This window comes from the organism of the source record quoted next, unplaced genomic scaffold, assembly GCF_019419815.1.
Source record: "Pyrus x bretschneideri cultivar Hongxiangsu unplaced genomic scaffold, Pyrus_bretschneideri_v1 Contig39, whole genome shotgun sequence".
NCBI classification, from domain to species: domain Eukaryota; kingdom Viridiplantae; phylum Streptophyta; class Magnoliopsida; order Rosales; family Rosaceae; genus Pyrus; species Pyrus x bretschneideri.
Window position 1 is genome coordinate 898 of NW_025999712.1, and position 55,536 is coordinate 56,433.

At 37.3% G+C, this 55,536-nt stretch overlaps 8 protein-coding genes and 1 pseudogene across 13 annotated transcripts; 7 read left to right on the top strand and 2 right to left on the bottom strand.

Moving 5' to 3' along the window:
• The window catches only part of LOC103963349, a 3,221-nt pseudogene extending 20 nt beyond the window's left edge, over nucleotides 1-3,201 (top strand).
• Nucleotides 3,202-4,717: 1,516 nt separating this feature from the next.
• On the top strand, nucleotides 4,718-8,853 carry LOC125468498 (putative disease resistance protein RGA4). The gene is made up of 4 exons (XM_048564314.1): nucleotides 4,718-4,892; nucleotides 4,976-5,059; nucleotides 5,104-5,921; nucleotides 8,254-8,853. The coding sequence occupies exons 1-4, from the start codon at nucleotides 4,718-4,720 to the stop codon at nucleotides 8,851-8,853; spliced, it is 1,677 nt and encodes a 558-aa protein (XP_048420271.1).
• A 214-nt stretch (nucleotides 8,854-9,067) lies between these two features.
• LOC125468499 (putative disease resistance RPP13-like protein 1) lies at nucleotides 9,068-10,861 on the top strand. Its single transcript, XM_048564316.1, has one exon. The coding sequence runs from the start codon at nucleotides 9,068-9,070 to the stop codon at nucleotides 10,859-10,861; it is 1,794 nt and encodes a 597-aa protein (XP_048420273.1).
• Nucleotides 10,862-14,229: 3,368 nt separating this feature from the next.
• On the top strand, nucleotides 14,230-16,142 carry LOC125468622 (KH domain-containing protein At3g08620-like). The gene is made up of 5 exons (XM_048564698.1): nucleotides 14,230-14,248; nucleotides 14,527-14,643; nucleotides 14,948-15,064; nucleotides 15,217-15,360; nucleotides 15,640-16,142. The coding sequence occupies exons 1-5, from the start codon at nucleotides 14,246-14,248 to the stop codon at nucleotides 15,784-15,786; spliced, it is 528 nt and encodes a 175-aa protein (XP_048420655.1). The 5' UTR covers nucleotides 14,230-14,245; the 3' UTR covers nucleotides 15,787-16,142.
• Nucleotides 16,143-17,400: 1,258 nt separating this feature from the next.
• On the top strand, nucleotides 17,401-26,680 carry LOC103963354 (putative disease resistance protein RGA3). Its single transcript, XM_048564317.1, has 6 exons — nucleotides 17,401-17,575; nucleotides 17,663-18,119; nucleotides 18,166-18,607; nucleotides 20,768-23,064; nucleotides 26,373-26,418; nucleotides 26,471-26,680. The coding sequence occupies exons 1-6, from the start codon at nucleotides 17,401-17,403 to the stop codon at nucleotides 26,678-26,680; spliced, it is 3,627 nt and encodes a 1,208-aa protein (XP_048420274.1).
• A 352-nt stretch (nucleotides 26,681-27,032) lies between these two features.
• On the top strand, nucleotides 27,033-28,969 carry LOC125468623 (KH domain-containing protein SPIN1-like). Of its 2 annotated transcripts, XM_048564699.1 has the most exons (5): nucleotides 27,033-27,085; nucleotides 27,364-27,480; nucleotides 27,783-27,899; nucleotides 28,052-28,195; nucleotides 28,474-28,969. In XM_048564699.1, exons 1-5 carry the CDS (start codon nucleotides 27,083-27,085, stop codon nucleotides 28,618-28,620), a joined length of 528 nt encoding a protein of 175 aa, XP_048420656.1. In that variant the 5' UTR covers nucleotides 27,033-27,082; the 3' UTR covers nucleotides 28,621-28,969. The 2 variants fall into 2 exon arrangements, with proteins under 2 accessions (XP_048420656.1, XP_048420657.1); XM_048564700.1 differs by lacking the exon at nucleotides 27,033-27,085 and having other exon boundaries at nucleotides 27,158-27,480.
• Nucleotides 28,970-30,225: 1,256 nt separating this feature from the next.
• LOC108868386 (putative disease resistance protein RGA4) lies at nucleotides 30,226-39,868 on the top strand. The gene is made up of 10 exons (XM_048564695.1): nucleotides 30,226-30,415; nucleotides 30,503-31,449; nucleotides 33,599-36,215; nucleotides 36,379-36,564; nucleotides 36,668-36,737; nucleotides 37,230-37,582; nucleotides 37,673-37,742; nucleotides 38,186-38,562; nucleotides 38,683-38,725; nucleotides 39,325-39,868. Exons 1-4 carry the CDS (start codon nucleotides 30,241-30,243, stop codon nucleotides 36,390-36,392), a joined length of 3,753 nt encoding a protein of 1,250 aa, XP_048420652.1. The 5' UTR covers nucleotides 30,226-30,240; the 3' UTR covers nucleotides 36,393-36,564; nucleotides 36,668-36,737; nucleotides 37,230-37,582; nucleotides 37,673-37,742; nucleotides 38,186-38,562; nucleotides 38,683-38,725; nucleotides 39,325-39,868.
• A 128-nt stretch (nucleotides 39,869-39,996) lies between these two features.
• On the bottom strand, nucleotides 39,997-41,563 carry LOC103963316 (60S ribosomal protein L10-like). The gene is made up of 3 exons (XM_009376124.3): nucleotides 40,974-41,563; nucleotides 40,403-40,484; nucleotides 39,997-40,299 (listed from the first exon to the last, which is right to left on the bottom strand). The coding sequence occupies exons 1-3, from the start codon at nucleotides 41,483-41,485 to the stop codon at nucleotides 40,228-40,230; spliced, it is 666 nt and encodes a 221-aa protein (XP_009374399.1). The 5' UTR covers nucleotides 41,486-41,563; the 3' UTR covers nucleotides 39,997-40,227.
• Nucleotides 41,564-43,216: 1,653 nt separating this feature from the next.
• LOC103963317 (probable LRR receptor-like serine/threonine-protein kinase At1g06840) lies at nucleotides 43,217-51,043 on the bottom strand. 5 transcript variants are annotated; one of them, XM_009376131.3, is made up of 21 exons: nucleotides 50,805-51,043; nucleotides 50,219-50,411; nucleotides 49,711-49,861; nucleotides 49,235-49,306; nucleotides 49,020-49,091; nucleotides 48,629-48,772; nucleotides 48,452-48,523; nucleotides 48,260-48,331; nucleotides 48,006-48,080; nucleotides 47,584-47,652; nucleotides 47,375-47,443; nucleotides 47,128-47,199; nucleotides 46,824-46,910; nucleotides 46,602-46,670; nucleotides 45,980-46,479; nucleotides 45,437-45,595; nucleotides 44,979-45,262; nucleotides 44,533-44,584; nucleotides 44,111-44,361; nucleotides 43,887-44,021; nucleotides 43,217-43,699 (listed from the first exon to the last, which is right to left on the bottom strand). In XM_009376131.3, exons 2-21 carry the CDS (start codon nucleotides 50,325-50,327, stop codon nucleotides 43,352-43,354), a joined length of 2,862 nt encoding a protein of 953 aa, XP_009374406.2. In that variant the 5' UTR covers nucleotides 50,328-50,411; nucleotides 50,805-51,043; the 3' UTR covers nucleotides 43,217-43,351. The 5 variants fall into 5 exon arrangements, with proteins under 5 accessions (XP_009374406.2, XP_009374404.2, XP_009374405.2 ...); XM_009376129.3 differs by having other exon boundaries at nucleotides 44,111-44,364; XM_009376130.3 differs by having other exon boundaries at nucleotides 44,111-44,364; nucleotides 50,716-51,043.
• Between the last annotated feature and the right edge of the window lie 4,493 nt (nucleotides 51,044-55,536).

Here is a 55,536-nt window from a genome sequence, read left to right on the forward strand (position 1 = left end):
GAATTTCTCACCGGCGAGAGCGCTTTCTCCGCACCTGAAGAACGCTGCCGGATGTGGACAGCCAGTACTTGACGGAGCTGTTGGAGGAGCACCAAAAGCTCGGCCTTTCGCTCAGGTCGTCCCATATGCGGCCGCCTCTTGAATCAAGGTTTCTACCAAAACCATCTTTTTACTATCGGATTAAGTTCTTATTTTCTGTGTTCTGATTCGGATTTGGAATTGTTTTCGGTGTTTTTGAGCTTTTGTTTGTGAACCCAATTGAGATTGTGCAATGGAAAAGCTCTGTATGCTGTTCTCTCTCTCTCTCTGTGTATTGTTTAATAGCTTTTCTGGATGTTGTTTGTGCTGAAACCGGAGTCTTTCATCTTTTTTCCGTGACCCAATTGTGATTATGCCATGAAAAAGCTATACCTGCTGTTCCTTTCTGTATTTCGGAATTGGGTAATTGATGAACTATGAAATGATTGAGGAAAAAGGATCTGAACTTGTTGACAAGGAGAGTATAATGTCAAATTTTCTGCATATAGGAAGGGCATGAAGATTTAACTCATTGGGTAAAATGGAAACACTTCTTTTTCCCCCCAGTGTGGAGTTGACTTGTATGTTTGTTTACGTTCTGTGTTCCATCATTTCGTGTAATCACTAATCACTCCTACTCATGAGTTTTCTATTCGTAATATTGACGAGCTGAACTCAGACAGGAAACTGATTCCATGCTCTATATCTTGTTTTCATTGTGTTCTATGTTGAGGAAGGAAATTGCTAACTTGGGTACTCTTCTGTATTGATAGAGATAATTCGCCGTCTCTGGAATGATGCCCAACCAAGGGTTTGGTGACTTTGACAGACTGCAACGTGGAAGTCCTAGCCCTATTGGTTCAGACATAATGCCAAAATATAGAGGGTCAGGCCTCGGTGGCTGGAACGGACGGCCTCATGATGTAAGTGTTGGCAATTATATACTCCCTAATGCAACACCATTATTTTGCACATCCGCACTTTCATTTTATTTTATATATAACACAGTAGTTATTGATTATCTTTCTTGCTGCCCCCTGCCTGATTTAATTAATATGCATATGCCTAAATGAGTTTCCTGCTAGATTTGTATGTTTGTCTGTGCATGCCTCTGTAACTGGTATGAAAAGAATGTCAGTCTGAAAAACTAGTTATAAACTCGTAAATAGTAGTGTGGCATTCAGCAAGAAGAAAGCATATTCAGGTCCTGAGAGATAGCCAGTAGTATTCCACTCGAAGACTTGGATCTTGGCCTGAAGTGGGATTAGAATGTGCAATGCAGTATGGGAATATGGAAGTTAATTATGGTGGTCTTCTATCCACAGGTTGAGACACAGTGTTGCTTACTCTTTTGTGGACTTGAGGACTGCCAAACATTCTTATGTATCAGCCTACGGCATTGTTTCTTCCTGGGGTCAGTTATCCACTGACTTTTTCTGAATTCATGTGTTTGCATTAGGCGGCTTTCTCAATTGTGAATTCATTTTGATCCAGGATATAGTCAAAGTGTGGTTAAGGCAGGAGTTCAGTAAATGCACTGGCTTCATATACCACTAAATCCATTATTATATGGTAATAGTGGAAGTTTCAGCTTTATAATACGGTTAAAGTTTAATTGATTTTATTTACTCTCTTGCCATTTATGTTGCTTGACAAGTTTGGATTACCACTAGTTGACTGTATTATAATACTCTTTTTTCACATTTATTTATATGGAATGCGCTACAGGTTCCCATCTTCCCTCTTTTTCTCAGTTTTTATCTTTTTATCAGTACCGCAACATTACATCTGTTCATCTTTTTTGCGTCTAGTTTCAATAGTTTGGCTTGGTTGTCTAATGTAACAGAGATTGGGTGGTCCACAAGGGATGAATATGGAGTGGCAAGTTGCACCATCAAGCCCAAGTTCCTACATTGTGAAGAGGATTTTGCGCTTGGATTATTCCAGTAGACAGCTTTCCAAATGTAAGCCACTCATATAACTTGACAGTGCGTTAAGAAACGTTGCTAAATTGCAATCTTAAATTCAAGGTAGTTGGTTTAATGCTAACAAAAACATGTTACTGGGAGGTGTTTGCAATGCGCAAGCGCACACACACACAGAGTTATTATTGAATAAGGTTCTTAAAATAAGTACATGTTTTCTCAAAGCATCTCAGAATTCTCAGCCGCACATGATTTAATGATCGACTGAGAAAAAAAGTTCTTATTTAAGGACCTTATCTCAGAATTCTCTTGTTTGTGGTACTGAAACTTGTATTTTGTAGTTCAATTTTGTTGGCCGGCTTCTGGGTCCTAGAGGCAATTCACTAAAGCGGGTGGAAGCTTCTACAGGTTGTCGTGTGTACATAAGAGGAAAATGTTCAATAAGAGATATTGACAAGGTAGAATTATTCCCTGTTTTGTCATTTCATTAAGAAAAGAAATTTTCATTATTTCAAATCAAGTTCATTTTTTTCTTCTTCTTGTGTTCCATTTTATGCTATCTATTTTGTTATGTATTTTGACACTTGTTTCTTGCCTTGTTATTCTCAAGGAGGAATCGTTGAGGGGAAGACCGGGTTATGAGCATCTGAATGATCCACTGCACATTATAATTGAGGCTGAATTGCCTGCTAATATTGTTGATATGCGGTTGAGACAGGCAAAACAAATCATAGAAGAACTTCTCAAACCTATGGTATCGTTTTTGACTCGTCCCTTCGGCTTTCCAATACAAATACTATTTTGCTTTTACGCTATCAAGTATCTTTTTCTCAAATACGTATTGCAACAAATCATGAAACTGATTTCTCCTTCCCTCAATGGACAATAAGTAGATGTTCTTCATTCATATAAAAGTGCTTCTTGGTCTTTAATCGCATTTTTTCACACAAACTGTGAGCTATAACTCTCGGTTTTTAATCACATTTTTTTCACAAAAATCATGGATATTAAATTGTCATTTTTCATTTCAGGATGAGTCACAAGACCACTACAAGAGGGAACAATTGAGAGAACTAGCTATGCTGAAATCCAATTTACGAGAAGAGAGCCTCAACCATATGGTAGTGTCTCTCCTTTCACTTCAAGCGGGATGAAGCGTGCCAAAACTGGTCCTGTAATGGTTCACTTAACTCTTCTATTGGTTCGTCCTCCCGAACGACTCTTGAGCTTGCTTGCCAACGTATGCTTCTCGGTGTAATTCAATTCTGTGTGCAAACTGTTAAGGGACGACGCGTTGGTGAGCATCAATGCAGGGTTTTTCTTCCATGACATTAAGATATACGGATGAACCGAGATATTCTTTTGTTATAGCTTTCGTGTTGTAGTCGATTGTGATTGTAGAAGTAGAACAATTATGTCATGTAAGTATTCTTTGTTGTGCTGACCATGTATTTGTTACTAATTCAACGTTGTCTAAACTCGAAAGTGGAATATGCATCGATTGTTTATTTACTTTTAAGTGGGATGCCGTAAGCTCGACTATGGGCTCCTTTAGATGGTGAATTCAATGCCAATTTAAGTCCGACTCATTAGCTTACCCCTAATTCTCACCCCAAATATTGTTGCTTGAAAGAAAAAGAAAAAAAAAAAAAAAGATGACTTGGTTGTGTGAAAAACAAAGGAGCTACTTATATATAACAGATTCACTGCCATGTGGTATTTTTGTTTAATAATGCAATGTCATGCCCAAGAAAACTTACACATTATATTGTATTATCAACTGAAACGTTATGGTGAACATGTTCCATATAAGTCGTTTTTGATACAGGGTTGGAGATCGGGTTAAAAGTGAATGGGCTTGAAAATGTTATCTCCCCAATTTTTGTTTTATGGGCCTAACAACGGGCTTTGATTGATACAATAAGAAATAGAGTTGCGTAAATCGTAAGGCAGAACATGAATTTCACATCAGAGAGGACGACGGGTGCTTTTAGAAAGAATGAGAAAGTTTAAAGCAATTTAGCAAAGGGTAAGATTAACTGTGCATATAGAGTGCTACTCGTATCTTTTATAGGGGTTCAAAATTGTTGATTGATATTAACTGTGTATATGGGGTGTTATTCTCTAATGCATGCATGATTTCTTGTTTATGATGATTTGGTGAAAAAGAGCTAAAGCGTTACGTCGACATCGATGACACATAAGGGCTAGTACGTACAGTGAAGGCATCAAGAAACGGAGTTAGAACTTGAAAGCAATTTAGCAAAGGGTAAGATTCTGGGAAGCAATGAGGAAGGAAAGAACAAGTGAATGAGAAAGTTCTCATAAGTTAGAAGGCAAAAGTATTGCCCTACTAGAGAGAAAATTCAGAAACACGATGAGAATCTAGACAAGGAGGTACACCCAAGGAAAAGGAGGAGGAGGTACACTCAAGGCACCAACAAGGACGTACTCAATTCAAAACGTAAGATACTTGAAAGAACTATGGAAGGAAGAAACTAGACGTGTCTAAAGCAAAGGATCAACAAGGACGAATTAAATTCAAAATGTAAGATACTTGGAAGCACCACGAAAGGAAGGAACTAAACTAGTCTAAGCAAAGGATCGAATACATCCTCCAATTCTTGGATGCACGGCCTTTTTCACGTTATAAAAAGTTAAACCGACCGACATTTGTTGTCTACCATATCATCCTCCATTGCCCTTGTACTGTAATTTGTATCCGAGAGAGAAATTAAACACTGTGATTAGCTGAGTTGCAGGGAATCGAAGGAATGGCAGCTGAAGCTGTGCTTACTTTTGCTGCGGAGGGAATACTGAAGAAGGTGCTTTCACTTGCTCAGAAAGAATTCAAATTTGCATGGGGTTTCAAAGCTGAACTCGAAAAGCTTAAAGAGTCATTCACTAAAATTGAACTTTTGTTGAATAATGTTGCCGACAAACCACAAGGTATTTAACTTGTATTCTTTCTCTAAGCCCGCACACACATGCTACGTTGAAAAGTTATTTAACTTGTATTCATTCTCCAACAGATCCGTCAATAGAGGCATGGTTGAAGAAACTGAAAGACATAGCCCATGATGCTGAGGATGTCTTCGATGAACTCGAGTACGAAGGTTATCGGCGTAAAGTCGAAATCCAAAACCATATGAAGAAAAAGGTTCTGAACTTCTTTTCACTCTCCAATCCACTTGCATTTCGTCTTCAATGGCGCCTAAATTTCAGAAGATCAATGCATCCTTGGTGGATCTCAAGAGCGAAGCATCTTTTCTTGGACTAGTTTCCAAGAATAAAGATGCAACCTCTCAGGAGATTAGATGGGACAGACAAACCAACGCATTCTTTGGCAAAGATGAAATACCCGTTGGAAGGAAAGCTGATGTGTCAAAAATAGTCACAACCTTGACCGACTCCAAATACAATCAAGAAAATCTTGCGGTCATGGCGATTGTGGGTATGGGAGGCCTCGGAAAGACAACGTTGGCCAAGTCAGTTTACAATGAGGATTCGATACACAAGTTTTTTGAAAAAAAAATTTGGATTTGTGTATCCGACGCTTTTGACGTCAATTTCATCCTACATCAAATGTCAGAACAACTTAATCGGGAAAAAGCCCCTTCTAAAGATAATCAGCATACTCTGCTTTTGTCCCTTGACGAAGAGTTGAAAGATAAAAAATACTTACTCGTACTTGATGACGTTTGGAACGAAGACTCCAAACTATGGGAGAGTTTCATGGAATGTTTGTCAAAGCTTAGTTCTGCTAAAGGATCCAAAATTATTGTCACCACTCGCAAAGATAAAGTCGCATCAATCTCAGAAAAGCTACTTCCGCGACATGAATTGGGAAAACTTTCTGTGGATGAATGTTGGTCCATCATGAAAAATAGAGCTTTCACCAATAACAGGGATCCTGAGTTTGATACAATTGGAAGGGAGATTGCTGAAAATTGCGGTGGTGTTCCATTGGTGGCAAAGGTGCGTACTATTATATAAAACATGAGATTTGCACTTATTTTATATTATTTGAAAATGGTTGAATTGAATTTGAATTTTTAAAGTACAATTACGTAGAATGACCTTTTAGATGGTGTGGAAATTTCACTAAAATTATTAATTGGCATAGCACATACACATCACTTATATGTTATATAGTATACAAAATGTGGTGTCTCTAACCTTTTTTTTTTTTTTTTTTACCAAAACCAACAATAGCAACTTATTGATTTGAACGAAGCAGAAACTAGATAAAATTGGATGATTTGGTATAAAATCAATAAAAGTTACAATATTAACATATATCAATCATATTTTTGTTAATTATAAATACATCAATCATGTATTGTGATACTTAAATACATTTAAGATAAAAAAAATTACAAAATTTGCTATTACAGCTGGCATCCACTTTAAATGACAATCATTTTCTCATATTTTCATATTTTGGAATAAGTCAATACGGATTTAGACACTGCAACGAAGTGTCTATTTTTTCTGATTCTGGTTTTATTGGATTCAGGCATTGCGTTACAGTGTTAGTTTCTGGTTTTTGTTTTTTTTTTTTTATCACACACACCTCTTATTTTTCACACCTCACGCAACTCTAATTTTTACATTTGGATTTAGACACTACGTTCGTTTCCTTGCTCTGGTTTTATATTATTTTTACATTTAGACTCAAACACTACAATGCAATGTTCGTTTCCTGGTTCTGTTTTTTATATTTTATTCAGACACTGTAATGCAGTGTTTGTTTCCTGATTCTTTTTTTTTTCTTCTTTTCTTTTTACGTTGTGATTTAGACACTATGTTGCAGTGTTTGTTTTCTGGTTGTTTTTTTTCATTTCCTATGCTTCGCACTTGTGCAACCTTTTATATTTAAATTTAAACACATGACGTGTCTGTTTCTTGATTTTGAATTGCAAACTGCAAAACTCTTTGCAAACGCACCTTTAATTCAAGAGGATTTTGATGGACACTACCCTTAAGACAATCTCCATGTCCAAAGCCTTTGAAGATTTGTTGGATATCTATTACATCTCTTTTTTTTTTTTTTTTTTTTTTTTTTGCTTGCGTTTTGTTTTTGCTGCCGATTGTTGCACTTTTTTTGGAATTTAATTTTTTCTCTCGCCATTGTGATTGTGTTTGGCAATGGGGAAGTTTCAGAGCACTGGGATTAATCGAACTATTTGTTCAGGTTTGATGGAAGAGAAAGAAAGATAGAGAGGCATGTATAAGAGAGATAAACATGAGAGAGTGAAGAGAAAGAAGGGGAGATAGAGACATGATAGAAAATTGGGAGAAAATGAAGTAAATAAGGAGAGTGAAAGAAATAAGGAATGGAATAAAGTGAAGAGAGAGAAGGGGTATAATAGTCATTTTATAACTAGCTTAAACTTACGTGGCATGCTCTATTGACCTATGCATAATTACTATAAATATTTCATTAATTATGTCCAAAAATAAAATTATCCATTGATATATGGCTAATTAGTAAAGTTTTTATTGACCATTGGCCAAATATCCTATAAAATTAATTCGTTATCCCAACAAATCAAGAATAAAACATGTTTTTAAGTTTTAACTACTTAATGGGTATTTTGGGAAATACGTCAAACACCAAAAATAATGGAAGCTAATATATAATTTTGCACATGGCTTAGATTTTGTCCTTTTAGGCAAGGGGATTCATAATTAAGGAAGCCAAAACTTCCAAATTTTATACAAGTCCCGATTTTCTACATTGTTTTAGGACACCTTTGAAACTCACTAATCCAATTAGCATGTTTTAGGAGGCATTTTGCACACCAAAAAAAGTATTGAAGAATGATTGTCGTTTGAAAAACAGTATAATATGGAACCGTTCATTTTCATGGTTGTCGTTTAAATTCATTTGTTTGGTAGTAAACAAACAGGTCTAAGCCCCTTGAATTTTAGTTATATTATTTGCAAAATGATGAATTGTGTTCGAATTTGAAGATTCAATTTACATTGGTCTTCCAAGAGGGATTAAAACTTTAGAAAAAGGAACAAGTCTAGTAAAATCAGTTAAATTAGTTGAAGCGGTTTAAAGCATTGCATTGTTATTGGATGAATTATTTTGTTATGACTTAAATTGGTATTTTGTTAGGGCATCTCCAATCTAATAGTTTAAAGTTTAAAGTCAATTTTAGATCTAAACTACTCCCAGTTTTTCTTGAAATTAAATGAAACTATTCCTTGTTTTTCTTTTTCTTTTCCATCAACTTCAGTTGAACTACTGTACCCCGTAGATAATTATGTGATAGAAACTCTCTAATCCAATTAACAGGTTTTGGGAGGCATGTTGCGCACTAAAAAAAGCATTGAAGAATGGTCGTTGTTTAAAAACAATAGAATATGGAACAACTTACCGAAAGGAGAAGATGGAATTATGCCAGTCCTGAGGTTGAGTTTTGACAATTTAGAATCACCATCATTGAAGCAATGTTTTGCATATTGCTCAATGTTCGAGAAAGACTTTGAAATTGAAAGAGACAACTTGATTCAACTTTGGATGGCTCAAGGACTACTCCGTGCTTCGCATGACGAAAGTAAAGATATGGAGGACACAGGCAATGAGTATTTTGATATTCTATTGCAGAGCTCCTTGTTTCAAGATGCTACGATGGGTGACAATGGCATTGTTACCAAATGCAAGATGCATGATCTTGTGCACGATTTGGCAGAACTTGTGTCCAAATCTGAAAGCTTGATGGGAGACTTATGTGGCATAGATAATACACTTGAGATTCGACATGTTGCTCGGGTTTCTACTTCTACACTGGAAAATATTCCAGCAAGAAGTGTTGGGAAATTGCGGTCACTGTTTTCCGACACAGTGAAGTTCCTGCTAACATTCTTCCACGGTTCAAAGCTTTACGCGTCTTGAATTTATGGAATGCTAATATTGAAGAACTTCCAATTTCAGTTGGTAGGCTGAAACACTTAAGGTATCTTGACATTTCTAAAACAAGATTCAAAGCTCTCCCCAAATCTATAGGCAAGCTCTATAACCTTCAGACATTAAGAGCAGTGAATTGTGCCCTTAAAGAGTTTCCAAAAGAACTGCAAAACTTGATCAACCTGAGGCATATTACTTTGACATGAGGACGAAATTTCCACAGGGAATAGGGCAGCTAACTTGCCTTCAAACATTACCTTACTTTTCGGTGGGTAATGAGATTGGTCGTCGAATTGAAGAGTTGGCTGGCCTGAAACAATTGAAGGGTGAATTAATTGTTTGTCATTTGGAGCATGTGAAGAATGGAGAAGAAGCAAAGAAAGCTAAGTTAGAGGATAAGACGAAAGTACGCCATTTACACTTCAAGTGGACAAAAGATAGGTCAACAACTGACAACGAGGAGGAAGGTGTCCTAGAAGGCCTCCGACCACATCTTAAGTTGGAGAACTTAAGTATTGAAAACTTCATGGGCGATAAGTTTCCAACGTGGATGATGAATGGGTTGATGAAGAAGATTGAGTTACTTGGATGTGACAAATGTGAAGGAGTCCCACCGCTCGGTCATCTACCCAATCTTACGGAGCTTAATATTAAAGGAATGGCTAGCTTGAAATGTGTTGGAGCTGAGTTCTATGGTTATGATCTTGTAGCCACGCCAAGTAAGGAGATGATTACTTTATTTCCAAAGTTAAAAGTATTACATATTTCTGAGTGTGATGATCTAAATGAATGGAAGCAAGTACCAACAATGTCAGGAAAAAAACTTGTGGTTTTTCCTTGTCTCGAGATGTTGACCGTAAAAAATTGTTCTAGATTGAAAAATGCTTCGAGTAATTTTCTATTCCAAAAGTTGGAGATGTCTTCTTGTGAAGGATTGTCGCGCCAACCGAGTGGGTTAAAGAGATGCACCTCTCTCCAGAAATTGAGTATAGAGAATTGCGATGGATTATCAGGCCCATTAAGTTTAGGGGCCTCTCTCTTGGAAGTGAGTATAGGGAATTACAATGGAATATCAGTCCCATTGAGTGCAGGGGCCTGTCTCGTGGAATTGACAATACGGAATTGCAATAATCTGACATCAATTGAAATTAAAGGCAGCGGGTCCCTCACCGACTCTCTTCAGAAATTGACAATCTGTGATTGCCGTGAATTAGCAAGCTTACCTGCTCTTCCACAACAATGTCCCTCTCTTCAGGAATTGGTGATAGGGGATTGCCCAAAGCTATCATCGTTTGGTGTCAAAAGTAGCAGAGCTGAGAAGGAGGAGGAGTGCATTAGCCTACAATCTACTTCAGACTTGCGCACCATGACCTCCCTTCGACTACTAGATATTTACTATTGTGAAAGATTAGAAAGTTGGGTGAGCAGCCTACAATTCCCACTCTCTCTTGAGACGCTGAAATTATGTGGTATGCCTAATTTACACATTCTTCCAAGTTTAGACCACCTCCATTCTCTCCGTACTTTGTGGATTGTAAATTGGCGAAACCTAAAATATCTGCCAACGGGGCTACAGTGGCCCACTGGCTTGCAGACATTGTGGATCGGTGGGTTCTGGGGGGAGCTCGATTCCTTCCCTGATTTTGAAGTTGGATCATTAACGAATCTAACCTTGTATGGTTGGCCTAAGCTCAAGTCTCTGCCTCAACAAATTCAACACCTCACTTCTCTAACAGAATTGTGGATATTTCGAATTGAGGGAGTGGAGACTTTGCCAGAATGGTTGGGTAGCCTTACATCCCTTACATCGCTGGAGATTCAAGGTTGCAAGAATCTGAAGAATTTACCAAGTGTCCAAGCTATGCAACGCCTCACCAAATTAGAATTTCTCTATATTTATGGATGCCATCCCCTTCTAGAGGAAAGATGCAGGAGGAACAGCGGCACAGATTGGCCTAAGATTTCTCACATTCGAGATTTCATGAGTAAGTTTTAAATTATTGAAATCAAATAATAGAGCTAACGTTTCTTCTTTTATTTCGTGTCTCCAATAGTACTACACTCAAATTTAAACTAGTATAACATAATTTGTTTATCCTTCTCCCTCTTCTTTTAAATCAGTTATGGGCCAACGAGGCTTCTTCTGAGACAAGAGTTGGATTGAAGCTATGCAACGCCTTGCGACACTACAACAAATGTGTATTGGGAAAACCAAATTTCATGGTATTGAATCTTGTTTAATCACACACTGCCAGCACCCAACTAGTGTTAGATGAGTAATGCCAATAATTGTCATCGTGTAAAACCATGTTCATATAATATTTAGAACTACTGCAATTACCTTCTGTTTGTTATTGTTATCCTTATGAAGATTTTGGACTGATATTTTTATGGTTACATGTGATTTATGAACAGATTTTCGAATCGTATAAACAGTGATTTGAATTTGGTTGATTTATTTATCTCTATTTCATATCCCTTGACTAACTTGATGAAATGTCAAATACCCCATTATTGCAAAAATTAGGTAAAAGAATCTTCAATTACTCAATAATTTTCAAGCCTGCAATTCCCACTCTCTTGAGATGCTGACAATAAGAGACATCGCGAATTTAGAGAGTCTTCCAAGTTTAGACAGCCTCCATTCTCTCCGTTATTTGGAAATCGGTGGGTTCTGGGAGGAGCTCAAGTCTTTGCCTCAACAAATTCAACACCTCACTTCTCCTTTTTAAGTCACACATCAGTTGAATCGATGGTAGGCTGTACCTTACCAAATTTCATGGTGTGCAAGGCCACAGTTCTCCAAGATTATTTCTATTCCAGTTGTATGTACAAACGACTCCACAGGGCTCCAACTTCTGCATTGAAATTAATCCAGGTAAGCTTTTCAAATCCGTACCTCCTCTTCTCTTCTAAATGCTTAGTAGTGTTGACTTCTGACTTACTATATATATTATGTGTTTCCCATTGGCATCTATATTTCTTTTGGCATGCTGTGGTGTTTTTCAGGATGCTTCATTGGTGCAAACTGAGTCCAGGTACTGATGCACAAAATATTAATTTTCTTGATCTACCCTCCTTTCTCAATGATATACCTTTAAGTTACAGTCCTTATCAAGCTAGCAAGCCTCTTCTAGTGGTACCATGTGGGCATTCTCTTTTACATGTTATCTTTCTTAGTTTCGGCAACATAAGTTCGGTATATGTTTACGTTATTTAGTTCATCTGTATGAGTGCTGAACCGCAAGCTTGAATATCCATCATAGGATTGAATCTTGTTTAATCACACAGTGCCAGCGCCCAAGTAGTGTTAGATGAGTAATGCCAAGATTTGTAGTCATGTAAAACCATGTTCATATAATATATAGAATTACTGCAATTGCTTTTTGTTTGTTGTTATCCTTATGTAGATTTTGGGCTGATATAATTTATGGTTACTTGTGATTTATGAACAATGATTTGAATACCTGCATTTTTGCAGAAATTAGGTAAAAGAATCTTCAGTTGCTATGCTATATGATATTTCCAAGCATTGTACTATCAGTTGAAAAGTTTAAATCTGCTAGAAGGTCTGCAATAATTCAAGAAATTGAAAAAAAAAAAAAAAAAAAAGGGCCATTGGCAGGTTCTGGGAGGAGCTCAATTTCTATCCTGATGTTCAAGTTGGATCACTGGAACTTGAATCGTTACATTTGAACAGGTGGCCATTGCTCAAGTCTCTGCCTCATCAAATTCAACACTTCACTTCTTTAACTGCTTTATGTATCGACTATTTGAGGGAGTGAAGGCTTTACCAGAGTGGTTGGGTCGAAGCCATGCGACACCTCGCCAATTTACTTCGCACTGAACTAAGCAACGTAAGTTTTTCAGACTCCCACCCCCTTTTCTCTTCTAGTAATTAAGTTAACTTAATATACATATGCTGTGCTTTCCAATGGCATATATAATTCTGTTGGCATACTATGGTGTTTTTTCAGGACGCTCTTACTCGAATGTGCAGTAGGTGCAAGCAGAGTCTAGGTACGGATGCACAAGATATGTTTTCCCAGCGATGTGGTGTTTGTTGTTTTACTTGGAGATATTAGTTCATACTTTCATCCATTGCAAGCTAATGATTTTTTATCCTGATCACAATGGTAGTGGTAGATTTATCACATTTGTTGCTTCCATCTCCTGCAGTTTACTTATTCCATTGGTGCCTGCACAATGAGGAAAATTGTTTATAATATCTCGAGACTTGTTTTTAGGTTAACGATGTTAATATAATTATAGAACTGCTGTAATTGCTTTCTTATGAAGATTTTAGACTGAGAATTTTGGGGCTCCTTGTAATTTATGAATCATATGCACAATTATTTGAATTCTGTTGATTTTGTGTCTGTAATTGATATCGCTTGAGTAACTTGATGACTGTTGAGTACCAATTTTATTGCTGAAATTATCAAGAGTGATATTATTATGAGAGTAACCATATGAAATGTTCATTTTGCAGCAAGCTCATTGAACTTTGATATGACTCATGCCAGTCTTCAAGGGCTTTTTTCGTTCATGGAACTCACTATGCCTCAATGGTGGCAGGGTATGCTGTTGAGGATGTAAATTTCTACCGGATAGGAAATGAAAATGCTAGAGCAGAGGGATTCATGCTGCCAAAATTGCAACTTACACAGTATGCGAGCTTTTCTGCTGCGGTCTTATCAGGCTCTCTGTTTTACTGTACAGAATTAGTTTGAAAGTTAATACTCATAGTAATTTTTTTTTCCTGCAGCTTCTACTTGCTGATGGCACTAAGTTGGATCATGCAATTTCTCAAATGTCTAGTGGGGATGCTGAGAAATATACGATGCCAACGAATTTGGACTTAATTGTTCATCCTTCAGCGGATTATCCTTCGTTCCACAGGCCCAGACTTGTTTCTCTTTGTGATTTTAATTCACCAACTCGTCTCAACTGGCATTTCTTCGTTAGCTTCGATTGACAATCGAAAGTTACAACTTCCGACGAACCAGAGGACCTGTGGAGTTTCTCGATTAGTGGCATTGTGAATCTGAAAGTGTTGAACCATTTTCAATTTTTTTGTTTCTCACCAAATTCTTTTCAACTGGATTGTTTCTTCAATATGTTAGAAGGATTGAAATTTGTGGTCTATAATTTTCTTAAGTTGTTTTGGTATAATACTTGTAAGGGGAGCATTGGGATTCCGATCAAAACACTTGCATGGATTCTCCCAACGTATAATCACGATAAAAATTTTATAATCGCGATTGTTCAATTCTTGTATCATATTAATGATAAACCGTCCATTTATGTCATCTGACATTGGAGAGTGAGGAGTTTCAGTAAATGCACTGGCTTCATATACCACTAAATCCATTATTATATGGTAAATAGTGGAAGTTTCAGCTTTATAATACGGTTAAAGTTTAATTGATTTTATTTACTCTCTTGCCATTTTGTGTTGTTTGACAAGTTTGGATTACCACTACGTTGACTGTATTATAATACTCTTTTTTCACATTTATTTTATATGGAATGCGCTACAGGTTCCCATCTTCCCTCTTTTTCTCAGTTTTATCTTTTTATCAGTACCGCAACATTACATCTGTTCATCTTTTTTGCGTCTAGTTTCAATAGTTTGGCTTTGGTTGTCTAATGTAACAGAGATTAGGTGGTCCACAAGGGATGAATATGGAGTGGCAAGTTGCACCATCAAGTCCAAGTTCCTACATTGTGAAGAGGATTTTGCGCTTGGATATTCCAGTAGACAGCTTTCCAAATGTAAGCCACTCATATAACTTGACAGTGCGTTAAGAAACGTTGCTAAATTGCAATCTTAAATTCAAGGTAGTTGGTTTAAGGCTAACAAAAACATGTTACTGGGAGGTGTTTGCATGCGCAAGCGCGCACACACACACACAGAGTTATTATTTAATAAGGTTCTTAAAATAAGTACATGTTTCTCAAAGCATCTCAGAATTCTCAGCCGCACATGATTTAATGATCGACTGAGAAAAAAAGTTCTTATTTAAGGACCTTATCTCAGAATTCTCTTGTTTGTGGTACTGAAACTTGTATTTTGTAGTTCAATTTTGTTGGCCGGCTTCTGGGTCCTAGAGGCAATTCACTAAAGCGGGTGGAAGCTTCTACAGGTTGTCGTGTGTACATAAGAGGAAAATGTTCAATAAGAGATATTGACAAGGTAGAATTATTCCCTGTTTTGTCATTTATTAAGAAAAGAAATTTTCATTATTTCAAATCAAGTTCATTTTTTTCTCCTTCTTGTGTTCCATTTTATGCTATCTATTTTGTATATGTATTTTGACACGTGTTTCTTGCCTTGTTATTCTCAAGGAGGAATCGTTGAGGGGAAGACCGGGTTATGAGCATCTGAATGATCCACTGCACATTATAATTGAGGCTGAATTGCCTGCTAATATTGTTGATATGCGGTTGAGACAGGCAAAACAAATCATAGAAGAACTTCTCAAACCTATGGTATCGTTTTTGACTCGTCCCTTCGGCTTTCCAATACAAATACTTATTTTGCTTTTACGCTATCAGGTATCTTTTTTCTCAAATACGTATTGCAACAAATCATGAAACTGATTTCTCCTTCCCTCAATGGACAATACGTAGATGTTCTTCATTCATATAAAAGTGCTTCTTGGTCTTTAATTGCATTTTTTCACACAAACTGTGAGCTATAACTCTCGGTTTTTAATCACATTTTTTTCACAAAAATCATGGATATTAAATTGTCATTTTTCATTTCAGGATGAGTCACAAGACCACTACAAGAGGGAACAATTGAGAGAACTAGCTATGCTGAAATCCAATTTACGAGAAGAGAGCCCTCAACCATATGGTAGTGTCTCTCCTTTCACTTCAAGCGGGATGAAGCGTGCCAAAACTGGTCTGTAATGGTTCACTTAACTCTTCTATTGCTTCGTCCTCCCGAACGACTCTTGAGCTTGCTTGCCAACGTATGCTTCTCGGTGTAATTCAATTCTGTGTGCAAACTGTTAAGGGACGACGCGTTGTGGACCTGTTTGGTGAGCATCAATGCAGGGGTTTTCTTCCATGACATTAAGATATACGGATGAACCGAGATATTCTTTTGTTATAGCTTTCGTGTTTGTAGTCGATTGTGATTGTAGAAGTAGAACGATTATGTCATATAAGTTATTCTTTGTTGTGCTGACCATGTATTTGTTACTAATTCGACGTTGTCTAAACTCGAAAGTGGAATATGCATCGATTGTTTATTTTACTTTTAAGTGGGATGCCATAAGCTCGACTATGGGCTCCTTTAGATGGTGAATTCAATGCCAATTTAAGTCCGACTCATTAGCTTACCCCTAATTCTCACCCCAAATATTGTTGCTTGAAAGAAAGAAAAAAAAAAAAAAGATGACTTGGTTGTGTGAAAAACAAATGAGCTACTTATATATAACAGATTCACTGCCATGTGGTATTTCTGTTTAATAATGCAATGTCATGCCCAAGAAAACTTACACATTATATTGTATTATTAGACTGAAACGTTATAGTGATGGTGAACATGTTCCATATAAGTCGTTTTTGATACAGGGTTGGAGACTGGGCTAAAAGTGAATGGGCTTGAAAATGTTATCTCCCCAAATTTTGTTTTATGGGCCTAACAACGGGCTTTGATTGATACAATAAGAAATAGAGTTGCGTAAACCGTAAGGCAGCACATGAATTTCACATCAGAGAGGACGAGGGGTGCTTTTAGAAAGAATGAGAAAGTTTAAAGCAATTTAGCAAAGGGTAAGATTAACTGTGTATATAGAGTGCTACTCGTATCTTTTATCGGGGTTCAAAATTGTTGATTGATATTAACTGTGTATATGGGGTGTTATTCTCTAATGCACGCATGATTTCTTGTTTATGATTATTGGTGAAAAAGAGCTAAAGCATTACGTTGACATCGATGAGACATAAGGGTTAGTACGTACAGTGAAGACATCAAGAAACGGAGTTAGAACTTGAAAGCAATTTAGCAAAGGGTAAGATTCTCGAAAGCAATGAGGAAGGAAAGAACAAGTGAATGAGAAAGTTCTCATAAGTTAGAAGGCAAAAGTATTGCCCTACAAGAGAGAAAATTCAGAAACACGATAAGAATCTGGACAAGGAGGTACACCCAAGGCAAAGGAGGAGGAGGTACACTCAAGGCACCAACAAGGACGAATTCAATTCAAAACGTAAGATACTTGAAAGAACTATGGAAGGAAGAAACTAGACGTGTCTAAGGCAAAGGATCAACAAGGACGAATTAAATTCAAAATGTAAGATACTTGGAAGCACCACGGAAGGAAGGAACTAAACTAGTCTAAGCAAAGGATCGAATACATCCTCCAATTCTTGGATGCACCACCTTTTTCAAGTTATAAAAAGTTAAACCGACCGACATTTGTTGTCTACCATATCATCCTCCATTGCCCTTGTACTGTAATTTGTATCCGAGAGAGAAATTAAACACTGTGATTAGCTGAGTTGCAGGGAATTAAAGGAATGGCAGCCGAAGTTGTGCTTACTTTTGCTGCGGAGGGAATACTGAAGAAGGTGCTTTCACTTGCTGAGAAACAATTCAGTCTTGCATGGGGTTTCAAAGCTGAACTTCGAAAGCTTAGAGAGTCATTCACTACCATTGAACTTTTATTGAATGATGTTGCCCACAAACCACAAGGTAGTATATATTTTTGAATTCTCTTATAATCTCTCGCACACATGCTACAATGACAAGGTATTTTAACTTGTTTTCATTCTCTAACAGCTCCGGCAATAGAGGAATGGGTGAAGAAACTCAAAGGCGTAGCTGAAGATGCTGAGGATGTCTTGGATGAATTCAAGTACGAAGTTGATCGGCGTAAAGTCGAAATCCAAAACCATATGAAGAGAAAGGTTCTGAACTTCTTTTCACTCTCCAATCCACTTGCATTTCGTCTTCAAATGGCGCATAAAATTCAGAAGATCAATGCATCCTTGGTGGATCTCGAGAGGAAAGCATCTCCTCTTGGACTAGTTTCCAGGAATACAGATGCAACCTCTCAGGGGATTAGATGGGATAGACAAACCAACGCATTCTTTGGCAAAGATGAAATACCCGTTGGAAGGAAAGCTGATGTGTCAAAAATAGTCACAACCTTGACCGACTCCAAATACAATCAAGAAAATCTTGCGGTCATGGCGATTGTGGGTATGGGAGGCCTCGGAAAAACAACATTGGCCAAGTCAGTTTACAATGAGGATTCGATACACAAGTTTTTGAAAAAAAATTTGGATTTGTGTATCCGACGCTTTTGACGTCAATGTCATCCTACATCAAATGTCAGAACAGCTTAATCGGGTAAAAGCCCATTCTAAAGATAATCAGCATACTCTGCTTTTGTCCCTTGATGAAGAGTTGAAAGAAAAAAAATACTTACTCGTACTTGATGACGTTTGGAACAAAGATTCCAAACTATGGGAGAGTTTCATGGAATGTTTGTCAAAGCTTAGTTCTGCTAAAGGCTCCAAAATTATTGTCACCACTCGCGAAGATGAAGTCGCATCAATCTCAGAAAAGCTACTTCCGCGACATAAATTGGGAAAACTTTCTGTGGATGAATGTTGGTCCATCATGAAAAATAGAGCTTTCACCAATAACAGTGATCCTAAGTTTGATACAATTGGAAGGGAGATTGCTGAAAATTGCGGTGGTGTTCCATTGGTGGCAAAGGTATGTACTATTATATATAACGTGAGATTTGCACCTATTTTATATTATTTGATAATGGTTGAATTGAATTTGAATTTTTAAAGTACAATTGCGTAGAAAAACCTTTTAGATGGTGTGAAAATTTCACTAAAATTATTAATTGACATATCACATACACATCACTTATACATTATATAGTAGACAAAATGTGGTGTCTCTAACCTTTTTTTTTGTTTTTTTTACAAAATGTGCTATTACAGCTGACATCCACTTTAAATGACAATCATTTTCTCATATTTTCATATTTTGGAATAAGTCAATACGGATTTAGACACTGCAACGAAGTGTCTATTTTCTGATTCTGGTTTTATTGGATTCAGGCACTGCGTTACAGTGTTAGTTTTCTGGTTTTGTTTTGTTTTGTTTTTTTTTTTTTATCACTCACACGCCTCTTATTTTTCACACCTCACGCAACTCCTAATTTTTACATTTGGATTTAGACACTACGTTCGTTTCCTGCTCTGTTTTTTATATTATTTTTACATTTAGATTCAGACACTACAATGCAATGTTCGTTTCCTAGTTCTGTTTTTTACATTTTTATTCAGACACTGTATTGCAGTGTTTGTTTCCTGATTTTTTTTTTCTTCTTCTTTTCTTTTTACGTTGTGATTTAGACACTATGTTGCAGTGTCTGTTTTCTGGTTGTTTTTTTTTCATTTCCTATGCTTCGCACTTGTGCAACCTTTTATATTTAAATTCAAACACACGATGTGTCTGTTTCTTGATTTTGAATTGCAAACTGCAAAACTCTTTGCAAACGCACCTTTAATTCAAGAGGATTTTTGATGGACACTACCCTTAAGACAATCTCCATGTCCAAAGCCTTTGAAGATTTGCTGGATATCTATTACATCTCTTTCTTTTTCTTTTTTTTTTTTTTTTTTTTTGCTTGCGTTTTGTTTTTGCTGCCGATTATTGCACTTTTTTTGGAATTTCATTTTTTTCTCTCGCCATTGTGATTGTGTTTGGTAATAGGGAAGTTTCAGAGCACTGGGATTAATCGAACTATTTGTTCAGGTTTGATGGAAGAGAGAGAAAGATAGAGAGGCATGGGTAGGAGAGATAAACATGAGAGAGTGAAGAGAAAGAAGGGGAGATAGAGACATGATAGAAAATGAAGTAAATAAGAAGAGTGAAAGAGATAAGGAATGGAATAAAGTGAAGAGAGAAGGGTATAATAGTCATTTTATAACTAGTTTAAACTTATGTGGCATGCTCTATTGACCTATGCATAATTATTATAACTTTTTCATTAATTATGTTCAAAAATAAAATTATCCATTGATATATGGCTAATTAGTAAAGTTTTTATTGACCATTGGCCAAATATCCTATAAAATTAATTCATTATCCCAACAAATCAAGAATAAAACGTGTTTTTAAGTTTTAACTACTTAATGGGTACTTTGGGAAATTCATCAAACACCAAAAATAATGGAAGCTAATATATGATTTTGCACATGGTTTAGATTTTGTCCTTTTAGGCAAGGGGATTCATAATGAAGGAAGCCAAAACTTCCAAATTGTATACAAGTCCCGATTTTCTACGTTGTTTTAGGACACCTTTGAAACTCACTAATCCAATTAGCATGTTTTGGGAGGCATTTTGCACACCAAAAAAAGTATTGAAGAATGGTTGTCGTTTAAAAAACAGTATAATATGGAACCGTTCATTTTCATGGTTGTCGTTCAAATTCATTTGTTTGGTAGTAAACAAACAGGTCTAAGCCCCTTGAATTTTGGTTATATTATTTGCAAAATGAAGAATTGTGTTCGAATTTGAAGATTCAATTTACATTGGTCTTCCAAGAGGGATAAAAACTTTAGAAAAAGGAACAAGTCTAGTAAAAATCAGTTAAATTAGTTGAAGCGGTTTAAAGCATTTGCATTGTTATTGGATGAATTATTTTGTTATGACTTAAATTGGTATTTTGTTAGGGCATCTCCAATCTAATAGTTTAAAGTTTAAAGTCAATTTTAGATCTAAACTACTCCCAGTTTTTCTTGAAATTAAATGAAATTATTCCTTGTTTTTCTTTTTCTTTTCCATCAACTTCAGTTGAACTACTGTACCCCGTAGATAATTATGTGATAGAAACTCTCTAATCCAATTAACAGGTTTTGGGAGGCATGTTGCGCACTAAAAAAAGCATTGAAGAATGGTCGTTGTTTAAAAACAGTAGAATATGGAACAACTTACCAAAAGGAGAAGATGAAATTATGCCAGTCCTGAGGTTGAGTTTTAACAATTTAGAATCACCATCATTGAAGCAATGTTTTGCATATTGCTCAATGTTCGAGAAAGACTTTGAAATTCAAAGAGACAACTTGATTCAACTTTGGATGGCTCAAGGACTACTCCGAGCTTCGCATGACGAAAGTAAAGATATGGAGGACACAGGCAATGAGTATTTTGATATTCTATTGCAGAGCTCCTTGTTTCAAGATGCTACGATGGGTGACAATGGCATTGTTACCAAATGCAAGATGCATGATCTTGTGCACGATTTGGCAAAACTTGTGTCCAAATCTGAAAGCTTGATGGGAGACTTATGTAGCAGAGATAATACACTTGAGTTTCGACATGTTGCTCAGGTTTCTACTTCTACACTGGAAAAGATCGCAGCAAGAAGTGCTAAGAAATTACGGTCACTGTTTTCGGACAACGGTGAAGTTCCTGCTAACATTCTTCCACGGTTCAAAGCTTTACGCGTCTTGAATTTATGGAATGCTAATATTGAAGAACTTCCAGTTTCAGTTGGTAAGCTGAAACACTTAAGGTATCTTGACATTTCTGAAACAAGATTCAAAGCACTCCCCAAATCTGTAGGCAAGCTCTATAACCTTCAGACATTAAGAGCAATGAATTGTGCCCTTGAAGAGTTTCCGAAAGAACTGCAAAACTTGATCAACCTGAGACATATTTATTTTGATGAGGATATCAAATTCCCACAAGGGATAGGACGGTTGACTTGCCTTCGAACATTACCTTACTTTCCAGTGGGTAATGAGATTGGTCGTCGAATTGAAGAGTTGGCTGGCTTGAAACAATTGAAGGGTGAATTAATTGTTTGTAATTTGGAGCACGTAAAGAATGGAGAAGAAGCAAAGAAAGCTAAGTTAGAGGATAAGACGAAAGTACGCCATTTGAGCTTCAATTGGACTGAAGATAGGTCAACAACTGACAACAACGAGGAGGAAGGTGTCCTAGAAGGCCTTCGACCACATCTTGGGTTGGAGAGCTTAACTATTATAAACTTCATGGGCGATAAGTTTCCAACGTGGATGATGATGATGAGTGGGTTGAAGAAGATTGAGTTACTTGGATGCGACAAATGTGAAGTAGTCCCACCGCTCGGTCATCTACCCAATCTTACGGAGCTTAATATTAGAGGAATGGCTAGCTTGAAATGTGTTGGAGCTGAGTTCTATGGTTATGATCTTGTAGCCACGACAAGTAAGGAGATGATTACTTTATTTCCAAAGTTAAAAGTATTACATATTTCTGAGTGTGATGATCTAAATGAATGGAAGCAAGTACCAACAACGTCAGGAAAAAAGGTTGTGGTTTTTCCTTGTCTCGAGATGTTGACCGTAGAAAATTGTTCTAAATTGAACAATGCTCCGAGTGATTTTCGACTTCCCCAAAAGTTGGAGATGTCTTCTTGTGAAGGATTGTCGCGCCTACCGAGTGGGTTAAAGAGATGCACCTCTCTCCAGAAATTGAGTATAGAGAATTGCGATGGATTATCAGGCCCATTAAGTTTAGGGGCCTCTCTCTTGGAAGTGAGTATAGGGAATTACAATGGAATATCAGTCCCATTGAGTGCAGGGGCCTGTCTCGTGGAATTGACAATACGGAATTGCAATAATCTGACATCAATTGAAATTAAAGGCAGCGGGTCCCTCACCGACTCTCTTCAGAAATTGACAATCAGGGATTGCAGTGAATTATCAAGCATACCTGCTCTTCCACAACAATGTCCCTCTCTTCAGGAATTGGAGATATATAATTGCCCAAAGCTATCATCGTTTGGTGTCAAAAGTAGCAGAGTTGAGAAGGAGGAGGAGTGCATTAGCCTACAATCTACTTCAGACTTGCGCACCATGACCTCCCTTCGACTTCTGAGTATTGAATATTGTGAAAGATTAGAAAGTTGGGTGAGCAGCCTACAATTCCCACTCTCTCTTGAGACGCTGGAAATACATGTTATGCCTAATTTACACATTCTTCCAAGTTTAGACAACCTCAGTTCTCTCCGTACTTTGTCGATTGTAAATTGGCGAAACCTAAAATATCTGCCAACGGGGCTACAGTGGCCCACTGGCTTGGAGATTTTGTTTGTCGGTGGGTTCTGGGAGGAGCTCGATTCCTTCCCTGATTTTGAAGTTGGATCATTAATGCATCTTACAAGGTTAAGGTTGTATGGTTGGCCTAAGCTCAAGTCTCTGCCTCAACAAATTCAACACCTCACTTCTCTAACATCTTTGTGGATATGTTCATTTGAGGGAGTGGAGACTTTGCCAGAATGGTTGGGTAGCCTTACATCCCTTAAATGGCTGGAGATTAGAGATTGCAAGAATCTGAAGAATTTACCAAGTGTCCAAGCTATGCAACGCCTCACCAAATTAGAAAACTTGTGGATTTTTGGATGTCATCCCCTTTTAGAGGAAAGATGCAGGAGGGACAGAGGCACAGATTGGCCTAAGATTTCTCACATTCCACAAATCATAAGTAAGTTTTTTAAATTATTGAAATCAAATATCCTAAGAGTTGTATATATTATATTTAATCTCTTTTGTTCTTTTATTCCGTGTCTCCAATAGTACTACACTCAAATTTAAACTAGTATAACATAATTTGTTTATCCTTCTCCCTCTTCTTTTAAATGATCAGTATTGTGAGACAAGAGTTGGATTGAAGCTATGCAACGCCTTGCGATACTACAACAAATGTGTATTGGGAAAACCAAATTTCATGGTGTGCAAGGCCACACTTCTCCGAGATTACTTGTATTCCAATTTTATGTACAAACGACTCCAAATGGCTCAAACTCGCGCATTGAAATTAAGTCGTGTAAGATTTTCAAAGCCACACCTCCTCTTCTCTTCCACTTCTAATTCATCAACACCTTCTACTGTTGACTTGTGATTTACTATATATGTTGTGTGTTTCCCAGTGCCATCTATATTTCTTTTGGTATGCTGTGGCGTTTTTCATGATGCTCGATAGCTGTAAACTGACTCCAGGTACTGATGCACACGATATTAATTCTCTCGCTCTACCTTCATTTCTCAATAATATACCTCTTTTTATAGGCCTTGGGCATTCTCCTTTACATGTTATCTTTCTTAATTCCGGCAACATCAATCAGTATTTTAACTTTCTTTAGTTCACCTGTGTGAGTACTGAACCACTAGCTTGATCACCCATCACGATATTGAATCTTGTTTAATCACACACTGCCAGCACCCAACTAGTGTTAGATGAGTAATGCCAATAATTGTCATCGTGTAAAACCATGTTCATATAATATTTAGAACTACTGCAATTACCTTCTGTTTGTTATTGTTATCCTTATGAAGATTTTGGACTGATATTTTTATGGTTACTTGTGATTTATGAACAGATTTTCGAATCGTATAAACAGTGATTTGAATTTGGTTGATTTATTTATCTCTATTTCATATCCCTTGACTAACTTGATGAAATGTCAAATACCCCATTATTGCAAAAATTAGGTAAAAGAATCTTCAATTACTCAATAATTTTCAAGCCTGCAATTCCCACTCTCTCTTGAGACGCTGACAATAAGAGACATCACGAATTTAGAGAGTCTTCCAAGTTTAGACAGCCTCCATTCCCTCTGTTATTTGGAAATCGGTGGGTTCTGGGAGGAGCTCAAGTCTCTGCCTCAACAAATTCAACACCTCACTTCTCCTTTTTAAATCATACAGCAGTTGAATCGATGGTAGGCTGTACCTTACCAAATTTCATGTGCGCAAGGCCACAGTTCTCCAAGATTATTTCTATTCCAGTTGTATGTACAAACGACTCCACAGGGCTCCAACTTCTGCATTGAAATTAATCCATGTAAGCTTTTCAAATCCGTACCTCCTCTTCTCTTCTAAATGCTTAGTAGTGTTGACTTCTGACTTACTATATATATTATGTGTTTCCCAGTGGCATCTATATTTCTTTTGGCATGCTGTGGTGTTTTTCAGGATGCTTCATTGGTGCAAACTGAGTCCAATTACTGATGCACAAAATATTAATTTTCTTGATCTACCCTCCTTTCTCAATGATATACCTTTAAGTTACAGTCCTTATCAAGCTAGCAAGCCTCTTCTAGTGGTACCATGTGGGCATTCTCTTTTAGATGTTATCTTTCTTAGTTTCGGCAACATAAGCTCGGTATATGTTTATGTTATTTAGTTCATCTGTATGAGTGCTGAACCGCAAGCTTGAATATCCATCATAGGATTGAATCTTGTTTAATCACACAGTGCCAGCGCCCAAGTAGTGTTAGATGAGTAATGCCAAGATTTGTAGTCATGTAAAACCATGTTCATATAATATATAGATTGTTTGTTGTTATCCTTATGTAGATTTTGGGCTGATATAATTTATGGTTACTTGTGATTTATGAACAATGATTTGAATACCTGCATTTTTGCAGAAATTAGGTAAAAGAATCTTCAGTTGCTGTGCTATATGATATTTCCAAGCATTGTACTATCAGTTGAAAAGTTTAAATCTGCTAGAAGGTCTGCAATAATGCAAGAAATTGTAAAAAAAAAAAAAAAAAAAAAAAGGCCATTGGCAGGTTCTGGGAGGAGCTCAATTTCTATCCTGATGTTCAAGTTCGATCACTGGAACTTGAATCGTTACATTTGAACAGGTGGCCATCGCTCAAGTCTCTGCCTCACCAAATTCAACACTTCACTTCTTTAACTGCTTTATGTATCGACTATTTGAGGGAGTGAAGGCTTTACCAAAGTGGTTGGGTCGAAGCCATGCGACACCTCGCCAATTTACTTCGCACTGAACTAAGCAACGTAAGTTTTTCAGACTCCCACCCCCTTTTCTCTTCTAGTAATTAAGTTAACTTAATATACATATGCTGTGCTTTCCAATGGCATATATAATTCTGTTGGCATACTATGGTGTTTTTTCAGGACGCTCTTACTCGAATGTGCAGTAGGTGCAAGCAGAGTCTAGGTACGGATGCACAAGATATGTTTTCCCAGCGATGTGGTGTTTGTTGTTTTACTTGGAGATATTAGTTCATACTTTCATCCATTGCAAGCTAATGATTTTTTATCCTGATCACAATGGTAGTGGTAGATTTATCACATTTGTTGCTTCCATCTCCTGCAGTTTACTTATTCCATTGGTGCCTGCACAATGAGGAAAATTGTTTATAATATCTCGAGACTTGTTTTTAGGTTAACGATGTTAATATAATTATAGAACTGCTGTAATTGCTTTCTTATGAAGATTTTAGACTGAGAATTTTGGGGCTACTTGTAATTTATGAATCATATGCACAATGATTTGAATTCTGTTGATTTTGTGTCTGTAATTGATATCGCTTGAGTAACTTGATGACTGTTGAGTACCAATTTTATTGCTGAAATTATCAAGAGTGATATTATTATGAGAGTAGCCATATGAAATGTTCATTTTGCAATTTTGTTGCTAAAATTGCAACTTACACAGTATGCGAGCTTTTCTGCTGCGGTCTTATCAGGCTCTCTGTTTTACTGTACAGAATTAGTTTGAAAGTTAATACTCATAGTAATTTTTTTTTCCTGCAGCTTCTACTTGCTGATGGCACTAAGTTGGATCATGCAATTTCTCAAATGTCTAGTGGGGATGCTGAGAAATATACGATGCCAACGAATTTGGACTTAATTGTTCATCCTTCAGCGGATTATCCTTCGTTCCACAGGCCCAGACTTGTTTCTCTTTGTGATTTTAATTCACCAACTCGTCTCAACTGGCATTTCTTCGTTAGCTTCGATTGACAATCGAAAGTTACAACTTCCGACGAACCAGAGGACCTGTGGAGTTTCTCGATTAGTGGCATTGTGAATCTGAAAGTGTTGAACCATTTTCAATTTTTTTGTTTCTCACCAAATTCTTTTCAACTGGATTGTTTCTTCAATATGTTAGAAGGATTGAAATTTGTGGTCTATAATTTTCTTAAGTTGTTTTGGTATAATACTTGTAAGGGGAGCATTGGGATTCCGATCAAAACACTTGCATGGATTCTCCCAACGTATAATCACGATAAAAATTTTATAATCGCGATTGTTCAATTCTTGTATCATATTAATGATAAACCGTCCATTTATGTCATCTGACATTGGAGAGTGAGGAGTTTCAGTAAATGCACTGGCTTCATATACCACTAAATCCATTATTATATGGTAAATAGTGGAAGTTTCAGCTTTATAATACGGTTAAAGTTTAATTGATTTTATTTACTCTCTTGCCATTTTGTGTTGTTTGACAAGTTTGGATTACCACTACGTTGACTGTATTATAATACTCTTTTTTCACATTTATTTTATATGGAATGCGCTACAGGTTCCCATCTTCCCTCTTTTTCTCAGTTTTATCTTTTTATCAGTACCGCAACATTACATCTGTTCATCTTTTTTGCGTCTAGTTTCAATAGTTTGGCTTTGGTTGTCTAATGTAACAGAGATTAGGTGGTCCACAAGGGATGAATATGGAGTGGCAAGTTGCACCATCAAGTCCAAGTTCCTACATTGTGAAGAGGATTTTGCGCTTGGATATTCCAGTAGACAGCTTTCCAAATGTAAGCCACTCATATAACTTGACAGTGCGTTAAGAAACGTTGCTAAATTGCAATCTTAAATTCAAGGTAGTTGGTTTAAGGCTAACAAAAACATGTTACTGGGAGGTGTTTGCATGCGCAAGCGCACACACACACACAGAGTTATTATTTAATAAGGTTCTTAAAATAAGTACATGTTTCTCAAAGCATCTCAGAATTCTCAGCCGCACATGATTTAATGATCGACTGAGAAAAAAAGTTCTTATTTAAGGACCTTATCTCAGAATTCTCTTGTTTGTGGTACTGAAACTTGTATTTTGTAGTTCAATTTTGTTGGCCGGCTTCTGGGTCCTAGAGGCAATTCACTAAAGCGGTTGGAAGCTTCTACAGGTTGTCGTGTGTACATAAGAGGAAAATGTTCAATAAGAGATATTGACAAGGTAGAATTATTCCCTGTTTTGTCATTTATTAAGAAAAGAAATTTTCATTATTTCAAATCAAGTTCATTTTTTTCTTCTTCTTGTGTTCCATTTTATGCTATCTATTTTGTATATGTATTTTGACACGTGTTTCTTGCCTTGTTATTCTCAAGGAGGAATCGTTGAGGGGAAGACCGGGTTATGAGCATCTGAATGATCCACTGCACATTATAATTGAGGCTGAATTGCCTGCTAATATTGTTGATATGCGGTTGAGACAGGCAAAACAAATCATAGAAGAACTTCTCAAACCTATGGTATCGTTTTTGACTCGTCCCTTCGGCTTTCCAATACAAATACTTATTTTGCTTTTACGCTATCAAGTATCTTTTTTCTCAAATACGTATTGCAACAAATCATGAAACTGATTTCTCCTTCCCTCAATGGACAATACGTAGATGTTCTTCATTCATATAAAAGTGCTTCTTGGTCTTTAATCGCATTTTTTCACACAAACTGTGAGCTATAACTCTCGGTTTTTAATCACATTTTTTCACAAAAATCATGGATATTAAATTGTCATTTTTCATTTCAGGATGAGTCACAAGACCACTACAAGACGGAACAATTGAGAGAACTAGCTATGCTGAAATCCAATTTACGAGAAGAGAGCCCTCAACCATATGGTAGTGTCTCTCCTTTCACTTCAAGCGGGATGAAGCGTGCCAAAACTGGTCTGTAATGGTTCACTTAACTCTTCTATTGCTTCGTCCTCCCGAACGACTCTTGAGCTTGCTTGCCAACGTATGCTTCTCGGTGTAATTCAATTCTGTGTGCAAACTGTTAAGGGACGACGCGTTGTGGACCTGTTTGGTGAGCATCAATGCAGGGGTTTTCTTCCATGACATTAAGATATACCGATGAACCGAGATATTCTTTTGTTATAGCTTTCGTGTTTGTAGTCGATTGTGATTGTAGAAGTAGAACAATTATGTCATATAAGTTATTCTTTGTTGTGCTGACCATGTATTTGTTACTAATTCGACGTTGTCTAAACTCGAAAGTGGAATATGCATCGATTGTTTATTTTACTTTTAAGTGGGATGCCATAAGCTCGACTATGGGCTCCTTTAGATGGTGAATTCAATGCCAATTTAAGTCCGACTCATTAGCTTACCCCTAATTCTCACCCCAAATATTGTTGCTTGAAAGAAAGAAAAAAAAAAAAAAAAAAAAGATGACTTGGTTGTGTGAAAAACAAATGAGCTACTTATATATAACAGATTCACTGCCATGTGGTATTTCTGTTTAATAATGCAATGTCATGCCCAAGAAAACTTACACATTATATTGTATTATTAGACTGAAACGTTATAGTGATGGTGAACATGTTCCATATAAGTCGTTTTTGATACAGGGTTGGAGACTGGGCTAAAAGTGAATGGGCTTGAAAATGTTATCTCCCCAAATTTTGTTTTATGGGCCTAACAAAGGGCTTTGATTGATACAATAAGAAATAGAGTTGCGTAAACCGTAAGGCAGCACATGAATTTCACATCAGAGAGGACGAGGGGTGCTTTTAGAAAGAATGAGAAAGTTTAAAGCAATTTAGCAAAGGGTAAGATTAACTGTGTATATAGAGTGCTACTCGTATCTTTTATCGGGGTTCAAAATTGTTGATTGATATTAACTGTGTATATGGGGTGTTATTCTCTAATGCACGCATGATTTCTTGTTTATGATTATTGGTGAAAAAGAGCTAAAGCATTACGTCGACATCGATGAGACGTAAGGGTTAGTACGTACAGTGAAGACATCAAGAAACGGAGTTAGAACTTGAAAGCAATTTAGCAAAGGGTAAGATTCTCGAAAGCAATGAGGAAGGAAAGAACAAGTGAATGAGAAAGTTCTCATAAGTTAGAAGGCAAAAGTATTGCCCTACAAGAGAGAAAATTCAGAAACACGATAAGAATCTAGACAAGGAGGTACACCCAAGGCAAAGGAGGAGGAGGTACACTCAAGGCACCAACAAGGACGAATTCAATTCAAAACGTAAGATACTTGAAAGAACTATGGAAGGAAGAAACTAGACGTGTCTAAGGCAAAGGATCAACAAGGACGAATTAAATTCAAAATGTAAGATACTTGGAAGCACCACGGAAGGAAGGAACTAAACTAGTCTAAGCAAAGGATCGAATACATCCTCCAATTCTTGGATGCACCACCTTTTTCAAGTTATAAAAAGTTAAACCGACCGACATTTGTTGTCTACCATATCATCCTCCATTGCCCTTGTACTGTAATTTGTATCCGAGAGAGAAATTAAACACTTTGATTAGCTGAGTTGCAGGGAATTAAAGGAATGGCAGCCGAAGTTGTGCTTACTTTTGCTGCGGAGGGAATACTGAAGAAGGTGCTTTCACTTGCTGAGAAACAATTCAGTCTTGCATGGGGTTTCAAAGCTGAACTTCAAAAGCTTAGAGAGTCATTCACTACCATTGAACTTTTATTGAATGATGTTGCCCACAAACCACAAGGTAGTATATATTTTTGAATTCTCTTATAATCTCTCGCACACATGCTACAATGACAAGGTATTTTAACTTGTTTTCATTCTCTAACAGCTCCGGCAATAGAGGAATGGGTGAAGAAACTCAAAGGCGTAGCTGAAGATGCTGAGGATGTCTTGGATGAATTCAAGTACGAAGTTGATCGGCGTAAAGTCGAAATCCAAAACCATATGAAGAGAAAGGTTCTGAACTTCTTTTCACTCTCCAATCCACTTGCATTTCGTCTTCAAATGGCGCATAAAATTCAGAAGATCAATGCATCCTTGGTGGATCTCGAGAGGAAAGCATCTCCTCTTGGACTAGTTTCCAGGAATACAGATGCAACCTCTCAGGTGATTAGATGGGATAGACAAACCAACGCATTCTTTGGCAAAGATGAAATACCCGTTGGAAGGAAAGCTGATGTGTCAAAAATAGTCACAACCTTGACCGACTCCAAATACAATCAAGAAAATCTTGCGGTCATGGCGATTGTGGGTATGGGAGGCCTCGGAAAAACAACATTGGCCAAGTCAGTTTACAATGAGGATTCGATAGACAAGTTTTTTGAAAAAAAAATTTGGATTTGTGTATCCGACGCTTTTGACGTCAATGTCATCCTACATCAAATGTCAGAACAGCTTAATCGGGTAAAAGCCCATTCTAAAGATAATCAGCATACTCTGCTTTTGTCCCTTGATGAAGAGTTGAAAGAAAAAAAATACTTACTCGTACTTGATGACGTTTGGAACAAAGATTCCAAACTATGGGAGAGTTTCATGGAATGTTTGTCAAAGCTTAGTTCTGCTAAAGGCTCCAAAATTATTGTCACCACTCGCGAAGATGAAGTCGCATCAATCTCAGAAAAGCTACTTCCGCGACATAAATTGGGAAAACTTTCTGTGGATGAATGTTGGTCCATCATGAAAAATAGAGCTTTCACCAATAACAGTGATCCTAAGTTTGATACAATTGGAAGGGAGATTGCTGAAAATTGCGGTGGTGTTCCATTGGTGGCAAAGGTATGTACTATTATATATAACGTGAGATTTGCACCTATTTTATATTATTTGATAATGGTTGAATTGAATTTGAATTTTTAAAGTACAATTGCGTAGAAAAACCTTTTAGATGGTGTGAAAATTTCACTAAAATTATTAATTGACATATCACATACACATCACTTATACATTATATAGTAGACAAAATGTGGTGTCTCTAACCTTTTTTTTTTTTTTTTTTTTTACAAAATGTGCTATTACAGCTGACATCCACTTTAAATGACAATTATTTTCTCATATTTTCATATTTTGGAATAAGTCAATACGGATTTAGACACTGCAACGAAGTGTCTATTTTCTGATTCTGGTTTTATTGGATTCAGGCACTGCGTTACAGTGTTAGTTTTCTGGTTTTGTTTTGTTTTTTTTTTTTTTTTATCACTCACACGCCTCTTATTTTTCACACCTCACGCAACTCCTAATTTTTACATTTGGATTTAGACACTACGTTCGTTTCCTGCTCTGTTTTTTATATTATTTTTACATTTAGATTCAGACACTACAATGCAATGTTCGTTTCCTGGTTCTGTTTTTTACATTTTTATTCAGACACTGTATTGCAGTGTTTGTTTCCTGATTTTTTTTTTCTTCTTCTTTTCTTTTTACGTTGTGATTTAGACACTATGTTGCAGTGTCTGTTTTCTGGTTGTTTTTTTTTTCATTTCCTATGCTTCGCACTTGTGCAACCTTTTATATTTAAATTCAAACACACGATGTGTCTGTTTCTTGATTTTGAATTGCAAACTGCAAAACTCTTTGCAAACGCACCTTTAATTCAAGAGGATTTTTGATGGACACTACCCTTAAGACAATCTCCATGTCCAAAGCCTTTGAAGATTTGCTGGATATCAATTACATCTCTTTCTTTTTTTTTTTTTTGCTTGCGTTTTGTTTTTGCTGCCGATTATTGCACTTTTTTTGGAATTTCATTTTTTTCTCTCGCCATTGTGATTGTGTTTGGTAATAGGGAAGTTTCAGAGCACTGGGATTAATCGAACTATTTGTTCAGGTTTGATGGAAGAGAGAGAAAGATAGAGAGGCATGGGTAGGAGAGATATACATGAGAGAGTGAAGAGAAAGAAGGGGAGATAGAGACATGATAGAAAATGAAGTAAATAAGAAGAGTGAAAGAGATAAGGAATGGAATAAAGTGAAGAGAGAAGGGTATAATAGTCATTTTATAACTAGTTTAAACTTATGTGGCATGCTCTATTAACCTATGCATAATTATTATAACTTTTTCATTAATTATGTTCAAAAATAAAATTATCCATTGATATATGGCTAATTAGTAAAGTTTTTATTGACCATTGGCCAAATATCCTATAAAATTAATTCATTATCCCAACAAATCAAGAATAAAACGTGTTTTTAAGTTTTAACTACTTAATGGGTACTTTGGGAAATTCGTCAAACACCAAAAATAATGGAAGCTAATATATGATTTTGCACATGGTTTAGATTTTGTCCTTTTAGGCAAGGGGATTCATAATGAAGGAAGCCAAAACTTCCAAATTGTATACAAGTCCCGATTTTCTACATTGTTTTAGGACACCTTTGAAACTCACTAATCCAATTAGCATGTTTTGGGAGGCATTTTGCACACCAAAAAAAGTATTGAAGAATGGTTGTCGTTTAAAAAACAGTATAATATGGAACCGTTCATTTTCATGGTTGTCGTTCAAATTCATTTGTTTGGTAGTAAACAAACAGGTCTAAGCCCCTTGAATTTTGGTTATATTATTTGCAAAATGAAGAATTGTGTTCGAATTTGAAGATTCAATTTACATTGGTCTTCCAAGAGGGATAAAAACTTTAGAAAAAGGAACAAGTCTAGTAAAAATCAGTTAAATTAGTTGAAGCGGTTTAAAGCATTTGCATTGTTATTGGATGAATTATTTTGTTATGACTTAAATTGGTATTTTGTTAGGGCATCTCCAATCTAATAGTTTAAAGTTTAAAGTCAATTTTAGATCTAAACTACTCCCAGTTTTTCTTGAAATTAAATGAAATTATTCCTTGTTTTTCTTTTTCTTTTCCATCAACTTCAGTTGAACTACTGTACCCCGTAGATAATTATGTGATAGAAACTCTCTAATCCAATTAACAGGTTTTGGGAGGCATGTTGCGCACTAAAAAAAGCATTGAAGAATGGTCGTTGTTTAAAAACAGTAGAATATGGAACAACTTACCAAAAGGAGAAGATGGAATTATGCCAGTCCTGAGGTTGAGTTTTGACAATTTAGAATCACCATCATTGAAGCAATGTTTTGCATATTGCTCAATGTTCGAGAAAGACTTTGAAATTCAAAGAGACAACTTGATTCAACTTTGGATGGCTCAAGGACTACTCCGAGCTTCGCATGACGAAAGTAAAGATATGGAGGACACAGGCAATGAGTATTTTGATATTCTATTGCAGAGCTCCTTGTTTCAAGATGCTACGATGGGTGACAATGGCATTGTTACCAAATGCAAGATGCATGATCTTGTGCACGATTTGGCAAAACTTGTGTCCAAATCTGAAAGCTTGATGGGAGACTTATGTAGCAGAGATAATACACTTGAGTTTCGACATGTTGCTCAGGTTTCTACTTCTACACTGGAAAAGATCGCAGCAAGAAGTGCTAAGAAATTACGGTCACTGTTTTCGGACAACGGTGAAGTTCCTGCTAACATTCTTCCACGGTTCAAAGCTTTACGCGTCTTGAATTTATGGAATGCTAATATTGAAGAACTTCCAGTTTCAGTTGGTAAGCTGAAACACTTAAGGTATCTTGACATTTCTGAAACAAGATTCAAAGCACTCCCCAAATCTGTAGGCAAGCTCTATAACCTTCAGACATTAAGAGCAATGAATTGTGCCCTTGAAGAGTTTCCGAAAGAACTGCAAAACTTGATCAACCTGAGACATATTTATTTTGATGAGGATATCAAATTCCCACAAGGGATAGGACGGTTGACTTGCCTTCGAACATTACCTTACTTTCCAGTGGGTAATGAGATTGGTCGTCGAATTGAAGAGTTGGCTGGCTTGAAACAATTGAAGGGTGAATTAATTGTTTGTAATTTGGAGCACGTAAAGAATGGAGAAGAAGCAAAGAAAGCTAAGTTAGAGGATAAGACGAAACTACACCATTTGAGCTTCAATTGGACTGAAGATAGGTCAACAACTGACAACAACGAGGAGGAAGATGTCCTAGAAGGCCTTCGACCACATCTTGGGTTGGAGAGCTTAACTATTATAAACTTCATGGGCGATAAGTTTCCAACGTGGATGATGATGATGAGTGGGTTGAAGAAGATTGAGTTACTTGGATGCGACAAATGTGAAGTAGTCCCACCGCTCGGTCATCTACCCAATCTTACGGAGCTTAATATTAGAGGAATGGCTAGCTTGAAATGTGTTGGAGCTGAGTTCTATGGTTATGATCTTGTAGCCACGACAAGTAAGGAGATGATTACTTTATTTCCAAAGTTAAAAGTATTACATATTTCTGAGTGTGATGATCTAAATGAATGGAAGCAAGTACCAACAACGTCAGGAAAAAAGGTTGTGGTTTTTCCTTGTCTCGAGATGTTGACCGTAGAAAATTGTTCTAAATTGAACAATGCTCCGAGTGATTTTCGATTTCCCCAAAAGTTGGAGATGTCTTCTTGTGAAGGATTGTCGCGCCTACCGAGTGGGTTAAAGAGATGCACCTCTCTCCAGAAATTGAGTATAGAGAATTGCGATGGATTATCAGGCCCATTAAGTTTAGGGGCCTCTCTCTTGGAAGTGAGTATAGGGAATTACAATGGAATATCAGTCCCATTGAGTGCAGGGGCCTGTCTCGTGGAATTGACAATACGGAATTGCAATAATCTGACATCAATTGAAATTAAAGGCAGCGGGTCCCTCACCGACTCTCTTCAGAAATTGACAATCTGTGATTGCAATGAATTATCAAGCATACCTGCTCTTCCACAACAATGTCCCTCCCTTCAGGAATTGGAGATAAGTAGATGCCCAAAGCTATCATCGTTTGGTGTCAAAAGTAGCAGAGTTGAGAAGGAGGAGGAGTGCATTAGCCTACAATCTACTTCAGACTTGCGCACCATGACCTCCCTTCGACTTCTGAGTATTGAATATTGTGAAAGATTAGAAAGTTGGGTGAGCAGCCTACAATTCCCACTCTCTCTTGAGACGCTGGAAATACATGTTATGCCTAATTTACACATTCTTCCAAGTTTAGACAACCTCAGTTCTCTCCGTACTTTGTCGATTGTAAATTGGCGAAACCTAAAATATCTGCCAACGGGGCTACAGTGGCCCACTGGCTTGGAGATTTTGTTTGTCGGTGGGTTCTGGGAGGAGCTCGATTCCTTCCCTGATTTTGAAGTTGGATCATTAATGCATCTTACAAGGTTAAGGTTGTATGGTTGGCCTAAGCTCAAGTCTCTGCCTCAACAAATTCAACACCTCACTTCTCTAACATCTTTGTGGATATGTTCATTTGAGGGAGTGGAGACTTTGCCAGAATGGTTGGGTAGCCTTACATCCCTTAAATGGCTGGAGATTAGAGATTGCAAGAATCTGAAGAATTTACCAAGTGTCCAAGCTATGCAACGCCTCACCAAATTAGAAAACTTGTGGATTTTTGGATGTCATCCCCTTTTAGAGGAAAGATGCAGGAGGGACAGAGGCACAGATTGGCCTAAGATTTCTCACATTCCACAAATCATAAGTAAGTTTTTTAAATTATTGAAATCAAATATCCTAAGAGTTGTATATATTATATGTTAATCTCTTTTGTTCTTTTATTCCGTGTCTCCAATAGTACTACACTCAAATTTAAACTAGTATAACATAATTTGTTTATCCTTCTCCCTCTTCTTTTAAATGATCAGTACTCTCATTGTGAGACAAGAGTTGGATTGAAGCTATGCAACGCCTTGTGATACTACAAGAAATGTGTATTGGGAAAACCAAATTTCATAGTGTGCAAGGCCACACTTCTCCGCGATTACTTGTATTCCAGTTTTATGTACAAACGACTCCAAATGGCTCAAACTTTCGCATTGAAATTAAGTCATGTAAGATTTTCAAACCCACACCTCCTCTTCTCTTCCACTTCTAATTCATCAACACCTTCTACTGTTGACTTCTGACTTACTATATATGTTGTGTGTTTCCCAGTGCCATCTATATTTCTTTTGGTATGCTGTGGCGTTTTTCATGATGCTCGATAGCTGTAAACTGACTCCAGGTACTGATGCACATGATATTAATTCTCTCGCTCTACCTTCATTTCTCAATAATATACCTCTTTTTATAGGCCTTGGGCATTCTCCTTTACATGTTATCTTTCTTAATTCCGGCAACATCAATCAGTATTTTAACTTTCTTTAGTTCACCTGTGTGAGTACTGAACCACTAGCTTGATCGCCCATCACGATATTGAATCTTGTTTAATCACACACTGCCAGCACCCAACTAGTGTTAGATGAGTAATGCCAATAATTGTCATCGTGTAAAACCATGTTCATATAATATTTAGAACTACTGCAATTACCTTCTGTTTGTTATTGTTATCCTTATGAAGATTTTGGACTGATATTTTTATGGTTACTTGTGATTTATGAACAGATTTTCGAATCGTATAAACAGTGATTTGAATTTGGTTGATTTATTTATCTCTATTTCGTATCCCTTGACTAACTTGATGAAATGTCAAATACCCCATTATTGCAAAAATTAGGTAAAAGAATCTTCAATTACTCAATAATTTTCAAGCCTGCAATTCCCACTCTCTCTTGAGACGCTGACAATAAGAGACATCACGAATTTAGAGAGTCTTCCAAGTTTAGACAGCCTCCATTCTCTCCGTTATTTGGAAATCGGTGGGTTCTGGGAGGAGCTCAAGTCTCTGCCTCAACAAATTCAACACCTCACTTCTCCTTTTTAAATCATACAGCAGTTGAATCGATGGTAGGCTGTACCTTACCAAATTTCATGGTGCGCAAGGCCACAGTTCTCCAAGATTATTTCTATTCCAGTTGTATGTACAAACGACTCCACAGGGCTCCAACTTCTGCATTGAAATTAATCCATGTAAGCTTTTCAAATCCGCACCTTCTCTTCTCTTCTAAATGCTTAGTAGTGTTGACTTCTGACTTACTATATATTTTATGTGTTTCCCAGTGGCATCTATATTTGTTTTGGCATGCTGTGGTGTTTTTCAGGATGCTTCATTGGTGCAAACTGAGTCCAGGTACTGATGCACAAAATATTAATTTTCTCGATCTACCTTCCTTTCTCAATGATATACCTTTAAGTTACAGTCCATATCAAGCTAGCAAGCCTCTTCTAGTGGTACCATGTGGGCATTCTCTTTTACATGTTATCTTTCTTAGTTTCGGCAACATAAGTTCGGTATATGTTTACGTTATTTAGTTCATCTGTATGAGTGCTGAACCGCAAGCTTGAATATCCATCATAGTATTGAATCTTGTTTAATCACACAGTGCCAGCGCCCAAGTAGTGTTAGATGAGTAATGCCAAGATTTGTAGTCATGTAAAACCATGTTCATATAATATATAGAATTACTGCAATTGCTTTTTGTTTGTTGTTATCCTTACGTAGATTTTGGGCTGATATAATTTATGGTTACTTGTGATTTATGAACAATGATTTGAATACCTGCATTTTTGCAGAAATTAGGTAAAAGAATCTTCAGTTGCTATGCTATATGATATTTCCAAGCATTGTACTATCAGTTGAAAAGTTTAAATCTGCTAGAAGGTCTGCAATAATTCAAGAAATTGAAAAAAAAAAAAAAAAAGAAAGGGCCATTGGCAGGTTCTGGGAGGAGCTCAATTTCTATCCTGATGTTCAAGTTGGATCACTGGAACTTGAATCGTTACATTTGAACAGGTGGCCATTGCTCAAGTCTCTGCCTCATCAAATTCAACACTTCACTTCTTTAACTGCTTTATGTATCGACTATTTGAGGGAGTGAAGGCTTTACCAGAGTGGTTGGGTCGAAGCCATGCGACACCTCGCCAATTTACTTCGCACTGAACTAAGCAACGTAAGTTTTTCAGACTCCCACCCCCTTTTCTCTTCTAGTAATTAAGTTAACTTAATATACATATGCTGTGCTTTCCAATGGCATATATAATTCTGTTGGCATACTATGGTGTTTTTTCAGGACGCTCTTACTCGAATGTGCAGTAGGTGCAAGCAGAGTCTAGGTACGGATGCACAAGATATGTTTTCCCAGCGATGTGGTGTTTGTTGTTTTACTTGGAGATATTAGTTCATACTTTCATCCATTGCAAGCTAATGATTTTTTATCCTGATCACAATGGTAGTGGTAGATTTATCACATTTGTTGCTTCCATCTCCTGCAGTTTACTTATTCCATTGGTGCCTGCACAATGAGGAAAATTGTTTATAATATCTCGAGACTTGTTTTTAGGTTAACGATGTTAATATAATTATAGAACTGCTGTAATTGCTTTCTTATGAAGATTTTAGACTGAGAATTTTGGGGCTACTTGTAATTTATGAATCATATGCACAATGATTTGAATTCTGTTGATTTTGTGTCTGTAATTGATATCGCTTGAGTAACTTGATGACTGTTGAGTACCAATTTTATTGCTGAAATTATCAAGAGTGATATTATTATGAGAGTAGCCATATGAAATGTTCATTTTGCAATTTTGTTGCTAAAATTGCAACTTACACAGTATGCGAGCTTTTCTGCTGCGGTCTTATCAGGCTCTCTGTTTTACTGTACAGAATTAGTTTGAAAGTTAATACTCATAGTAATTTTTTTTTCCTGCAGCTTCTACTTGCTGATGGCACTAAGTTGGATCATGCAATTTCTCAAATGTCTAGTGGGGATGCTGAGAAATATACGATGCCAACGAATTTGGACTTAATTGTTCATCCTTCAGCGGATTATCCTTCGTTCCACAGGCCCAGACTTGTTTCTCTTTGTGATTTTAATTCACCAACTCGTCTCAACTGGCATTTCTTCGTTAGCTTCGATTGACAATCGAAAGTTACAACTTCCGACGAACCAGAGGACCTGTGGAGTTTCTCGATTAGTGGCATTGTGAATCTGAAAGTGTTGAACCATTTTCAATTTTTTTGTTTCTCACCAAATTCTTTTCAACTGGATTGTTTCTTCAATATGTTAGAAGGATTAAAATTTGTTGTCTATAATTTTCTTAAGTTGTTTTGGTATAATATTTGTAAGGGGAGCATTGGGATTCCGATCAAAACACTTGCATGGATTCTCCCTACGTATAATCACGATAAAAATTTTATAATCGCGATTGTTCAATTTTTGTATCATATTAATGATAAACCATCCATTTATGTCATCTCACATTGGAGAGTGAGGATAGTTGCAAGATGCGAACAGTCGATTGGTGCAATAAAGCTAACATCTTCTGTAAATAGTGAAGAATTTAACAGAGATGGAGATTATATCAACGTAACACAATCAAAGAGAGGCAAGGAAGCAATATAGATCTCTCAAGACAAATAGTTTAAAGAACAGAGTTATTGTGACATTGAATATAACCGAAAGACATTACGCAAAATATGAAATACAACTCCAATGTAAGTTTGCCCAAAATTATGACATCTTAAACACAAAATCTAGTAAACGGAAATCAAAACAAAAACGGAGTTTGGATTACACGAATACAATTCCTGGCGGAAGTTCGATTACATGAAATCAGTTCACAGCAGCATCAATGAATGCTCCACCAGGACGACGCAACGCCAAAGATCCATGGCATCCCAAGAGCTGCAAAAACAACAAATGGATCACTAATTCGTACAAAGAAATAGGAGAAAACCAAACTCGATTCCAGCAATAAAACATGCTAAATCGGAAGAAATGAACTAACCTTGGCATTGACACCATCAGGTACAATTCGTCCCTCAGACTTCAACCTCACATAGTCAGCTCTGCTGAACTTGGTGAATCCCCTGACAAGTTACAAAGTTGCAACATAAGGTTCAATTCTAAACATTTCATCAACATAAACAACCCGAAATCAATGACCGAAGCCATGGAAGCATTCCAGTTTGAATTCATGATCACTAGTAGATATCAAACTACTCGAATTCGAAACACATTATCTACAATACCATGAATCAAACCACACCAACTTGAAGCATAATAAGGTCAAGTTCTACAGAACCCATGATACACAACAATCAAAAACATAATTTGCGTTCTGGGTTTTGAGTTTTAGAGTTCACAATCCAAAATTAAAAGATTACAGTCATAACATTTCAACAAAAACATGATAAATGTCAATATTACAACATAATGTGGTTTATCTGTACCCTACTTATGACAAGAGAAAGATTCAATTCTACACAACTCAAGAGAAATTCTACAAATCAAAAATTAAATCTTGGGTTTCAGTTTATAAGCTCAAAAAAAAAAAAACCAGAAGTGATAATTCATACCATTTCCTGCTCTCAATGATCTTTTGGCGGCCCGGAAATTTGAACTTGGCACGGCGGAGGGCCTCAGCAGCGTGGCTTTTGTTGCTTTCCTTGCAACGAACAGAGAGCAGCACCTGCCCAATAGCAACCCTAGCGCAGGTCCCGAGCGGCTTCCCGAAAGCTCCGCGCATACCAGTCTGAAGCCTATCGGCTCCGGCGCACGAAAGCATCTTGTTGATTCGGAGGACATGGAAGGGGTGAACCCTAACCCTCAGGTGGAACGTATCTTTTCCGGCGAACTTGGTCATGTACTTGTTGCAGGCGATTCGCGCCGCCTCGAGAGCCTCGCTGGAAACGTTTTCCTTCTCCCAGGAGACGAGGTGAATGCAGAAGGGGAACTCGTCGACGCCCTTCTTCTTCATGCCGACATCGTAGATTCGGATCTTGGGGTCGGGCACACCGCGGCAGAAGCGGGATTTCGGGTAGGGTTTGTTCTTAATCTGGCGGTAGCATCTGGCGGGTCTTCTCCCCATGGCAGCAGCAGCGGCTGGTTTTCAAAACCCTAGATTTTCTGGACGGGGAAGAAAGAAGGAGCAGGTAGAAGATGAAATGCGGGTTTGGCGTTTGTATATATAGTCTCTGAAATTGGATGCCCTAAGGCGATGGTGGAGCTTGTGCGTATGGGCTTGCGTCATGGGAACCTTGGGTCTGCTGGTCGGTGGATTTAGCCCAAATCAATGTTTTGGGTTGCTTGTTGGACCCGACTCATGTTCTTTAGGCTTTGAATCTATCACGCATTTTAACTTCCAACCACGCATTCGTTATCAACAAGCAAAGAAGCCTATAAAGAGACGTAATGTCTATCAGGTCTACAGCTCAGCTAAAGTGTTTTCTAACCACTTTTAGTCGAGTGGTGCCCTCGGTACATGTCGATCCGGGAAACCATGCAAGTAGCTGTGATCGAATGTCATTTCCTCTGAACATGTCGATTGGACATTGGAGAAGTAGCTTTTATGTCATGCTTAAGTGTTAGGCCCTTTAAATGATAGGACAGTGGGAGATTTAAGAGCCCTTGATTTATGGGGCTCACTAAGTCCTCTATAAAGGGGCCGAATACCCCTTATAAGCAAATCGAGTCCACCAGAATAAAACTACACACTATTGTAGACATCTCTTGTAATTCACATCAAAGATATATCAGACCACTACAACCAAGCTCACCAAGGATCAGATTATCTTTGTTGACCTCCAAATTTTGAACGTTAACATAATTCTCTTCCCAATGTTGAAAGATATCTCAAATTCGAATAGTTTTTCACGTTTAATTAAAACAAATAGATATGTCAATTGAAAACTTTGTAATATGATAATTAACTTTTCAACTCATTAATGATTTAATTAGTCTATTGTAATTTGTCTGTCTATTGTTCATTTGAGGATAGGTTTACTGTTTGTGCGGGACACTTTTTTCCTTAGACCAGGTTGAAAGCCCCGTCAAGGTTTTTATCGAGGCTCATTGAGCACACTATCCTCAATTTGTACATATTCTATGTTGCTTAATGAATATCGTACATTCTTCAAAAAAAAAAAAACAAATTTCAACTCATTAATGATTTAATTAGTATTCGTACAGTCGACTTTGAATGAACAAAAAAATGAACAAAAATCTTCAAAACAGGCATCTGATCAACAAAAACACTATTTTACAGCCAAGATCCTAAAAAAAAAATTTCCTTCTAGTAAAACATGATCTTTAGGAGGGCCAAATCCTCTGCTAACGGAAGTAACCTGTCCCGGACACCGTGAGCATTTTTGTTAGGAGGCACATATTTGCCGTGTCCAGACGTAGGACGTTTATGATCGGTAGAATTTCCCACGAGAAGCCCTGATATGATTGAATTTTTAGTTGCTAGAGAGGTCTTTCGCTTGGCTACGGACATTGGAAATTAGTTAAGATCGTTTGGTGCTTTGCGTGCTGGTCAAGTCCGCTGAATTTCCTATACAGTGACGCATAGATTGACCATGTTAGCCTTGTATTTTTATACCGACTTTTTTGAAGATTGAAATCTCTCTTAGTTCTCTTAATAAAATCGGTATTATTTCTCCTAAAAAATCTTCTTATAACTTTTCATTGTAACTGGGCGCCAACCACCGCCTCCTCACCGGCTGCCTCCCCTAGCGCCGCCCTTCCCTCTCTGTTTCTCCTCTTCCCTCGTTCCCTTGCAAACTCAACGATATTCATATCCGCATTTTGCATACTCAACTTCAACAACTGTTTTGACTGCTAAAGTATACTGGTTTTACAACAAAAGGATCAAAATATGTACTCATCTACCTCTCAACCCTTACAAAACCAACTGCAATAAGAAAGGATGCGGCAATGGTTCTCTCTACGGTTGCTATCTTGGCGTAATTGTAGGTACGACTCCGCTAACAAGGTCGCTGCCGGAGACATCTGAAGAGACGTAAGGATGCCTCGCTGCATTGGATGAGGATGGTGGAGTCACTACCTTTCCACCGCTACCATCGGTCACTGATTCCGTTGTTTTGCTGTCAGACTCCGGCACCATAAACCATATGTTTTCGAGTTCCCGAACTACCTCTGCCATTGAGGGCCTCGCGTCTGTATCATCTTCGCAGCACCTGAGAGCCAAACTCAAGAACTTTTCCACACACTCGGAAGGATAAGACCCCATTCTTCCATCAATTACTGAGAAGATCATACCGGATTGGAATGCAATGTTTACCTGAAGTGCATGAAAACTTGTAAATAACACTAAAACCGGTGCAGCTAGTCGGTCACAGGGACTAAATAGCATTAACAATACGCGATCTTAGCTTGACAAAGAAGTTATATTCTTACATGCAAAGCATAGAAGACGGTTTATATATATAGTTATCCAAAACGGTCTGTAATTAGGTTCGAGTAGTTACCTCTCGAACAATGTTTTTGCCATGTGAGATTGGCTGCATCCCTGTCAAGAGCTCCAAAAACACGACACCGAGGCTATAAACATCGCTCTTATCCGTTAGCTTATGAGTTAAGAAATACTCTGGATCAAGGTAACCCTGCAAAATAAATTCAAATAATAAGAGAGTTTTCAATTTGTATTGCTGTTAATTAATAATTTGGTAAGAACAATGCTTATGAGTCTTACCGGTGTCCCCTTCACTACTGTGGATACATGAGCAGGCACAGTCCCTTCGAAATCTGGAACTGGGGCAAGTCGGGAAAGTCCAAAATCAGCAACCTTTGCAATAAACTTAGAGTCCAATAATATATTGCTGGCCTTGATATCCCGATGAAATATCGGAGGGTTGGCTTCTGTATGGAGGTATAGGATGCCCTTGGCTGATCCTAGGGCAATTCTTAATCTCATCTCAAAACCCAGCGGTTCTTTAGACCTAGCTGCTGAGACACGTAACAATTATATGTTAAAGCTTGTCGAATGGCATGTTAATCGAAGTCCCTATTGTAAATTCCTAGTCAAACATTTACGAGGAGTAAATTACTCTGCCAAACTTCAGAGAGAAATGAAGTAAGAACCAAAGACAGTAAAGACTAGAATGTTAGGTTTACCCGAAAGGTGATCCCTTAGAGTTCCGTTTGACATGAACTCATAAACCAACATCTGCGCGCACAAAAATAACACGCGTCAAGTTTGTTCCAAATAAATTTGTTGGTTCCAACATAAAGAAAAGAGAGCAAGAAGAGGAGATAAAGTAGCAATAAGTGCCTGTGCCTCGTACGTTCTGCTTTTGATTTCTTTCATTCGTTTTCCATTACTAAATGATATATATAATTTGATATTATGGATTTCGTTTCCCTAGCTCTTCTAGAGTTAGCATTCATTTCCAGTTTCTAAGTAGATGAAAAGTATTTCCTGATGCAGTTTATATTGACCACATTACAGACGGAATTTGATAGACAAACATGGAGATGACTACACCTTTTTCGATTGGAATGAATAAATCGTCTGAAGAAAATGTAGCAGAAATACATTCAGAAAGGATAAGAAAAAGTACCTGTTCCCCTTCTTCATCACAATACCCGACTAAGGACACGAGATTCCTATGATGTAAGGGTGACAATAATTCTATTTCTGTTAGAAACTCCTTCTCGCCCTGTAATGATCCCTCTTGTGCACGTTTTATGGCCACAACTGTTCCGTCAGCAAGGGTGCCTTTATAAACCTTTCCATAACCTCCCTGTCCAATTTGAGCAGAGCTGTTAAACTTGTCTGTAGCAGTGGACATTTCTCCATAAGTAAAAGCCTTGACACCTTCAATTTTAACGGAGCTCTTGGATGCTGCGGATAAACAAAGGCACAATGTTAAAAACGAAATTGTTTAGTCCAAGACGTGATGCGCCTGCCCAATCTTATTAGATTCAATTGAGTGTAGGGCTTCTCAGGATTCATAAGCCCTATGGAATTTATCATTTATGCTAATAACCTTTCGCCTTATGATAGTAAGATACTCACTGTGACGTCTTCTTGAAATTGCATGGCGGTTCTTCAAATGTTTTCTGAATATAAGAAGAGAAACAATTGCAGATAATGCGACGGCACCAGCAATAGTCCCTAATATTATGCCCGCCAGAGCGCCCTTGCCTAGACCGGAATTTGAAGAGAGGGCAACCACTGTGACATCAATAAGAACCATGAGATCAACAGATTGAAATCAGCAAACAGTTTCACATCATAGATACATGAATGAACAGATGAATGTATTAACTAATGTATATTTGATAAATGAACCCGTTCACTACAGAATGTATTCAATTCTATTATCCTATAATTTTAAAATGCACAGCATCGGAATTAAATGTAATTTCAACAGGAAGGCAACAAAAGAAAAAGTAGTTAGGTCTGATTAAACCGGACACCCGGCACAAGCTACTGAACTGTGATAAGAATAGTCAAGCTAAACAAACATAAGCCCCCCACTATTCCGAATTATCCCACTTCTCCGACAAATTCATGTAGAAAATGAAACATATAAAAAATAAGGTTCTTGAGACAAACCATCCTTGTAAGGCCCCAGTAGAATGAAGCCGAGAAGTTCATAGGGTCCAAATACATCACTGTCAGGAATTTTCCATGCTGTGAACATGGTCATGATTCTTTTAACTTCACTTTTATTGAAAGTATGGGAATTATTGGCCTTATCAACATATACAGGAAAAAGCTTCAGAGAAAATCTCAGTCGAGGTCCCTTTTCCCATACAAATGAAGTAATGTCCAGCTGATCGAGATCTAATTTGAGACCAGAAGTAAGATACCGCTCAAATGTACTTTTGTATGGGCGAAAATCTGTGAATCCGGGACTTTTCAACCGATACTCAACAAGTAGAGGAACAGCACAAAAACAAGCTACAGGAAGATATTCGAAAGGGGGTGGGCATGCTTGACTCAAACAGTTGGCAGTGGAGTTAATCGAAATCTGACTGTCATTTTCGTCACCACTTTCGGTCCCACAGAATTTATCAAGGCTGGCATTTGAGCAAAGCGGATTTCCCCGAAGCCTGAACAACAGTTACCAGAAGAGAAAGATTAATGAAGTTCTTCATTATAGTGCTAAATATTTGTTATATTGTTAACCTGCACTTAGAGATATGTTAACATAGAACAAAGTCCAGAAGCAAACCCGACTGTGACATTTTGCGGAACTTCTGTACTGCCGTTTACACTTGTAAGGTCATTGTTCTGCAACTCCCTGCAATATCAGAAGCCACATTACACTTGTTAACCAAATTTATAAACAGCGGCATCCTAACACCAGAAAGTGTAAATTCACACACACAAACAACCCACTGGGCCACTCTCTCTTCACCAACAGAAGTAACAATTTTCTCACTCCAGTTCTTACAAGATTAGTCTTTCTGTCGCGTTGAGTTTCCTGTTTTGCCAAAGCGCTGCTGGAACGGAGCCACTCAATGAATTGTTTGCTATAGACCTGCCATGAGAAACAAATTTTCTCACTTTACTTCATAACATAGTTTTTATTATTGGCAATGCTAAAACATTTGATAACATCTTAAAGAAAATAACTTCAAACTCTTCCTATTTACAAAGTAAGATAGACGGAAGCTCGAATTTGAGCTAAACAAAGATTGATCAACAATATCACTAAATAATCCAAAACATCAAAAGAGCAGTTTGAAGTGGCTCACAATCTCTGAAGATTACGAAGATTTGAAAAGTTGCCAGGAATTCTTCCGGCCAGAGTGTTGTTAGATAAATTGCTGCACACAAAGTTCATACTTTGAATATTAAAAATCCATGTAATCCTTTTACAATTAATTATATGATCTCTAAAGCGTAACACTGCTTTTTAGAGAACATTTAACAAGAAAATCCTGCTAAACGTTAAATATAATACATATGGGCATATCATTTGCAAGGTAAATAGCGTCTTACATCGTCGTGATTTGATCAGAGAGTTTACCCAGAGGCAAGGATCCATTTAGCTGATTTGAGCTTAGATCTCTGAAAATTGGTATGAATAAATAACGAATTACTTAAGATACTGTTGAAACATAATGTACATTATATTCCAAGAATTTAGAAAAGCCAGAAAATCACTAAAAATAATAGGGTATGAAGTGACACTTCTTGAATGAACTTACACATAACCGAGGTTTGGAATCCTACTCAAATCAGGAATAGGCCCTTGTAAGTTGCAGTTCCTCAAACTCCTGAAAGAAACAACAAAAACACAAAGACATTCAATCTTGACATGATTCATCGTGTTAAATGTTAAGAGCTACTTCTCGATTGTCATTCCAAACCAGCACCATCACCTAATGTGATATAACATCAGATAGAAACAGGAGATGCTCCCCGCACAGTGGTTGGAAATATGTTTTTCCCAACAAAAACTATAATTCCCTCTATTCGTTGCTATGATTAATCACAAATCTTTTGGATTTACATCTCCGTAGTTGGGGCTTTAAATCCGATGTATGAATAAACAGAGATTCTAGTCCTTAGATCACACACTTTTACCTTTAAACCTACTAAAAGACAGAGAATCAGAAGAAGCACTTACAACTTCAACAGTTTGGACATGTTGCTATACGTATCTGGAATTGTAGTCCCATTAAAGTTGTTGTTGTCAACTTGACTGCAAAACAAAAAAGATTATAGGGCTAAGAAACTTGATACAGGATTGCATCCCTCAAATTATGTCATAGAAAAAGGAAAGTCTAGAGAATTGTTCCCAACAGTACGAAAATTCAAGAAGGGAAAGGATGAAAACATAATTAAGGCACAAATTATGTCCCGAAAAGTAAGAAAACATACAGTATTAATAAGTTTGGCAACTCTGAGAACTCTGGCGGAAGATACCCAGATAAGTTGTTGTTGTCAAGAAGACTGCAAAAAGTCCGATACATTTATTCAACTCAAGATGGCCATACAGACAGAAATGAAGAGGGCAAAATGAAACTAATGAACCAAGTTGAAGATTCTGAATGTTTCCAGCGTACTACTTACAAGTGGACAAGACTTGGTAATTTGGAAAGCTCAGGTGGAATTTGCCCGCTAATTGAATTGTTGTTCATGTGACTGCCCAAAACGGAAAAGATGTGAAACATAAGAAAGACAGAACTATAACAAACACAAGATAATATTACACTTTTTAAACTAAAGCAGCATTTGAAAAACCCTTACAAATGCTTTGTCTTGTTCAAATTTGCAAATGATTTTGGTAATGGTCCTGATATTTGGTTCTGGTCGATTTGTATTCTGTCCAATTTTGGAAAATAACCGAGCTCTTCGGGCAAGGGACCTGATAATTTGTTTCCATTGAGGAGCCTGTAAACGCAGAATATTTGATGTATAATGAAAGTTACGAAATTTAGCAACGATAAGTTATCATAAATTGAGGTATACTTTGAATAATTGATTCAAATATTGGGAGTATCTCATAAACAATAAAACCTACATATGTGTTCTTGCTTTCTAATGCTGTCAACATAAAACATTACCATATGATGAAAACGTACGTTCGGCGATTCAGTCTAACCAAATTTTGCCAAAAAGTCAAAACAGCTTAACTTACAAAAGTTCCAAGGTTGTTATGTTGCCAATCTCCTTCGGTATACTTCCACTCATGTTGTTCCACATAAAATCCCTATCAGAAGAATAGATGGAGGAATATGCATCAGAAGAGAAAATCATTCACCATCATATTAAGGAGAATAACAAATTTCCCAGAACACTGAGAAGAGATTGTCCAAGAATTTAAAGCTTCTTTCAAGGTATGTGGTGCCGTACAATATTTTCATATAAGATAAGCGGCCAAGCTCTGGCGATAAACTTCCTGACAGATTCATATTTAGTAGTTGCCTGCATTAAAGAAGGAAAACTTGTCATCATAGCCAAAGTCTACTTGAAGTTTAAAAGTTCAACATGTTTTTGACGGTAACAAAATATAATTTTCATGTCACACAAGACATTCAGCATTACTTGATTCTGTAAACCCTAGATAACTACTGATTGATCTTAGGAACAGGGTCGACTTGGCAGATTTTCTTATTTCGTTTAGATATTTCTACGAAGTTCATAATTGAATCACCTACAAGCAGGGAGTTTTTTTCATTGAAACCGCTCAGAACCAGAGAAATGAAAATGAAATCTTTCCATGAATGGAGGAAAGAATGAAACAAGAACAGGCAAAGGTGAAAGGGGATACTCCGTTTAGTCACCAATCATGCAAAGTATAAATGAGAATCAGAAAGATTAAAATATACAATTCTTGAACATGATGATAGCCATCATCTAATATTGTGTTGTAGCAAAGCACTCCTGTCCAGTTTGCTGTACATGGGTCTCCTCGATTCCAGTTGCTCAGATTCTTGTTGGGATCAACCAAACTTCTCTTGATGGCCCGCAGCGCCGTCACTGCAATCCAACACAAATGATAATCCATACTGATTAACACAGCCAAACTAAATTTTTCTAAAAAGACCAAGTATGAGGATATCCAAATCAAAAAACAAGGCAATTTCATAATCATGCTATACATCAGAAATGAGTCCAAAAATCACAAATGTTATTATTGGAGTGCATGAATCTGCTGGAAGTGGACATAAACATCAATCCCTAGAAGACAGTAAACATGAAACAGGTCACTTATTTGTCAAATGAAGTTACAAATTCCTGAAGAACTTCTAAATCGATTTCACATCATAATAACTGTACTCAAGCATTCCCTATACTAGAAAAAAAGCCGAGCTTCATAAACATAAACAAAATCACCTTCTGCAGGATGGGTGATACCAAGATCTTGTGCTCCAGCTCGTAGCGAAGACCAGCACAAGAACATGCCGAAAACCCATGCATATGTCCAAACTGTTGATGGATACATCCCGAGATCGCAAGAATCTCTACAATTCCAACCTACCCTTTACAACACAATGGCAGAATTTTATGCAGAACTGGAATAGTCCCCCTGATATCAAACACCAAGCACAAAAAAGATTGCAAATTGAATTAGAAAGCAACCCAATAAGCTGAAATAGTGTGCCTAACAACTGAACTGAATCCTCAAGTCCTCAAGCAATTTAACACTAAAACCAATAAGCTCCAACCACTTCAAAACAAAGCATATAAGAATCTAAAGTGAAAACTCATACGGCAGACAGCTTGGAGACGAAATAAAGAAAACCCAATTGCCAGAAACTCACAGAAGCATAGAAAAATGTAGATATTGATAGCTTTGAAATTTATAAAGAAGTGATGCAAAAAGAGAGAACCTTTTGGTTTTGGGTTGAATTTGATTTGAATATACTACCAACTACGAGAAGATTCAAATAATAGCATGAAAATAATACATAAATGGCACCTGGGAGTTGGTTTGGTATTTTTCTGACCAGGTCTCCATAACTAATGCTGGATAGATGATCGAAGTTGGTGATGACGATGATACAACCCATCGTTTTCTTTTGCTATTTTTTATTGAAAAAAAATAACAATTTGGTGAAATATTTTGTATACAAAAATGAAATAATGAAAAGGGAGTTAGGGTGTTGATGGGAGTTTGAAATTTTATACAGCCAGATGGTGGTGGTGGGGTGGGGGGTGACAAGAAACTAACGTCTGAGAAAACGGTAACTACCTAATGAGCGCCGGGAACAGACTTTTTTGTGACCGTTCTACGTCGGCGCTCGATATTGTTTCTCACAACATGAATTCAATTTTGGATGGTGAAAACTTTAACAATGTATCTAGAGCATGTTTACCAACTTCAAACCGGAATAAGAAGAGATTAAAACGAACATCAATTGGAGTTACGAAGAGATCAAAGTTTTCGTTGAAGCGTTTACTAATTATCTATCTGTTTGGGCCCAAAATATTATGATTGGGCCGAGCAGCAAGACGTGCTCGGCCCAAGGTAATAACACATGCTATGGGCCAAGTAATGAGACTCGGACCAGCTGGCAGGGTCGGCCAGATCCGATCTTAAGTAGTCCAGATAAACGAGGAAAGGTCGAGGAAATCCTGATGCAACCAGGATTCTCGACCGGCAAGGGATAGAACCTCAAAAGTAGGAGAATTCAGAATCCCAATAGGACTGGGATTGTTTGAGTTAAAGGTAAGATGGGACAAGGACTCCCAATCCAAATCAGAATGGGAATCAAGGAACGAGGTGCTATAAATACAAGAAATTACGCAATAGAAAAGACCCTTCAACATCAGCATACAATTGCCCTGCGCAAATTCTCTCAAACACCTTGAGATTTTTTCCTTTTCTTTTCCCGCCGACACACCTTCAGTTTGGATAAACAGCACTGTGGAAGCAACCGGTGAGCACCTTCAGTTTGGATAAACAGCACTGCTGCCGCAGAATCAGCCGACCGAGACACACCTTCAGTTTGGATAAACAGCACTGCGTAGAGGTCGACCGATTATCTATCTAAGTCTCGGCCGAGGAAGGTTTTCGAACCTTTGTTGGTAGAGGTCATCTTACTAAGTCATTTCGGCATAGTTGGGTGTTACGAATTGCCTTGCTCGGCGCATTGGAGGCCGAGTGAGTTTATGATTGGATATTCACAAATAAGTTTCAGGGTTCGGCATTCCGACGGCCGAACTACGTTTACCATCAAGACATACATCACATTCGAATACCTGTGCCCGTATAGTTTGGTCTCAATTCGGCGTGCTTATACTCTTACGAATATAATCACAGTGGCCGAATCAGGCTTCGACGAGTTGTGAACTCCATAGAATTAGTAGCCTTGTCTTCAGGCTATAGAATCCAGAGACCGAGAGCGTTCCTTCCTCGGTCGCAATCGCAAGATACAGAAGTCAACAGCGCGCTCAACGCGACCACATAAAATTCTACTCCTCGGCCTAGCTCGGCCGACGAGTTGGCACGCCCTGCATTCAACCGAAGGACATTAGTTAGCTCATTAGTTATTCGGCCTGCGCGCCACGTAGGTTCTGTAATTTTTGTAGTCAACACTATCGCAAATTAATTAGTTCAAAAAGTTCAAACTTAAGACATTTTATTTACAAAATAATAATAATAATAAATTATCATTAAACTGTAATACTAAACGATTAATGCTCTCACCAACTTGATTAGCTGATATGTAATTTTCGATAAAGCTTTAATATAATTTATCACGAATCAATTGTATGAAACTCGTAATTCGAGTTATTTGAACCTTAAACTTTTCACCTCACAAATAAAAATGAATATCATTATACCGTATTACTAATAGATGATTGCTCTTACTGACTTGATTAGCTGATAAGTAAAAGATATTTGTAAAACACAAAGCCATTAATTATTAATATTGCAAGAATAATCATCATAACTATTGCAGGAATAATCACTATGGAGTAATATTATATTTTTTATACCACGTCATTAATAGACGTTGGATCCACCAATATCAAATAGATAAAGATGTTAACCTACTCACATGTAGCAAGTGAGAACGCATATATAATTCCGTCAACCAGCACGTTCTTGCACGACATCTGTGTTGTCTATTTAGTCCGAACCTTAAAAATATTTTCATGAATAAATAAATAAAAAATGTGCTCTTCACACTAATCAGTGGAAAAAAAAAATCCTGCTGGTTGTCTGCAATTCAATCACACGCAACAATATTTCCAAAATATTATTTAAAGAAAAAAAAATACCCAAACGGCAGTGGTGAAAGCGAGGGCATGGAACATGAAGTCAAATTTAGATAGGATTTTAGGGTAAAGTAAGTTGGAGTAGTGGATGAGTTTAGACTTTAGACACATCATTTTACCATCAAAGTTGGATTTGGTGCAAATATCAAATTCTGGCCCAATATCATCATCAACATTTTGAATAATTACATTAACGTGTTTTAAATTGAAAGATATATTTTATTGGAATTTACAAGAACAACGAGCAAGAAAAGTAATATGTTAAGATTATGATAATATATTGTAGACGTGATCGAAGTCGCAGTTGTGTCCTTTCCCTCCCCTTATGTAAAATCTACAAGTTGTAGGCAATTTTTTTAAAATTCTTCGTATTGGCCTTCTTGGGAAGCAAAGCCTTGTTCCACCAAAAATACATAGTAAATTCTTAAAATTTGCTCAAGCGGCAAAGGAAAGTGAAGTGATATGTTTGAATTATGATACATGTAGGCATGGACGAAGCTGCAAAGGCACGTGTGCATGAAGCAGCAGCATCATTCCCCACCCCCCCCCCCCTCTTTCTCCTCTCCCATCACCACTACCGCCGCCGCCGCCATTTTAGCGACTTCATTGAAGTGTCGGCAAACTCTACAAAGTTATGTGGAATTTTTTATAAAAAAAAATTCTTAGCATCGACCTTCATAGGTGGCAGAGTTTCGCTCCGACACTAAATTAGGGTTCAATTTTCTTCAGTGTGATAAAAAGTTGCAAAGAATCATCCAATTTCGTTAAATTAGGTAAACCTTAATTAATGCATGTGGACCTTCAAGCTTTTAATCATGCATAATTACAAGGAGATAGAGTTAAATGGAACCCTCCCACCTTTAAAGAAGGAATATGAACATCTGCCTACCTCATCACATTTTGACTCTTGCACAAGTTATTCGCTGCAAAACGAGCCAAAGAGGCAACCAAATATTTCCACACTACCTTTTGTTTGGAAAGTAATGTTATGAAAGGTAGTTTGCTCGCTTGACCAAAGAGAAAGATTGAAATAGTCAAGAACAAAGAAAACCTTTTAAGTAGACAAAAACTCTTTAAATCTAGTTAATTTAACCAAATATCCAATCCTTCAATGGCGGGGGATAGCAACCAAAGGAGCCACTTGCAAAGGGTTGAAAGCGGACAAATGCCATCGAATCGGATGTGATGTGCTATTGAGTCGGATGTGAACAAATTCCTTAAATCCGCTCTTAGAGTTCAAAAAAAAAAAAAGAGCAGATATATATCTGTTTTAAACATCTTATACTTTTGTTTTTTATTTTTACATTTTAGCTTGCATCATACAGAAATTTCAAAATCATGTGATCATGTAGCTATCAAATTATTAATTTGAAAGGATGCGTGGCCGTCTAATTGGAACTCGTACCATTCACCAGTCTCATTCCATAAGCTTGACGACCCAAAAAAAGAAGAAAAAGAAAGAAGAAACTCCCATGTATTGGGCCTTGGGACCAATGGGCTAATCCAATATTTTGAATGGACTGCGCCAATTCTTATGCATGATGAGTAAGACTAGTCTTTTTTATCGATTGGATGTCTGCTTGAGACTGTTTTATATGAAGTACTTAAGCTTATAAGCACTTTTACTGAAGAAAAAAAAAAACTTTTAATAGAAGAAAAATGTTAGAAAGATCACATTTGATAACACACATGTGAACCGCCTCTCTAAAAACTTTTAACAATTATCCGCCTAACGTTGGGAAGCTGGCTAATTTTCGTTTAAGGATCAAGCATGAAACAACAAGGACCTACCTTTCTAAAAAATACACTTCACGACTCATGCCATTTTGTTTTCTCAAACAAAACTAGAAAAGTAGGTTTGATTTCAGTCCACAAATTTGTTACACATCAACATTCATCGCCAACGGAGAAGGGGACCAACCTCTCTGCTTTCCCACAAGAAGTTGCAACTAATTAGCAAATCCCACGACAGATGTTGCCCCCACATGCAAAAGCCATCAACTTCGAGTAATCACTTCAGATTTGAACTCCCTTCCATATGCATTTGTTCACCATTAACCCAGGCAGCTTTCGCCTTGTAAAGCTCAATTGTAGCTCTCAATTTAATGTCATATGCATGCATGTAGTTGTAAATTAGACGCAAACCACTCGTAATAAGTAAATTTAAACAAGTTACATGCAAATTTTTGAATGCATTTGGATTTACAACTTATTTCGCTCGTAGCTCACAATTGTTTTGTTGAGCTACATGTCAACTGCTCGAGAATTGACATTATGGTCACTGAACAAGGTAGTTGTTAGTATTATGCATTTGCATACGTTTCCATGAGCATTTGTTGATAAACTCACTCGACATATGTTGACATGTTCGCTCAAGAGTTATTGACACATATTTGCTAAAAAATTGTTGATCTCTATCGACATAC

Coding starts and splice junctions, on each gene's coding strand:
- LOC103963317 (XM_009376129.3), bottom strand. CDS start 50,327: ATGTATCCATCAACAGTTTGGACATATGCATGGGTTTTCGGCATGTTC. Junction 48,524..48,628: donor TTGAACAAGACAAAGCATTT/GTAAGGGTTTTT, acceptor CGTTTTGGGCAG/TCACATGAACAACAATTCAA. Junction 48,081..48,259: donor TTGCCAAACTTATTAATACT/GTATGTTTTCTT, acceptor TTTGTTTTGCAG/TCAAGTTGACAACAACAACT.
- LOC125468498 (XM_048564314.1), top strand. CDS start 4,718: ATGGCAGCTGAAGCTGTGCTTACTTTTGCTGCGGAGGGAATACTGAAG. Junction 5,060..5,103: donor CGATGAACTCGAGTACGAAG/GTTATCGGCGTA, acceptor ATGAAGAAAAAG/GTTCTGAACTTCTTTTCACT. Junction 5,922..8,253: donor GTGTTCCATTGGTGGCAAAG/GTGCGTACTATT, acceptor TCCAATTAACAG/GTTTTGGGAGGCATGTTGCG.
- LOC125468622 (XM_048564698.1), top strand. Junction 14,644..14,947: donor CAGTAGACAGCTTTCCAAAT/GTAAGCCACTCA, acceptor TGTATTTTGTAG/TTCAATTTTGTTGGCCGGCT. Junction 15,065..15,216: donor CAATAAGAGATATTGACAAG/GTAGAATTATTC, acceptor GTTATTCTCAAG/GAGGAATCGTTGAGGGGAAG.
- LOC125468623 (XM_048564699.1), top strand. Junction 27,900..28,051: donor CAATAAGAGATATTGACAAG/GTAGAATTATTC, acceptor GTTATTCTCAAG/GAGGAATCGTTGAGGGGAAG. Junction 28,196..28,473: donor AAGAACTTCTCAAACCTATG/GTATCGTTTTTG, acceptor TTTTCATTTCAG/GATGAGTCACAAGACCACTA.
- LOC103963316 (XM_009376124.3), bottom strand. CDS start 41,485: ATGGGGAGAAGACCCGCCAGATGCTACCGCCAGATTAAGAACAAACCC. Junction 40,485..40,973: donor ATCATTGAGAGCAGGAAATG/GTATGAATTATC, acceptor GTAACTTGTCAG/GGGATTCACCAAGTTCAGCA. Junction 40,300..40,402: donor CTGATGGTGTCAATGCCAAG/GTTAGTTCATTT, acceptor TTGTTTTTGCAG/CTCTTGGGATGCCATGGATC.
- LOC103963354 (XM_048564317.1), top strand. CDS start 17,401: ATGGCAGCCGAAGTTGTGCTTACTTTTGCTGCGGAGGGAATACTGAAG. Junction 17,576..17,662: donor TGTTGCCCACAAACCACAAG/GTAGTATATATT, acceptor ATTCTCTAACAG/CTCCGGCAATAGAGGAATGG. Junction 26,419..26,470: donor ATCAGGCTCTCTGTTTTACT/GTACAGAATTAG, acceptor TTTTTCCTGCAG/CTTCTACTTGCTGATGGCAC.
- LOC125468499 (XM_048564316.1), top strand. CDS start 9,068: ATGAGGACGAAATTTCCACAGGGAATAGGGCAGCTAACTTGCCTTCAA.
- LOC108868386 (XM_048564695.1), top strand. CDS start 30,241: ATGGCAGCCGAAGTTGTGCTTACTTTTGCTGCGGAGGGAATACTGAAG. Junction 30,416..30,502: donor TGTTGCCCACAAACCACAAG/GTAGTATATATT, acceptor ATTCTCTAACAG/CTCCGGCAATAGAGGAATGG. Junction 31,450..33,598: donor GTGTTCCATTGGTGGCAAAG/GTATGTACTATT, acceptor TCCAATTAACAG/GTTTTGGGAGGCATGTTGCG.